Genomic DNA, 72,089 nt, shown 5'->3' with positions numbered 1-72,089 from the left:
CATGGTGTCTGTGGAGATTTTTGCTATATTGGCATCAAGTGTTGTACTTCTTGGCTGTATATTTTTCCCAAAATGCTACATAATTCTGTTCAAGCCTGACCTGAATACAAAAACAGGTTTGCTTGAAAATAAAGGATAATTGTTATTTTTTTTTTTTTATGTATGATGACCCTTGGAAATAAAAATATTATCTATAATATATAGAGCTAACATTATAGTTATATCTATATCATTGTAAATTGTAGTATTTTACTAATGTATTAGGAAGAGAATGAATACTGTTAAAGTGTAAAGTTTAATTATTAATACTTATTCCCCATACACATGGTTGGACTTTGTTCGGACATTCCGACAACAAAATCCTAAGATTTTTTCCAATGGATGTTGGCTCAAACTTGTCTTGCATACACACGGTCACACAAAGTTGTCGGAAAATCCGATCGTTCTAAACGCGGTGACATAAAACACGTACGTCGGGACTATAAACGGGGCAGTGGCCAATAGCTTTCATCTCTTTATTTATTCTGAGCATGCGTGGCACTTTGTCCGTCGGATTTGTGTACACACGATCGGAATTTCCGACAACGGATTTTGTTGTCGGAAAATTTTATAGCCTGCTCTCAAACTTCGTGTGTCGGAAAATCCGATGGAAAATGTGTGATGGAGCCCACACACGGTCGGAATTTCCGACAACAAGGTCCTATCACACATTTTCCTTCGCAAAATCTGACCGTGTGTACAGGGCATTACTCTTCCAGTGGGCAGTTAGTATAATTTTTTGCTTTCTTGAAGAGCTTTGGACACCACTGGTATCCAACACTGTGGATGTGTTGCAGACCTTGTCCCCTGGTTGGTGTAATGGTTCCTACCACTGGCCTACTAGAGAACAAAGTAATCACTTAGCAGGGAGGAACCACTGTGATCAGAGGGCAGCATTGTTTCCAAATGATGCTAAAGTAGGACACCAGCACCACCCATATCTTCAAGAGAGAGAAGATTTCACTCACTGCATTCCAGAACCTTCCATTAAACATATTATTTTATAAAGTGTTTGTAAAGTATTTTTGACAGGGTTGCTTCAAATATATTGCATATAGATGGCTATATTAACAAGTACATTTTGCTTGGTGCATTCTAAAATATTTCTCTAATACTAATTAAACTTGATGAGAGCATGTTTACAGTATGTTCACATTATAATTGATACTTCATTTTAAATAATATTTTCTTTATGGGATAAAAACACATTTTCTCCTTATATAAATTTCCTGCTATTTATATAGCTGCTGCTATAAGGGAATATTCAGTTTCTGTATACAATCCGAGAAGGAAGTTTGTATATAACAATCTGATACCAACACAAAAAAAATATGTTCCAGGTACTCACTGTCAATTATAGACTTATTTTCGAGACCGCATATAACAGCAACATTCCATTAACAAAGGACCTTAACATATTTTGAACTAAATGTCCCCACTCATAAATAGAGATGAGCTTTGGGTTAAATACGAGTTTGTCCCAAACCCAGCCTGTTGGCTGTTCAGCAAGTGGATGAACAAAATGGGCAGATTTGGCCAGATTGCCCACCTGCCCAAATCTCAAACTGATCAAGTCAGTAAGCAATCACTTAGTGGCAGAATCACTACCGCCACTAAATGACAAATCCGAGCAAGCTTGTAAAAATCTGTCTGGGATCCCACGTCTCATCATTACCCATATATGGACATATTTGGTCAATGACATCATCCAGGTTCCCTGGCACTGCACTTATATTCCAGCTACACAGAGAAGCTGTCATTTGCAATGGGAGTAGCGGAGGGGGGGATCAATTCATTGTGAATAATGTAAATGTAGATCTACATCTCTGGACAACATGATTGTCATTGTGGGACATCATTTTTTAAAGGAAGATTTTATATTAAAAGAAAAAAACCTGACACCATCCCTATTACAACGTGAGATCTTGTGCCTTGTTTCCACTGAGCGGATCGGTTCGGTTCGGTACAGTTTGAATGGCCTCGAATGGTCCGGTCTATTATGGTGAGCGTTTCCACTGCAAGTGGGACCACAAGGGGGCCATACATGGTTTAGAAAAAATGCTAGTGTGATGTCATATTTGTGCGAAAGGAAACCTGAGAATCAACAACAATGGAGATCATCCAGCAGCTCATCTTTTCTCTAGTAGCTTTTTGGTTCTTCATATTTAAAAAACATGCCGCACTGTATGAGAGAAGGTTGCGAGCGGCAATGAGAAACACAGCAGAAAAGAAAAGAAAACTTCTAGCTTGGATTTGTAGCCGAGAGGAGAAGTACACCTTTATGCAGCAAAGACAAAGACGGCAGCGCTATAGGGTAAGCAACCTACCTACCTGACACACACACACTGACTTACCTACCTATGAGACACACACACACTGACTTACCTACCTGACACACACACACTGACTTACCTACCTGACACACACACTGACTTACCTACCTGACACACACACTGACCTACCTACCTACCTATGAGACACACACACACTGACTTACCTACCTGACACACACACTGACCTACCTACCTATGAGACACACACACACACTGACTTACCTACCTGACACACACACTGACCTACCTACCTACCTATGAGACACACACACACTGACTTACCTACCTGACACACACACTGACCTACCTACCTATGAGACACACACACACTGACTTACCTACCTGACACACACACTGACCTACCTACCTACCTATGAGACACACACACACTGACTTACCTACCTGACACACACACTGACTTACCTACCTGACACACACACTGACTTACCTACCTGACACACACACTGACCTACCTACCTATGAGACACACACACACTGACTTACCTACCTGACACACACACTGACTTACCTACCTGACACACACACTGACCTACCTACCTATGAGACACACACACACTGACTTACCTACCTGACACACACACTGACTTACCTACCTGACACACACACTGACTTACCTACCTGACACACACACTGACTTACCTACCTATGAGACACACACACACACTGACTTACCTACCTGACACACACACTGACTTACCTACCTGACACACACACACACTGACCCACCTACCTGACCCACTGACCCACCTACCTGCCACACTTACCAAGAATAATGAAAAATGTATATGTTGTCTGAATATTTTTTTTATTTTATGATCTGTTACCATCTGTGTTTTTTATTTTTTTAGATGCTTCTCCTCTTGGCAAAGCAGCGCCGACGACCAGTCATTTGGGCTTTTCCCCGTGCCAATGAGTGGTGGGATGTGATCGTCCCGGGATTCACACACACACAGTGGGTGCACAATTTCAGAATGTCTGAGGAAACCTTCTCTTACCTTTGTACAAAGCTACGTCCAGCGATGGAGAAACAAAACACCAACTTCAGAGCCTGTTTGCCTGTGAGGAAAAGAGTTGCCATTGCACTGTGGAAGCTGGCTACCAACAGTGAATACCGAAGTATAGGTCATCTTTTTGGTGTCAGTAAATCCTCTGTGTGCCGGTGTGTGCAGGACTTCTGTAAGGCTGTCTGCACATTGCTAGCTCCTGAAATAGTACATTTTCCGGACAGGGAAAAACTTAAAGACATGGTTGACTACTTTGAGAACAGGTGGGGCCTTCCACAGTGTGTTGGTGCTATTGATGGCTCACACATACCAATAATAGCACCACAGGAATACCACACCGACTACTTCAACAGAAAAGGCTGGCATTCCATCATCCTCCAGGGAGTAGTGGATAGAAAAGGACTGTTCTGGAATGTGAATGTAGGAAAGCCTGGGAGTTTGCATGATGCTCGGGTTCTACGATTGTCCACATTTTGGGATTGGGTTGGCCAGGGAGGCCTGTACCCTGTGTGCACTAAGAACATTTGTGGGGTGAATGTTGGCTATTATGTGCTCGGGGACTCTGCCTACCCTTTACAAAATTGGCTCCTGAAACCATTTCCTGACAATGGCCGCCTGACACCAGAACAGCAAATCTACAACAAGAAAACATCCAGGGCACGGGTTGTAGTGGAAAATGCTTTTGGAAGACTTAAGGGTAGATGGCGGTGTCTTATGAAGAGGAATGACAGTGACATTAAACTTGCCAAATCCATGGTGCTAACTTGCTGTGCTCTTCACAATCTTTGTGAAAGTCATGGAGAAGACTTCCACTAGGATTGGAATACATATTCAGAAGAGCCAGTAGTGATAGCAGCACAGGATATGGAAGAAGAGTGCAGTGAAATACGTCAGGCTCTGATGCGGCACCTCAACGTTTAATTTCTTAACATTCATTTTTACAAGTTTTAATAAAGTATTACTGTATTGTTAATAAAGTGTTACATTAAATCAGACATACTCAAAAAATTCTCTCATGATTTTTATTTCACAAACCGTCTCCATTCACCTGTAATATACAAAAGACCAGAATAGTTTTTGGAAGCATCAGTGTCACCACTGTAACCCCCTTTCTCATCTACCCCACCAGACTGTACCCCCTGCTCTCCTGTCCCACCTCTGTTACCCCTGATATTCTGCCCCAACTCTGTTCACCCTGCTCATCTGCCCCGGCAATACACCTCCTTTCACATCTGCCCCACTGCTCTTCTGTCCACTGCTGAAGCCCCTTCTCATCTGTTCCACCACTGTACCCCCTGCACATCTGCCACACTGATGAAGCCCCTTCTCATCTGTTCCACCACTGTACCCCCTGCACATCTGCCACACTGATGAAGCCCCTTCTCATCTGTTCCATCACTGTACCCCCTGCACATCTGCCACAATGCTGAAGCCCCTTCTCATCTTTTCCACCACAGTACCCCCTGCACATCTGCCACACTGCTGAAGCCCCTTCTCATCTGTTCCACCACTGTACCCCCTGCACATCTGCCACACTGATGAAGCCCCTTCTCATCTGTTCCACCACTGTACCCCCTGCACATCTGCCACACTGATGAAGCCCCTTCTCATCTGTTCCACCACTGTACCCCCTGCACATCTGCCACACTGATGAAGCCCCTTCTCATCTGTTCCACCACTGTACCCCCTGCACATCTGCCACACTGCTGAAGCCATTTCTCATCTTTTCCACCACAGTACCCCCTGCACATCTGCCACACTGCTGAAGCCCCTTCTCATCTGTTCCACCACTGTACCCCCTGCACATCTGCCACACTGCTGAAGCCCCTTCTCATCTGTTCCACCACTGTACCCCCTGCACATCTGCCACACTGCTGAACCCCCTGCTCTTCTCTTCCACCACTGTACCCCCTGCACATCTGCCACACTGCTGAACCCCCTTCTCCTCTGTTCCACCACTGTACCCCCTGCACATCTTCCACAATTCTGATTTATTTTAATAAAATGCACAATTACAACTCATCATCATGTCTTACCAGTGTGCCGGGGTGCATTGGGGCGTACTCTGTGGTTGGCTACTCTGTGGTTGGCTACTCTGTGGTTGGCTTGAGGAAATAGTACTGGTGCTGCTGAAAGAGGTTGAAGGTCCATCGTCGGAAACGTTTGATGCATCATTGGAGACTCCATCACTTCTTTCTGAAAATGCACATATGGTTATATATTTTTTTTTAAATGGTTAGCAGAGCAAAATCCTATGTATAATTAAAAAAAAACTCACCAAAGGGGTCTATCATGGATTCGAGCATTGAAGTTGCAGAGTCCAGACCTCCCTCCCTGCCTTGGTTTGCTGGCCATTGTCCGTAAATGGCGTCCATGGCGTCGTACCACTTCCAAGTTCTCCGACTGTTTCCACTAAGGCTGTTGTCGTCCTTAAATTTTTTATATTGGCCTTTAAGCTTCTTAAGCTTTGCCCTACACTGACCCGACGTGCGTTCAAATCCCTCGGCTGCCATCCGCTGAGAAATATCTTTGTACACCTTTTCATTCCTTACTGATCCATCAAGCTCACTCTGAATAACACTATCACCAATTATGCTAAGGAAAGTAGATAGTTCCTGTGATGACCAAACACGGCTGTTGTTAGCAGGCATCCTCCTTTAATTCTCCTTTTATGCATGTGTTTGCTTGGCGCTTTCCTCTGACATCATCATAGAACAGCAGAGGATTTTGTGTCAGCCAATCAGTGGAAAACATCGTATGACGCCGGTAACTCCAACCTAACCGAACCGTTCCGTTTTCTATGGCCCCACATCTGAAGCAGGACCCTGAATGGAGCGGTACGGTTCGTTTGTATGGCACACTTTCGTAATGGAAACACCCTAAATAGTGTACCGTACCGAACCGAACCGATCCGCTCGGTGGAAATGAGGCATAAGAGGTCTATAAGATCTAATCAGTCTGCACCTGTCTATGTATTGTATGATCATATGAGACATTTTTATGTCTTTATATTGTTTTTAATGCTCTTTAATCACTTCTGGACCAGCCGCCGCAGTTTTACTGCGGCTGGTTGGCTCCCCTGGGCAAAACAACGTTACTTTACGTCGCTTTGCCATTTGGCCACTAGGGGAGGCGTGTGCATGCCTCCGGTGGCGTGCGCTTCCGCCCTAGTGGCCAAAAGGCAAAAACGACATAAGATAACGTGGTTTTGCCCAGAGGAGCCAACCTGCTGCAGTAAAACTGCAGGTGAGCAATCTGGCCAAATCTGCCCAGTGGCGGTTGTGATTCTGCCACTAAGTGATTTCTTACTGACATGATCAGTTGGAGATTTGAGTAGGTGGGCAATCTGGCCAAATCTGCCCATTTTGTTCATCCATTTGCTGAACAGCCAACAGGCTGGGTTTGGGTCGAACTCCTATTTAACCCAAAGCTCATCTCTACTTATGAGTAAGCACATTTAGTTCAAAATATGTTAAGGTCCATTATTAATGGAATGTTCCTGTTATATGCTGTCTTGATGCGGAGCCCATGCGAGTGCCAGGCCGGCGCGATGACCACCGGGCACCCGCGATCACTCATGACAGAGTGAGAACCGGGATCTGTGTGTGTAAACAGGAGAGGAGACTGATCATGTGTCCATACTGATATGAACACCGATCTGTCATCTCTCCTAGTCAGTCCCATCCCCCCCACAGTTAGAACACACCCAGGGAACATAGTTAACCCCTTGATAGCCCCCTAGTGTTAACCCCTTCGCTGCCAGTGACATTTATACAGTAATCAGTGCATTTTTATAGCACTGATCGCTGTACAATTGTCACTGGTCCCAAAAATGTGTTAAAATTGTCCGATGTGTCCACCGCAATGTCGCAGTCTCAATAAAAATTGCTGATCACCACCATTACTAGTAAAAAAAAATAATAATAAAAATTCCATAAATCTATCCCCTATTTTGTAGACGCTATAACTTTTGCCAAACCAATCAATATACGCTTATTACGATTTTTTTTTACCAAAAATATGTAGAAGAATACATATCAACCTAAACTGAGGAAAATTTTATTTTTTTTTTTTTTGATTGGGGTATTTATTATATCAAAAAGTAAAAGATATTGGGGGTTATTTACTAAAGGCAAATCCACTTTGCACTACAAGTGCAAACTACAAGTGCAAAGTGCACTTGAATTTGCACTGAAAGTGCACTTTGAAGTGCAGTCACTGTAGATCTGAGGGGGACATGCAAGCAAAATAAAAAACAGCATTTTAGCTTGTACATGATTGGATAATAAAATCAGCAGAGCTTCCCCTCAGTTCATATTTACCCCTCAGATTTACAGTGACTGCACTTCCAAGTGCACTTTGCAGTTGCAGTTTGCACTTGTAGTGCAAAGTGGATTTGCCTTTCGTAAATAACCCCCATTGTGTTTTTTTCAAAATTGTCGCTCTTCTTTTGTTTATAGCGCAAAAAATAAAAACCGCAGAGATGATCAAATACCACCATAAGAAAGCTCTATTTGTGGGGAAAAAAAGGACGTCAATTTTGTTTGAGTACAACGTCACACAACCGCTCAATTGTCAGTTAAACCGACATAGTGATAAATCGCAAAAAATGGCCTGGTCATTGAGCAGCCAAGTCTTCCGGGGCTGAAGTGGTTAAAGAACAAAAATGCATTCCTTATTTCTTCATATTCAGCAATAACGAATAGTCGAAAAAAAACGAAAATACTAAATTAATTAATCATCCAAATGTAATCGATTTGTTAAACTCCTAGGTTGAATAGTTTTTTGTTCCTTCGGATTTTCGTCCTTTCGTTCTTTCTGACAATTTGTTTTCGCATGCATTCGTCAAAGAGTCTTTCGTTCATTTGGATGTTTCAGAATGAACGAATATGATGAATTTCGTCCGAAAATGAATTTGTAACAAAACAAATTGCACATGTCTATACTGTATATGAAGAAAAATTAAGTCATTATAGCGTGTTATCTTCTAAAACTTTCACTGCTCCTTTTTTTTAAAACACTGATGGCCGATTAGATTAGTTTGGAGTTTAGAATACTTTATTGGGAAGAAGAGAAACAACAACAAAAAAAAAACTAAAACAAAATGGAAATGATTATGATGTACCTGTGTTTCACCTTAAAAAATCATCTTCTGTGTATGTTACAATATGGATTTACAGTTTATATGGCATCATATTGGAAACAGGAGTAAAAATGTTATTGGGATATACAATATACTTAAGGCACCCACCTGTGTATATCCATAGAGCCCCAGTATTTGTGCCATTGGAATTGTTGTCACTGAAAAATGATCTCCAATAAAACCCACAAGTTTATGAAGAGAATAAAATATAGGTGGGACTTTGTGTGAGCCGTGACCATCCAGTGCACAGGTCTCCATCCCTAATTATTTGATAAGGAAGGGGGAATTGGGACTTTATATGAAACAAGACACTTGGGTAGATTAAATCAATCAATATAATAAAAATAATTTATTGGCAACATGGAAGGGGGTAGTACAGTGGATAACATTAATAGTAGATCAATATGTAATTAGCAGAATTAAAAGGCGTGAAAGATCATAACACAATAAAATTCATAATACAATAGCATTGTTACATATAATTGATAATGAACCAACAGTACACTCCAACGTATCTATATATTATTAACCAATATAATTTAATTGATAATTTAAAAAAAATCAAACCCATAGTAGAATCATGATTATTGTGGCATAGCATCCAATAGTCAAAAGCTTAACACGTTTCGCGGATCGTTTCCACTCATCAGGAGCAGCTATACGTAGGGGGTACCTATGATAGACAATGAGTTAATAATCAATGGTAATTGATTATAGTAGGAAGAGAGGAAACATATGCCAGTGGTCCTAACAACTCTTACCTATAATATGCATGAAGATAAATTATGGTATTGGGGGTATATATCAGAGGCATTGGGAGGTGAAAATTCATCCCCCCGGGAGCTGAGGTAACATACAAGACCGGTATGCAGGCCAGGTGGAAAAGTGGATAAAACATAATGGATGGGGGTCACCTTGCCAGAACTGAGGTAATGGTAGTGAGCCCGGAAAACTGGTGAAAAACAAATATTGAGGAGATGTTAGTGGGGTGTAAGATAAGAAAGAGCTAAGTGATAGAGGTTTAGAGAGAAGCGGATTGGGATATGAGAGAAACTGAAATAAGACCAAGGTAGAAACCCCAAAGTGAGAGTAGAGAGAAATTCCATAATGTGGCACAAATAAAAGAAACAGAGATATCAAACCACCATAAGATCAGGGAAAGGGTCAGGGAAAACCTTCTCCGAAGTGGGGAGTAGGAGTGAGGGCAGCCCGCAGCACTACCCAAGTGTCTTGTTTCATATAAAGTCCCAATTCCCCCTTCCTTATCAAACCCACAAGTTTAGCTTTTCCAGAACATTAGTAATTAGGGACTGTCTTCTGTGGTCCTGATAAAAAAACGTTTCTTACAGCCTCTCTGGCATCTAAGGATGAATCAGTGATAGGATATCTCAGTGTAATATTGGGTAAAATTTTCACATCCTGGTTCATTTTTTGTATAGCAAAACAAAAAAACCCAGAATGTTTAGGTATGATCGCAGATCATCACTGTAGATGCAAAGATATGTATTTATACAAAAAAGGCAAAATCACCATGGTATTCATCAACACTTCATGAACAAAAATGTCATTGGTTCTTCTGTAGGCTTCAAACCACTAATATATATAACAGAAAAGAAGGTTACTGTCAAAAAAAAAAATTATGAGAAAACTCCTCATTATTAGGTATACAGTTTGATTAGGGATTGTATGAACAATCAGCAAATTCAAATGGGGGCGATTTACTAAAACCGGAGTGTGCTAAATCAGGTGAAGCTCTGCATAGAAACCAACCCAGTTTTTACTGTCAAAGCTTAATTGAACAAGCTGGAGTTAGAAGCTGATTGGCTACCAAGCACAACTGCACCAGATTCTGAGTGCACCAGTTTTAGCAAATCTCCCCAAAAGTGTTGTGGCCCATACCACGTTCATAGCAATATGCAGTTTTAGTATGTTTTATTGAAATGGTACTAGCAACGATGTTTTGGCTTGGCTATACAGTATATGAGAGATGTGAAAAAAAAATCTTTGGTATTTATTATATGTGATTATGGGCTTAGACCCCAAAATGGTATTACTCAATTGTTTCGTGCAACATTACCTCTGAATTCATGATGAAGCTATCTGTAAATCACAATTAGAACTAATCTTGTTTATGAGGAGGACTAATGTTCTGACCTAATATTGTAAAATGATTGTGACCCCTGTTGTTTTTATTTATGATACTCAATACATATGATTTATTTTTGACCAAAAATAGACATGTAGTGGGAGAGTTGATAAAACTGGTGCACACAGAATCTGTTGCAGCATAGTAACCAATATCAAACCATAAGCGTATATCTTTAATGTTTGGTGTGTATATAAAGCCTTTTGTAGAGGCCTTCTCATTTAATGTGGTGCGAGGGGAAAAAAGGTAGAGAGTGCAAAAGCTTCAAAATCTCCTCTCTTAGATTTCCTTATTGGAAACACAGTACAAACTCACTTTTTTACAGAAGCTCACCTCTGAACTTCAACTCAATAGAAATGAACTTAGTGTACTTCTTCTACTAACTACGAATAATGTATCAAAAGACTTAAAGCTACCCATTACTCACAGAGAAATAAGGCAGGTAAACTCCTTGCATCACAGTTGCAAAAAAGACAAGCCAAATCTAGACCTGCTTACTTACTAGACTCAAAAACCCAGATAAATAAAACTTCATCCAAAGGCCATAGCCAACGAGTTTATGCAATATTATCAATCCTTGTACAGTATAACTTAAAGGATGGTACTACTACCCCCCCCCCAACCCACTGCAGAGGTGTTTACCTCTTTTTGGGATCTTTGAACCTTCCCTCCTAATTAGAGATGAGTCGAACACCGCCCGGTTTGGTTCGCACCAAAACCTGCGAACGGACCGAAAATTCGCATGAACGTTAGAACCCCATTGACGTCTATGGGACTCGAACATTTGAAATCAAAAGTGCTCATTTTAAAGGCTAATTTGCATGGTATTGTCCTAAAAAGGGCTTGGGGACCCGGGTCCTGCCCCAGGGGACATGTATCAATGCAAAAAACTTTTAAAAACGGCCATTTTTTCGGTAGCAGTGATTTTAATGATGCTTAAAGTAAAAAAAAAATAAAATGAAATATTCCTTTAAATATCGTATCTGGGGGGTGTCTATAGTATGCCTGTAAAGTGGCGCGTGTTTCCCATGCTTAGAACAGTCCCTGCACAAAATGTCATTTTTAAAGGAAAAAAAGTCATTTAAAACTGCTTGCGGCTTTAATGTAATGTCGGGTCCTGGCAATATGGATGAAAATCAGTGAGACAAATGGCATGGGTACCCCCCAGTCCATTACCAGGCCCTTTGGGTCTTGTATGAATATTAAGGGGAACCCCGCACCCAAATTAAAATAAGGAAAGGTGTGGGGCCACCAGGCCCTATATACTCTGAACAGCAGTATACAGGCGGTGCAAACAAGACAGGGACTGTAGGTTTTTTGTGAAGTAGAATCTGTTTGTAATTTTGAACTGGTACATTTTTAATGTGTTTATCTCCAGCCAAAAAATCTATTTTAAGCTTTTTGGAAAACATAGGGAAGGGTTATCAACCCTGTGACATTTGTTTTGCTGTCTGTGCTCCTCTTCAGAAGATTTCACCTCACTTTTTGTCCCAATGACAAATGTTTTTTGAAAATTTGGGTTTTTTTGTGAAACAAGGATTGGTGATAAAGCATCAGTGGAGGGGTGAAATGTTTTTCCCATATTAACTCTTACAGGAGAGAATTTCCCTTCCTAGGGGTAGATTTCATCTTACTTCCTGTTGTCTCCTTCCGCTTGCAAGTAGGAGTCGTTTGTAAGTTGGATGTTTGAAAGTAGGGGCCTGCCCTATATACTCAGCAGAAATTTGGGCCTTAGGTGTTGTGGCCACAACACTGTAAGCCCTCACAGGGCCCTGCTGTGAAATATTAGATCAAGAATTGTAATTACATGCCCCTCTTGAACAGGGGCAGAAAAATTGGGCCTTTGCTGGTGGTGGTGGTGCTGGTGCCACAACACTGTAAGTCCTCACTCGCTCTTGGTGGGTGCAGAAATGGGCCCTGCTGTGAAATATTAGATCAAGAATTGTAATTACATGCCCCTGTTGAACAGGGGCTGAAAAATTGAGCCTTAGGCACTGATGGCGGCACCCAGAACCAAAAATGTTCTTACAAGCTATCAGCGTGATCATTGAGGAGAAAGAGGATAATTACTCAGGATAGTCACTCAGCATCAGCATAGGCAGTCTTTGAAGGGATCTGAGATTTCAAAAAAAATTATTCGGTTACATCAGCATCAGGTGCTTGGTAGCTGGTGGTGATCCAAGACTGATTCATTTTTATGAAGGTCAGTCGATCGACCGAGTCGGTGAACAGACGCACGCTGTGATCAGTTACAAAGCCTCCAGCAGCACTGAATGTGCGTTCCGAAATAACGCTGTATGCAGGACAGGCCAGTAGCTCAATTGCATACTGTGCAAGCTCTGGCCAGTGATCCATCCTCAAGACCCAGTAACCCAGAGGATTTTTGGTGGGAAAGGTGTTCAAGTCAGATCTTGCCCCTAGGTATTCTTGCACCATGTAAAACAGACGCTGGCGATGGTTGCTGGAACCGATCATACCTTGGGTCTGCGGACTAAAAAATTGTCTGAACGCATCGGTCAGACGGCCACCTTCTCCACCGCTCCTTCTTTGACTGACTGAAGCCTCAGCAACACGTTGTCCAGAAACAGGAGTTTGGAACCTCCCAGTCTCTGGGAAAGCGTTGCACAGACCTTTCTGCAAGGCCTCCCGAGGATGTTTCATCCTCTGCTCCCTCTGCGACAGCAAGATAAGGTCCGCAACCTTACCCATGTAACGTGGATCAAGGAGGGTTGCCAGCCAGTATTGGTCCTTCTCCTTGATACCACGAATACGAGGATTTTTACACGGGCTTTGCAGGATCAGGGAGGCCATGCAGCATAGGTCTGCTGAGACATTCGGTCCGGAGTCCTCTGGGTCACTAAGGATGACATGGTCCGCAGCCATCTCCTCCCAGCCACGTACAAGTCTATGTGTTTCTTGGGACTGATCCCTTAAAGACTGCTGCTGATGCTGAGTGCCAGGCTCCACCTCCATACTGACACAATCCTCCTCCTCCTCCTCTTCCTGTGTGATCGGCAGGCATGCAGGAACACTGTCTGGATAAAGGGGGCCTTGAGAGCTAAGGAAGTCTTCCTGCCTCTGTTCTGCCTCAAGTGCCCTGTCCATTATTCCACGCAGCGTGTGCTCCAACAGGTGGACAAGGGGGACAGTGTCACTGATGCATGCACTGTCACTGCTCACCATCCTCGTGGCCTCCTCAAATGGTGACAGGACAGTGCATGCATCCCTGATCATGGCCCACTGGCGTGGGGAAAAAAAAACAAGCTCCCCTGACCCTGACCTGGTACCATAGTCGCACAGGTACTCATTGATGGCCCCACTGCAGCATGGCCAACATTGAGTTCCACCTGGTGGGCATGTCACAGATTAGGTGGTTCTTGGGCAGTGTAAATTCCTTTTGGAGGTCTGCCAGCCGAGCACTGGCATTATATGACCAGCGGAAATGCACACAGACTTTCCTGGCCCGCCTCAGGACATCCTGTAAGCCCGGGTACCTGCCCAAGAACCGCTGCACCACCAAGTTAAGGACGTGAGCCAAACAGGACACATGGGTCAGTTGTCCCTGTCAGAGGGCGGAGAGGAGGTTGGTGCCATTGTCGCAAACCACCATTCCTGCCTTAAGTTGGCATGCGTCAACCACCTCTGAACCTGCCCCTGCAGAGCTGACAGAACCTCTGCCCCAGTGTGGCTCCTGTCCCCCAAACACACCAGCTCAAGCACCGCATGGCATCTTTTGGCCTGCGTACTTGTGTAGCCCCTTGAACGCCTACGGAGCACCGCTGGTTCCAAGGACAAAGCACAGGAAGAGGCCATGGAGGAAGAAGAAGAGGAGGGGGTGGAGGAGAGAGGTGTGTCACAATCATTAGTAGTGGCATTTTGGAGGTGTGGTGGTGGAACAACCTCCAACACTACTGCCCCTTGTCCTGCATCCTTCCCAGCTGCCAGCAGAGTCACCCAATGCGCCGTGAAACTTAGGTAACGTCCCTGTCCATGCCTGCTGGACCATGAGTCAGAGGTAATATGCACCTTACCGCTGACCGCCCTGTTCAGCGAGGCATGGACATTGCCTTCCACATGCCGGTAGAGAGCCGGAATCGCCTTCCGTGAGAAAAAGTGGTGTTTGGGTACCTGCCACTGAGGAACCGCACATTCCACAAACTCACAGAAGGGGGCAGAGTCTACCAACTGAAAAGGTAGCAGTTGAAGTGCTAGCAATTTTGCCAAGCTAGCATTCAACCGCTGGGCATGTGGATGGCTGGGAGCGAACTTCTTTCGGCAGTGCAGCAGCTGGGGCAGGGAAATTTGTCTGGTACAATCTGACGTCGGTGTACCGAAAGCAGATTGCCCACAAGCACGTGGCTGTGACACACCTAATTCTACACCTTCATTCCTCTCAGTGCAGGTCTCAGAGAGGACTGAAGGTATAGTGGGGTTGGAGATCTCAGCTGATGAGGAGCAAGGAGAGGTCCTCTTTGTTCTTTGGTGTGGGTCTTTTAGGTACGCTTGCCAACGAACTGCATGGCAGGTCAACATATGTCTGGTCAAGCATGTGGTGCCCAAGCGGGAGATGTTTTGACTACGCGAGATACGCTTGAGACATACGTTGCAAATAGCAGTGGTACCATCTGATGCACTCGTCTCAAAAAAGGCCCACACCAAAGAACTTTTGGAATAACGCGCAGAGACAGCAGCGCCCTGCAAATGCAGAGCTTTGCGGTGTGATGTAGTCAGTGTGCTGCCCTTAAGCTGGCCCCTGGAGGGCATCCTGCCTCGTTGGTGATGTGCCTCCTCCTCCTCCTCTCTCCTATCAGGCACCCACGTTGAGTCAGTGACCTCATCATCCCCTCCCTCCTCATCACTGGAGCAAACCTGGCAGTATGCTGCAGCAGGGGGAACATGACTGCAAGATTGCTGTCCTTCTTGGGCACCCCCTCTGTCCATGCTCACGTTACTGCCTTCATCTAGCTCAGTATCATTATCAGAGCCTTCTAAATGCTGGGCATCCTCCTGGAGCATGTACCCAACACTGTGGTCAAACAGTTCGAGGGACTCCTCAGGAGGACATGGTGGGGCTAGGGAAGGAGTCACTGATGCCATTGAGCCGAGGGAAGAGGCTGCGTTGGCAGCTGCTTTGCCAGACAAAGTACCCTGAGCATGGGTGAGAGAGGATGAGGAGGATGAGGACGGCTTGGACATCAACTCGACCAAGTCTTCCGCATGTTGCGGCTCAACACGGCCAGCTGCCGAAAAAAAGGCCAAGCGTGTCCCACGGCCACGTGCTAATGAGGATGCACCGTGTCCATGACCAGCACTGTTGCCTCCAGACACAGAGCCTGCTAGCCCTCTTTTATTGGCTTGTGACTGTCTGCCTCTCCTTGTTGGCCTTCCAGACATACTATTTGCCTGCAGTGAGATACTGATACTGCAGCTAGCAAAATCAACTGCCTGCCTGTAGTATGAGAACACCACCAACCTTCTACAGGTAGCTTTAGCTGAACACTGTGCAGAGGACGCACTACACTAACTTCTAGCTTTAGCTGAACACTGTGCAGAGGACGCACTACACTAACTTGTAGCTTTAGCTGAACACTGTGCAGGGGTGGCACTACACTAACTTGTAGCTTTAGCTGAACACTGTGCAGCGGTCGCACTACACTAACTTGTAGCTTTATCTGAACACTGTGCAGAGGTCGCACTAAACTAACATGTAGCTTTAGCTGAACACTATGCAGAGGTCGCACTACACTAACGTGTAAATAATGTAGCTGCCTGCGGTAGTGAAAGGATCAGGAAAACACCACCAACCTTCTACAGGTAGCTTTAGCTGAACACTGTGCAGAGGTCGCACTACACTAACGTGTAAATAATGTAGCTGCCTGCGGTAGTGATAGGATCAGGAAAACACCACCAACCTTCTACAGGTAGCTTTAGCTGAACACTGTTCAGAGGTCACACTAAACTAACTTGTAGCTTTAGCTGAACACTGTGCAGAGGTCGCACTATACTAACTTGTAGCTTTAGCTGAACACTGTGTGAGGTCGCACTATACTAACTTGTAGCTTTAGCTGAACACTGTGCAGAGGACGCACTACACTAACTTTTAGCTTTAGCTGAACACTGTGCAGAGGTCGCATTACACTAACTTGTAGCTTTAGCTGAACACTGTGAGGAGGACGCACTACACTAACTTGGAGCTTTAGCTGAACACTGTGAGGAGGACGCACTACACTAACTTGTAGCTTTAGCTGAACACTGTGAGGAGGACGCACTACACTAACTTGTAGCTTTAGCTGAACACTGTGAGGAGGACGCACTACACTAACTTGTAGCTTTAGCTGAACACTGTGAGGAGGACGCACTACACTAACTTGTAGCTTTAGCTGAACACTGTGCACTACACTAACTTGTAGCTTTAGCTGAACACTGTTCAGAGGATGCACTACACTAACTTGAAGCTTTAGCTGAACACTGTGCAGAGGTCACACTAAACTAACTTGTAGCTTTAGCTGAACACCGTGAGGAGGACGCACTACACTAACTGTAAATAGTCTAGCTGCCTGACTGTGGTACTAATAGGATCAGAAGAACACCAGCAATTTTCTTCAGGTAGCTGTAAATACTGTATCAACACAAGCCTGTCAGTAGGAAGATAACAGGAACGGATCTAGCTAAACTGAATACAGTGTATATATATATATATATATATATATATATATATATATATATATATATATATATATATATATATATACACAACACCTGGGATGCATATATATACACAATACACTGTAAGTGCAGCTAACTGACTGACTGTCCTGCCTAATCTATCTAACTTAAATCAAATGACACTGTCTCTCTGTCTCTGTCTCTCAACGCCAGAACACACTACACAGGGCCGCCGCCGGCCTTATATAGTGTGGGGCGTGTACTAAACCCCCTGAGCCATAATTGGCCAAAGCCACCCTGACTTTGGCCAAAAACAGCTCTCTCTAGAGACGGCGCTGTGATTGGCCAAGCATGCGGGTCATAGTGCATGCTTGGCCAATCATCAGCCAGCAATGCACTGCGATGCCGCAGTGAATTATGGGCCGTGACGCGCCACTTGAATTTGGTGAATGGCCCATATTGTTCGCAATTCGGCGAACGATCAAACAGCCGATGTTCGAGTCGAACATGGGTTCGACTTGAACACGAAGCTCATCCCTAGCCGTGTGTATGCAAGACAAGTTTGGGCCAACGCCCTTCGGACAAAAGTCCACGGTTTTGTAGGCCAACAATCCAATCGTGTGTACACGGCTTTACACAGATGACCAGTTTATGAAGCTGAGATCTGAAGATCTCACTGGCCGTCTCTATAAAATATCTCCGTCCCAGATTCTCCAGCCCAGAGGTGGACAATATGGGTGAGAAGCTGCTGTGATGTGAGGAAGGAGGCTTCTTTCCTCCTAATATCAGCAACAGCAAGCCTAAAGATTGATATAAATAATAAATATATATGTGCGTGTATATATATATATATATATATATATATATGTGTGTGTGTCTATATATACAGTATATATATTTAAAGTGTGTATGTATGTGTGTGTATATATATATATATATATATATATGTATACATACACACAGTGGGGACGGAAAGTATTCAGACCCCCTTAAATTTTTCACTCTTGTTATATTGCAGCCATTTGCTAAAATCATTTAAGTTCATTTTTTCCCTCATTAATGTACACACAGCATCCCATATTGACAGAAAAACACAGAATTGTTGACATTTTTGCAGATTTATTAAAAAAGAAAAACTGAAATATCACATGATCCTAAGTATTCAGACCCTTTGCTCAGTATTTAGTAGAAGCCCCCTTTTGATCTAATACAGCCATGAGTCTTTTTGAGAAAGATGCAACAAGTTTTTCACACCTGGATTTGGGGATCCTCTGCCATTCCTCCTTGCAGATCCTCTCCAGTTCTGTCAGGTTGGATGGTAAACGTTGGTGGACAGCCATTTTTAGGTCGCTCCAGAGATGCTCAATTGGGTTTAAGTCAGGGCTCTGGCTGGGCCATTCAAGAACAGTCACGGAGTTGTTGTGAAGCCACTCCTTCGTTATTTTAGCTGTGTGCTTAGGGTCATTGCCTTGTTGGAAGGTAAACCTTCGGCCCAGTCTGAGGTCCTGAGCACTCTGGAGAAGGTTTTCATCCAGGATATCCCTGTACTTGGCCGCATTCATCTTTCCATTGATTGCAACCAGTTGTTCTGTCCCTGCAGCTGAAAAACACCTCCACAGCATGATGCTACCACCACCATGCTTCACTGTTGGGACTGTATTGGACAGGTGATGAGCAGTGCCTGGTTTTCTCCACACATACCGCTTATAATTAAGCCCAAATGTTCTATCTTGGTCTCATCAGACCAGAGAATCTTATTTCTCTCCATCTTGGAGTCCTTCCGGTGTTTTTTAGCAAACTGCATGCGGGCTTTCATGTGTCTTGCACTGAGGAGATTCTTCCATCGGGCCACTCTGCCATAAAGCCCCGACTGGTGGAGGGCTGCAGTGATGGTTGACTTTCTACAACTTTCTCCCATCTCCCGACTGCATCTCTGGAGCTCAGCCACAGTGATCTTTGGGTTCTTCTTTACCTCTCTCACCAAGGCTCTTCTCCCCCGATAGCTCAGTTTGGCCGGACGGCCAGCTCTAGGAAGGGTTCTGGTCGTCCCAAACATCTTCCATTTAAGGATTATGGAGGCCACTGTGCTCTTAGGAACCTTAAGTGCAGCAGAATTTTTTTTGTAACCTTGGCCAGATCTGTGCCTTGCCACAATTCTGTCTCTGAGCTCTTCAGGCAGTTCCTTTTATCTCATGATTCTCATTTGCTCTGACATGCACTGTGAGCTCTAAGGTCTTATATAGACAGGTCTGTGGCTTTTGGCTAATCAAGTCCAATCAGTATAATCAAACACAGCTGGACTCAAATGAAGGTGTAGAACCATCTCAAGGATGATCAGAAGAAATGGACAGCACCTGAGTTAAATATATGAGTGTCACAGCAAAGGGTCTGAATACTTAGGGCCATGTGATATTTCAGTTTTTCTTTTTTAACCACTTCAGTACTGGCGTATTGTAATATGACGTCCACAGATGGGATCTCCCATCCTGGGTGGACGTCATATGATGGCCTCGGGTTCCCGGCCGCCTAGGGGGCACGCGCGCGCCGCCGGGGGCGCGCGTGCGCACCCGCCGCGTTGCTCGGGACCCGGTGCGGTGCGATGTCAGCCGGGCACCCGCGATTGCCCGTTAACCGGGCCGGACCGTGGATCTGTGTGTGTAAACACACAGATCCACGTCCTGTCAGGTGAGAGGAGAGCGATCTGTGTTCCCAGTACTGCGGAACACTGATCGGTCTCCTCCCCTTGTACGTCCCCTCCCCCTACAGTTAGAAGCATTCCCTAGGAAACACATTTAACCCCTCCTCTCCCCCTAGAGGTTAACCCCTTCCCTGCCTGTCACATTTACACAGTAATCAATGCAATTTTATAGCATTGATCGCTGTATAAATGTGAATGGTCCCAAAAATGTGTCAAAAGTGTCCGATGTGTCCACCATAATGTCGCAGTCACGAAAAAAAATTGCGATAGCCGCTATTACTAGTAAAAAAAATAAATAAATTTTTTTTTTTTAAAAATGCCATAAATCTATCCCGTATTTTGTAGACGCTATAACTTTTGCGCAAACCAATCAATATACGCTTATTGCGATTTTTTTTTTACCAAAAATATGTAGAAGAATACGTATCGGCCGAAACTGAGGAAAAAATTAGTTTTTTTAAAAAAACAATTTGGGATATTTATTATAGCAAAAAGTAAAAAATATTGTTTTTTTCAAAATTGTCGTTCTTCTTTTGTTTATAGCGCAAAAAATAAAAACCGCAGAGGTGATCAAATACCACCAAAAGAAAGCTCTATTTGTGGGGAAAAAAGGACGTCAATTTGTTTGAGTACAACGTCGCACGACCGCGCAATTGTCGTTTAAAGTGCGACAGCGCTGAAAACTTAAAATTGGTCTGGGAAGGAAGGGGGTGAAAATGCCCGGTATTGAACCGGTTAATAAATCTGCAAAAATGTCAACAATTCTGTGTTTTTCTGTCAATATGGGGTGCTGTGTGTACATTAATGAAGAAAATAAATTAACTTAAATGATTTTAGCAAATGGCTGCAATATAACAAAGAGTGAAAAATTTAAGGGGGTCTGAATACTTTCCGTCCCCACTGTGTGTATATATATATATATATATATATATATATATATATATATATACACACACACACACACACAGTGTAGTTATAATGCATTTTCTTTTAGGACCTGTTCACATCTGAGCAGTGCAGAATTGTTGGCAGTACTGGCAATTCTTGCTGCGATTCCAAATCGCTGTAAAATTGTGTCAAAATACACAGTGCGCTTTTGGGTGCCATTCTTTGTTAATGGCACCCCAAATGCAGTTAGCAGACATGCATTTTGCTGCACATTTTGTCATTTGACAAATACACTACCAACATCCCAAAATGTGCATTGAAAAAATTCACAACGCTCCATTCCAAAAAAAATGTCCAATGTGGCTTTTTGGGGCTTTTTTGTGCGCATTTTGGTACATTTTTTTTAATGCACTTTTTACTGCTTTTTTTAAAACACATTTTGGCTTGTTTTTTAAAACGCGTTTTCTCACATTTTTATGTGCATTTTGGTGCTTCTTTAACCACTTCAGCCCCGGAAGATTTTACCCCATTCCTGACCAGAGCACTTCTTACAATTTGGCACTGCGTCGCTTTAACTGACAAATGTGCGGCCGTGCGACGCTGTACCCAAACTAAATTTGCGTCCTTTTTTTCTTACAAATAGAGCTTTCTTTTGGTGGTATTTGATCACCTCTGCGGTTTTTATTTTTTACGCTATAAACAAAAAAAAGAGCAACAATTTTGAAAAAAAAAAACAATATTTTTTACTTTTTGCGATAATAAATATCCCCAAAAATGTTTTTATAAAAAAAATTTCTTCATCAGTTTAGGCTGATATGTATTCTTCTACATATTTTGATTAAAAATTTGCAATAAGCGTATATTGATTGCTTTGCACAAAAGTTATAGCGTCTACAAACTATGGGAAAAATTTATGCCATTTTTATTATTATTTTTTTTCTTTTACTAGTAATGGCGGCGATCTGCGATTTTTAGCAGTATTGCAACGGACAGATCGGACACTTTTGACACATTGACAACCATTGACAATTATACAGAGATCAGTGCTATAAAAATGCACTGATTACTGTATAAATGTCACTGGTAGGGAAGGGGTTAACACTAGGGGGCAATCAAGGGGTTAATTGTGTTCTCTCAGTGTGTTCCAACTGTATGGGGATAGGACTGACTAGAAGACGAGACAGATCGTTGTTCCTACTCATAGGAACACACGACATGTCTCCTCTCCTCTGACAGCACAGGGATTTGTGTGTTTCCACACACAAATCCCCGTGCTGGCACTCATGCACGCGCATCGGGTCCCTTGCCGTGCAGCGCCCGTGCCTCCGGCGGCTCTTAAAGGGAAAAACGTATATATACGGGATTTCATCCAGGAGAGCTATTTTGCCGCAGTAAATCTGCGTGAGCCGATTGGGAACCGGTTAACATGTATTTTGGATTATTTGTTTTACCTGCGTTTTTGTGTGCATTCCGGAATCACATGCAAACTGCATGATATGCTTATGCATTAATTGTTGGTGGCACCCCAAAAGTGGCCAGCAAATGTGCTGTTTGCTTAAATATGCATAAAAAAAATCGAAATGCACGTTAAAGTGTCGAACTACATGCTAAAAGAAGCGCCAAAATGTGCGTTAATATAACCTGTGCTAAAATGTGCGCTAAAGGGCCAATATGTGTGTATAAAAAAAAAAAAGTGCCAAAATGCACAATAAAAAAACCAACGGCCAGATGCACGTTAAAAAAATATGGCATGTCAACAAACGGCAAAATGAGCAATAAAAAAGGGCCAAAATACACATTTAACCACCTGCAGACCGCCCGCCGTCGTTGTACGTCGGCTGTTTGAATTGGAATACCGTGTTTATGGCAGCAGCTAGCTACCATAACCCCGGTATCCTCTTCAACAGCGGGCGGTCCCCTTTCAGATAAAAGTGGTCTCTGCAGCGGATTCACCGCAAGATCACTTTTATTGGGGGCAGGAGAGGGCTCCCCTCCGCCGTGCTCAGGTTGTCTCCGCCGTGCTCCGAAGTCGTCGGTATCGGCGGAGACAATCGGGTCCTCTCCCATCACAGCCTTGAGCCAAGTGAGGGAAAGATGGCCCCCCCGCTCGGCTCCATACCATTGGATGGTGGAAGTGACGTCAAACCTCACTTCCGCCCAATGGTCTTAAAGGGGAATTATTTTTTGTTAAAAAAAAATATATATTTTTTTATTGCATTTTAGTGTAAATGTGAGATCTGAGGTCTTTTTGACCCCAGATCTCATATTTAAGAGGTCCTGTCATGCTTTTTTTTCTATTACAAGGGATGTTTACATTCCTTGTGATAGGAATAAAAGTGACCTATTTTTTTTTTAAAAGGACAGTGTAAAAATAAAAAGTAAAATAAATAAGAACAAAAAAAAGTAAAGCGTCCCGTCACGCCGAGCTCACGTGCAGAAGCGAACGCATACGTAAGTCGCCTCCGCATATGAAAATGGTGTTCAAACCACACATGTAAAGTATTGTCGCGATCGGTAAAGCTAGAGCAATAATTTTAGCACTAGACCTGCTCTGTTACTCAACACTGAAAACCTGTAGAAATTTTTCAACGTCGCCTATGGAGATTTTTAAGGGTCAAACATTGTCGCTATTCTACAAGCGGGCGCAATTTTGAAACGTGACATGTTGGGTATCAATTTACTTAGCGTAACATTATCTTTCACAATATAAAACAATTCTGCTAACTTTACTGTTGTCTTATTTTATAATTCAAAGTGTATTTTTTACCCCAAAAAAAGTGCGTTTGTAAGACCACCTGCGCAAATACGGTGTGATATATAAAGTATTTTCAACGACCGCCATTGTATTCTTTAGGGTTTCTGAAAAGTATATACATAATGTTTGGGGGTTCTAATAATTTTCTAGCAAAAAAAAAAATGATTTTAACTTGTAAACACCAAGTCTGAAAAATAGGCCTGGTCCTTAACTAGTTAAAGAATGTGCCAAAAAGTTGTGTAAAAAAAAAACACTTAGTTAAGCACTGGCGTTTTTTTTTTATTATTTTCATGTAATTACACGCTCTTTTTAACTTCGGTTTCACTTTTAATACTCAGCTGCTCTGTAATCACACAGGTGTATCCGGAGATCACAGCCCCTCCCCCTTCTACTCCGATCTCAGAGGAAAAACTTCTCCTCTTCTCCTTCTGAGAACAAATCTTCTCCACTTCATAAACCGGGGACAGAGGAGAAGATTTATCTCTGAGAACTGAAATGAGATAAATTATCTCTGATAAACTAAATCACCTGAGGTGTACGTTTATGATGCCAAATGGCTGGGAAATTGTTGCAATGATACAAGGAGAGGAGAATCTGTCCAATCAAAGTTGACAAAGAAATGCCTGCTGAACATTTAATATGGAGATTCCTGCTAACCTTCAGCAATCCATTATATGTTTGCATATATGCATCACCTGTGTGATTAGCAGCCATGATGCCTGCACAACCACACTTATTTCTACCTTTATGACTTTTTTTTCATGAGTTGAATTCATTTGGAAATAAGATAGTTAATTCACCCTGGTGGGTGGATGGTGGGGGTTATTTGCTGTACAGAGAACCAATGAATGATAGGATCAATCAACATAACCATCAATTGAGGGGGTGGGGCTGGGATCTCCACCTCTAGAGTAAATAGGCCAATTTAATTGAATGGCCTTTCAGGTTGGAGGAGTCAGCTTCATGGACACGCTGGAAGGAACAGTTGAGGTGTGAGGAGGTGGTGTCAAGGTTTCATCCAAGCTTTTTCAGCTCTTGAAGGGCTTCTGGACAAGGAGTGTTTTTTCAGGCACTTAAAGCAGGATTTGAACCTTTTCCTTAACCTTTAGACCACAGACCTTTTCAGTGCTTGGGGTCATGTGCAGCCAACAGGCTTACCCGTCATTTACCCTGAACCATGGTATCATCCAAGAGGGGTCTGGGGGTTACTATCACCCCTTCCAGGCCTTTTTCTCCCCAGTTGTGAGGACAGATGGTGGGGATCTGGGGGAGCACCAGGCTCAGGTCATGGCTTGGAACCATGCTCCTCAGCTGGAGCCCCCTGGTCATCTTAATCTCTGTGCACCTCCAAGTCATCCACTAAACATGGAGACCTCCTGCATGGCGGAGAGCAGGAAGATTGGGAAGAGTGAGGACTGTGATGGATCGGTGAGTCACCCAGTTCTTCAGTATTACCCCCATGATTGGAATCCAGCCTTCTGGCCAGGAAGCCCCAATTTTTCCAGCCAGACCCAGAAAAATGCCAACATTCCAGGCTCCAAAGTGTATCTGACACCGACTAACCAGAGTCCCAACATGCCAGTGGAGACCATGGCAGCTAACATGGAGCGTAGCCGCTGCAGCAGCGCCCCCACCCAAGAGGTGGTCAAAGAGAGCGACTCACTCGCCAGCCAGACCGTGACCAGTGTGGGGACCCAGGAGAAAACGTTGTTTAAAGACTTGGAGGACACGCTGGTGAGTGCCCATGCGTGCAGCTTCTAGCCTTGGCTTGTGCTCAACTAGATCGCCAAAGTCTCTAGATTTTTAGCTGGCCTTGAAGGTCTTCCTAATCTATATTAATTTCTTCTATCCCCACCTGGTGCTGTAACTATCCAGGTGCATGCAAAAAAAAATAAGGGCTTGCTATTTTTAGTCTCTAGATTCAATACTTTTATATTGCTGAATTAGGTCAAGTCCTATATATCAGGAAAGTCAGAAATCCTTTCTGCATACTAAGTTACCTGGCTGTGATCTCAAACACTGAAAATGGATCAACATGACAGACAGGAAACTAGCATTTTAAGAAGGCAGGGTTGGCAATGGCACACTAATAGATAAATGAGCCCCTTATTTTGAATATTTAAAATCAAAATTGGTAGAGGTGTGTGTGTGTGTGTGTGTGTGTGTGTGTGTGTGTGTGTGTTTTTTTTTTCATGCTTCATTTGTAGCCCCCTTACAGCTTTCAGGGGTGGTTCAGCACCCTATCATTAATGATGGACCTTCGGCTATAGGAGGCATCTGCAGAAGCCAGAGCTTTACACATGATGCCAATGATGGTGGTTTGTAGGCTCAAATGCACCCATTGTGGATTAAAAAAAAAAAAAAGTTAGGGTGTCTCCAGATATGAGCCGCAGTAAAAGCCTAAAATGAGGGAGAAATGACTACATTGCTTTTTTCTCTTTTTAGGAAATGCTCAGTGAGATGGAACTGGAGCAGTTTGCTAGGGACATGAAGCAGAAGCGGTTTGATATGGGGTTTTCACAAGCAGATGTTTGCTATGTATTGAAAGCTTGGTATGGTAAGCACTCTACCCCTCACCCTTTTTTTTTTTTTTTTTTTCTTTTCTTCTATGTAAATTGTTTAGGTTTTGCATCTCCTTGAATGTCATAAATTTCCCATTGTGATGCCGACACTATCCATGTGATGAGAAATGCATTAAGTACTAAGTTTTTTTTTTAGGTTTCTCAGTTTGGGTATTGAGGCTCATGAAGTCTAGTTACAAAAGTTACCTTTGGGCCTTTTCTCATGGGCATTCTGATCAAGTCCGCGTGAAAAACTGACAGGTGGACCTGAATCGGAAGGTCCATCCATGCAGCATTATGGACTGGCTGATGTAAACGGGACTTGTATTTTTTACAGGTGCATATCTTCAGGTCTGAGGAAAAAGAACTACATTCTTTGCTGTTTTTTGAAGACTGGATTGGTGGGAGCCTGGTGTAAATGGACAGTGAAGTCTGTTTATACCTCGCCACCCATAGATCTGACATAGGTCCACTAGGCATGGATGTGACTTCCATCCTCTTCTGCTCTAATCAGCAGTGAACCTGCTCAGATCCCCCTGCTGATTGTAGTAGATGCTCTCTGTGAAAGCAGGCACTCAAGTATATATTGGGCTGCAAATGGGCACAGAAAACTTCTATTTTCTCAAAGCCAAAGGACAAGTTAACTTGTAGAATTTTTTTATTTTTTGCAGTTTAACCACTTGCCAACCAGCCACTGCAGTTTTACTGTGGCAGAATGGCACGGCTGGGCGAAACGACGTTATGTAACGTCGCTTGGCCCTGTGGCCACTAGGGGCGATTGCCCGGCGGTCGTGATCACCGCCGTGCTCCCGCGATCGCTGGAGACACACCGGGATCTGTGTACAGTTTCTGGTTCTCTGAGGGGAGAAGACAGATTGTCTGTTCATACAAAGTATCAACAGTGATCTGTCATCTCCCCTAGACAGTCCCCTCCCCCTTCAGTTAGAACACACACTAGGGAACACAGTTAACCCCTTCCCTGCCAGTGATATTTTTACAGTAATCGGTGCATTTTTATAGCACCGATCGCTGTGTAATTGCCAAATTGCCAATGGTCCCAAAAAGTGTCACAGATCGCCACCATTACTACCAAAAAAAAAAAAAAAAAACCCTACCCAATCAATATACATAGACAGACAGGCAGACATGTTTTTTATATTTATTATAGCAAAAAGTTAAAAATATTGCATTTTTGTTTCAAAATTGTCGCTTTTTTTTGTTTATAGGGCAAAAATAACAACCGCAGAGGTGATCAAATACCACCAAAAGAAAGCTCTATTTGTGGGGGAAAAAAAAGGACATGAGTTTTGTTTGGGTGCAAAGTTGCACAATTGTCGGTTAAAGCGACGCAGTGCCGAATCGCAAAAAGGGCCCTGGTCAGGAAGGGGGTAAATCTTCTAGGGCTGAAGCGGTTGTAAACCTTGTTTTTCCCCTAATCGTCTTTCAGGACAGCCACCTGAGACCTTGGCTCCTCCCCTCTGTAGGAAACGCCGCGCTAGCCTTCTATAAATTTCCTCCTCCCCTGCTGGCTCCGCAGTTATTTGTGTTTCCTCCAGAGGGGAGACACCACTGGAACTAAGCCAGGAGAGCCAGAGGGCTCAGGCAGCATGTCCTAAAAGAGGAGTAGAGACTCCTCGGACAAACCAGAGGGAGATCTGTGTGCAGTGTCCAGGACAGGGTCAGCACAGAACTAACCTGGTTAACCACTTAACAACCGGCCCATAGCCGAATGACGGCTGCAGGGCGGTTGCTTAACCCTGGGAGGTCGTACTATGACGTCCTCCCAGAATTCCACTCTCGCGCGCCCCCTGGGTCACGCACCCGAACACATCCGTGACCGCCGGGTCCACAGGATCATGGATACCGGTATATGGCCGCTGATCGTGGCCGTTTACCATGTGATCGCTTCGTCAAATGACGGAGCGATCACATGTAAACAAACCGGCGTCACCTCATGACGCCGGTTCCTCTCCCCTCTGTGTACCGATCGGTACACTGTGAGCGGAGAGGGTGATGGATGGATGGCAGCAGCGCTGTGGGCTGCATCTCTAGTGCCCACAGCGCTGCTCAGTGACTCAATGCCCTGCAATGCTCTGCCATACCCCGCGATACTCTGCCATACCCCCCCATACCCAGTCGTACTCACCGATGCTCGGCCATGCTCAGCCTCTGTATTGTATAAATCGGGGATATGCAATAAGTGGACCCCCAGCTGTTGCAAAACTACAAGTCCCATCATGCCTCCGGGTGTCATGCTTGTGGCTGCCAGTCTTGCTATGCCTCATGGGAGTTGTAGTTCTGCAACAGCTGGAGGTCCGCTAATTGCATATCCCTGGTATAAATGGACCACTTTGTGTTAAAAAAAGCGTTTTAACCACTTCCCGCCTGCCGGCCGTCATACGACGTCCTTGACTTTGTGTGGGGATATCTGAATGATGGGTGCAGCTACAGGAATCATTCAGATATCAGCTTTTTCAGCCAGCGATTCCCTACACCATAATGATCATAGCGGCTGTTCCACTGCTTGATCATTCTAACGGGAGGTGAGAGGGGATGCCCCCCCCCCTTCTGCCGCCCTCCGGTGCTTCTACCGACTCACCGCTACGATCAAAGCCAAAGCTTTTTTTTTTTTTTTTTTTTATTTCAGGCTTCCCAGCCTAGAGGTGAGATGTGGGGGTCTTATTGACCCCATATCTCACTGTAAAGAGGACCTGTCATGCCATATTCCTATTACAAGGGATGTTTACATTCCTTGTAATAGGAATAAAAGTGATCAAAATTTCTCAAGTCCTCTTCCAGGACGGCACGCCTGAGAGATGAGAGGCTCCTCCCGACAGGAAACACAATCAATCAACAGCTGTTTTAAGTCCACACCCTTCCCCTTGATCCTCAGTTTTTGATTGTGTTTCTCCCTACACAGCGAAACTGTTTGTTTTTTTCCAAATGACCGAAGCCTGGGGCTGGTGGTCTCCCCCTGGGAGCCGGACCAAATGCCTGGGAAGCCTCTGGGTCTGGCAGGATATATTTATCCTTCCTGGGGGGTTCCCCTATCCTTTCTTCAGGGGGGGCAGCAAAAACTGGGAAAGCCCCCCTGGTAGCTGAAGGCCCCTGGGTACAGTGGTGTACCCAGAACTTCAGGGGCCCTTATCCTGTCTCCCCCCTTACCTGTACGGGCGTCCGTTCAGACGGGGGTGCTGGCCGTCGGTTCTTTCCAGGGGGATCGTATCCCCTGACTTCTGGGCCCCTGGTAGCTTGCGTGGGCTGCTGGGGAGGGCACCGCCTGAACGACCTGCGTTCTTACCCAGAAGGGAAGGCTGAGAGTCAGCAGGAGCAGGCGCCCACATCCTCCTTTCGAGGAGGCACCAATTCACTATGGTAATTGTCTGCCTAAACCACCTCAGATGGGAATGAGGAACGTATGGCATTGCCCCCCCCCCCATGTGTATATACTGACTGGTACAGTGCAGGACACAGCCTAACCTTGCAGCTCCCTAAAGGGACAGCAGTTGGAGGGGGGGCACTTTGGCGGATATCCTCCTTGCGTGTGGACCATAAGGATGGAAAAGCAAGCCTGGTGGCTGTGGCAAAAAGGGGAAGACGACAACGGTGAGTCAAAAATCCCCAATCCCAGCCAGATGGTTTCTGGGCATTTGAGATCATCTCCCCTGGGGTCTGGATTCAAATAGCCCAGAAGCTTTTGCTAAGAACACCAGCCACAGCTCCCTCTTACATCAATGATCCTGTATGGTGGACAAGTGGTGCAGAGGAGCGAATGTGCCTAAACCACCTCAGATGGGAAAGAGGTAGGTAAGGCATTTTTTTTCCCCTTCCACCAATATTTAGTGAGTGGTGCAGTGCAGTGCAGGGCCTGGGGTCTGCATAACAAAACAGCCCAGAAGCTACTGCTAAAAACCACCAGCCACAGCTCCCTCTTATAGCAGAGACACTGTGGTTATCACAATAGTAGGTTGCCAGCCTCTCCCTACATACCCGGTTGGGGTATATTAGTAGGGGTGAATATAGCAAAGGGGGTGACCTGGTAGAACAAAGAGTTCCTTACTGGCCAGGTATACCACTGAACAAATTAATGGTGCAATGGTTGAAGGATTCAGGAGTAAGCTCCGTTGCTCAGCAGGTGCACTAGGTTATCTGGCCCTATTAGCCCAGCTGCTAGGAATCTGAAGTTGCTCCAAGATGCTTAAAAGCTGACCTAACCTTCAACAATGTGGCAGGGACCAAGCTTCTGTGTGGCACAGTAGGGGTTCCCTTGTGACAGATCCTCCTTTTTGGGGTTGCTTGCTATGGGTAACTTTTCATAAGCTCCAACCTCCCACTCCACTCTTACATTGTGGTTATATTTTAATGCAGGGGGTAAGAAAAACCTTTTTGTTGGTTTGGGCTACAGTCCACTCAGTGGCAGATCTAAAAGCGATTTACCATAAATCGTTTTCCTATATCCTTTGAATAAGGATTTTCTGTGCAAACATATGCAAGAGCTAGATGGCTATATGATTGCTTGTTTAAGGCCTGCAGGTGGCTATTTACCTCCAGGCTAAATTGGTAACCACCTTTTTCTAGGGGTCTTAAATTGGTCTCTAGGGCTGGGCTCATTGAGACTTTAGTTACTAATCAGCCCCACCCGTGTATGAGCTGGCTAGCGTTTGCTCAATCTACGGAGGTAAGGTAGGACAACAGCTTCTATAGTAAGGTGTCCAACCATTTTAGGATTGGTTCCTTCACTGGTGGTGAAGGATTAGTATCTACAGCCCAGGCTAGGCCTATGAAATAAATTGCCCCTGTTTTGGTTATTTCATAAAGGGATACACCATGACTCCTTGGCTGCTCACCAGTAGACCTCAGTAGTGAAGGTTTGTCCTTGCTGGGGTGTTTGGTGGCACAGCAGAAATACACATTGAGATTTGTGACATCTCTGCTCATAAGGGGTATATTGCTGTACATCAGAAATGCACTGCACTGAAGCTTGTTGGGTGTCCTTTATGTCCTAAAGGTACTGCTTTGTTTGGCTACAGATCAGAAAAATACAACAGGGAAGGTGGTCTGTACTTTCTGGTTTTGTGCCGCACGGCAGAAACGCACATCATTGAGTCTGGTAAAGACATCTCTGCTCATAAGTGTTATATTGCTGCACATCAGACCTACACAAGATAAAGGTCTGTCTGTGGGGGTTTTGTGTCCTGTATTACTGCCTTATTGGTTGCTTATCAGAAAGGCAGCAGGAAAGATTGACGGTCCTGATTTGTCGGGCTCCATAACAGAAGTACAAATTGAACCTGGGCCAGGGGTAGTACATATACTGCCTTTGGTAATCGGTACAGCACCACAAAGTGGCGTCGTGCTGATTCAGACAGTGCTATTAACGGCAATGGCTGCCGATTTTAGGCATGCGATTTGACATGTTGAGTCGCATGCCAAATCGCTTGAAGATGGATGTGCTATCTCTATTCAGAATTGTTAGATTGTTGCACATCAGATATACACGACTGAGGTCTGTCTGTGGGTCCGGTATTACTGCCTTATTGGTTGCTTATCAGAAAGGCAGCAGTGAAGATGGATGGTCCTGATTTTGTTGGAAAATACAAAATTGAACCTGTGCCTGGGGTAGTACACATACTGCCATTGGTAATCAGTGCAGCACCACAAAGTGGCCCGTACTGATTCAGACAGTGCTATTAACGGCAATGGCTGCCGATTTTAGGCATGCGATTTGACATGTTGAGTCGCATGCCAAATCACTTGAATATGGATGTGCTATCTCTATTCAAAATTGTTGTTGCACATCAGACACATACAAGATTGAAGGTTGTCTGTCCTTTATGTCTTACATTTACTGCCTTATTGGCTGCATATCAGAAAGGACACAGCAATGAAGGTTGTTTGTCTTTTTCTGATTTTGTTTTTGCTGCTCAGCAGGGAGACACATTGAGCGTGATGGCATCTCTGCTCAGTATTGGTATATGCTACACATCAGACATACACAAAGATTGAACATTGTTTGTGTCCTGTATGTCCTATATTTACTGCCTTATCGTCTGTATATCAGAAAGGCACAGCAGTAAGTGGTGTTTCTCATTGATCTTCCTTGCTGTTTCTTAGGTATACACAGTAGGGGGTTGTTGGCTGCACTCCTCCAGGGAGCCACAGCATGGGGACCCCTTGTTTGTTCAACCTGAAAACTGCTTTTCCTGCGACCTGTGTAATCTTGAGGTCTGTGGTTCCGTAAGCAGGGACTGCTGGAGACGCTGCGACCTGGAGTCGCACAGTCACGACTGGTACCCTTTGGAAGCCATAGTATATGACTTCTCAGGCGTCTTGCAGTCCCAAGTGGCAGGTTGGGTCGCACGGGTGTGGGAACCCTAAGCTTATCTGTCCCTCCTGTTGAGGTTTTGCTACGCAGTAGGGATACTCATTGTGGAGTTATTGCCTTATTTTGCAGTAGACCAGAAAGATCGCAGCTGTAAAGGCTGTCTGTTGTTTCTTTGTTTTTATGTTGCTGCACAGCAGAAATACTCAACATTGAAGCTTGTTGGTGCTTTCTGTTTTTATATTGCCTTACCTTAGGGCACTTCAGAAAAACCCAATGCTGTAGGTTGCTTGTGTTCTTTCTGTGTTGGTTCTATGTAACTGCACTACAGAACTGCATAACAGAAAGGATTGTCTTATAACTGTACTTGGTGGTTCGTCATAAATACGCAACATAAAAGTTTGGGTCTTTCTGTCTTCTCTTTAAGGCCTTGTTTTGCTGTACATCAGTAAAACACCATTGTAAAAGGGGGTTCCCGTCCTTTTTGTATTTACCAGTTATGACCTAGCTAGCTGCACTTCAGAAATGCGCAGCATTTAAGGTGTGTTTGTCTTAATGTTTACATATTGGGTGGCACAGTGGTGTAGTGGGTAGCACTCTCACCTAGCAGTAAGAAGGGTCGCTGGTTCGAATCCCAACCACGACACTATCTGCCTGGAGTTTGCATGTTCTCCCTGTGCCTGCGTGGGTTTCCTCCGGGTACTCCGGTTTCCTCCCACATTCCAAAGACATGCTGGTAGGTTAATTGGATCCTGTCTAATTCGGCCCTAGTATAGGTATGAATGTGAGTTAGGGACCTTAGATTGTAAGCTCCTTGAGGGTATAGGGACTGATGTGAATGTATAATATATATATATATGTAAAGCGCTGCGTAAATTGACGGCGCTATATAAGTACCTGAAATAAATAAATAAATAAATAATATTGGCCGCACATCAGAAAACCAGACTGTGAGGTTCAGATTTGGGTCTCTTCCCATGTTTGATATGTTGGTTTAGCTAGTCACGCTCAGATACACAACATTTTTGTCTATGTTTGTGTCCTTTCTGTTTAAATCTATTGTGCTATGTCCACAATCTATGATTTTTTCTTTTTATTTGTGATATTAATACTACATGTATCACCTTTTTGTATTTCAGCCTTCTCTTCCGTGGAAGGGCCAGGAGTTCTGGCTGCAAATGTCACATGTCAGAAAGCCTTGACCCCTTACTTTCAGGGATGCCAGAGCCATTTCCTAGGGTTGAAGCCCGGTAGAGTTATGGGTCACTGGAGGAAGGCGATAATGAGTCGCCCTGTAATAAGAACTTAGGAAGTTCGGTTCAGAGGAGTTTTATGGCCTGAAGATGAAGTATAAAGATGTATACCCGACCAAATAGGTTACAGCTCGGTGCATGGCCTTCATTTTGCCCTTCTAGCAAAACTAGATGTAGCAGTATGAGTGTTCTCCTCCTGCTACGGATGTTAATCTCCTGAGTAGGCTCTCAGGCATAAGTAAAACTATAGATTGGGCATGCCTTAAACCCAGGGGTTAAGTTTTTGTTAATCTATTTCCCTTAAGTAGGTTTCCCTTCAGTCTTTGCTGACGTAAAGATAAAAATGAACAAAAAAAGGTTGTCTGTCAGGGGCCCCCCTTTTGGCAGTTTTATTTCCCTGGACAGGGTTGTGTTAAGACAGGCTCCCTTATTGATCAATGTAGTGTCCTTGTCTTACAACACAGCTCTCCGATTAATCTTTTTAGTGGTTCTAAGCAGCACCTATAGGCAGAATAGGCCATTGTTGTTAGATGTGTGACAGGCAACATTGATAACCTACAAGTTTAACATGTTTTCTGATTCCGTCTTTAACCACTTGCCGACCGCCGCACGACTATATACGTCAGCAGAATGGCACAGGCAGGCAAAAGGACGTACAGGTACGTCCTTGCCTGCCCGCGGGTGGGGGGTCCGATCGGACCCCCCCGGTGCCAGCGGCGGTCGGATCGAGGTCAGGGTCGATCGAAGGTGAGGGGGAGGCCACTCATTCGTGGCTCCCCCCTCGCGATCGCTCCTGGCCAATGATGTGCTTCCTCGGCTTCTGTGAATGTAAACAGAAGCGGAGGAAGTGATGTCATCTCTCCTCGAGACGGTCTTTTCGTCCGGCGCCGAGGAGAGAAGACATCCAAGTAAGTGCACCAACACTACACATACAGTAGAACACGCAGGCACACTTGTCACCCCCCGATCACCCCCCTGTACCCCCACACATACTGACACCAATAGCAGGTTTTTTTTTTTTTCTGATTATTGCATTGGTGTCAGTTTGTGTCAGTTATAAGTGTTAGGGCAGTTAGGTTAGCCCCCTTTAGGTCTAGGGTACCCCCCTTAGGTCCAGGGTACCCCCCTAACCCCCCCTAATAAAGTTTTAACCCCGTGATCACCCCCTGTCGCCAGTGTCACTAAGCGATCGTTTTTCTGATCGCTGTATTAGTGACACAGGTGACGCTAGTTAGGGAGGTAAGTATATAGGTTCGCTGTCAGTGTTTTATAGCGACAGGGACCCCCATATACTACCTTCTAAAGGTTTTAACCCCTTGATTGCCCCCTAGTTAACCCTTTCACCAGTGATCACCATATAATTGTTACGGGTGACGCTGGTTAGTTGGTTTGTTTTTTGTAGTTTATTATAGTTTATTACAGTTTATTATAGTTTTAGGGCACCCGCCGTTAATTACCTTATAAAGGTTTAACCCCCTAATTGCCCGGCGGTGATATAAGTTAAGTTTTTAGGGTCAGATAAGGTCTGCGTCGCCCCAGGCAGCGTCAGGTTAGCGCCAGTACCGCTAACACCCACGCACGCAGCATACACCTCCCTTAGTGCTATAGTATCTGAGCGGATCGATATCTGATCCGATCAGATCTATACTCCCCAGCAGTTTAGGGTCCCCCAAAAAAACGCAGTGTTAGCGGGATCAGCCCAGATACCTGCTAGCACCTGCGTTTTGCTCCTCGGCCCAGCCCAGCCCAGCCCACCCAAGTGCAGTATCGATCGATAACTGTCACAAAACACTAAGCACACATAACTGCAGCGTTCGCAGAGTCAGGCCTGATCCCTGCGATCGCTAACAGTTTTTTGGTAGCGTTTTGATACAGTCGCTGACAGTCAGGAGCTTTTTTGCCTGTGAGTCTCACTAGTGTACCCCTAAATTTAGAGGCCAAAATGGCAAATCGAAGGTACACTAGTGAAGAGGCCTACACGTTTCTGAGTATGACAGATAGTGAAGAGGAAGTCACTCATCTGTCAAGTTCAGGCTCAGAATACGATCCTGTAGAGGACAGCGGCTCCATGACAGATAGCTCTGACGACGGAGTTGTGGTCCCTGCTAGGGTCAGGCGTACCAGACCCCAGTCTTCTTCTTCTGTCCTTGAAGTGCAAGAACCGCAGGTCCCTCGTATGGAGCAGAGCAGTACTAGTGCCGCTACTCCTTCTGGTGAACTGGCAAGCACCAGCGGCCTAGTACACCCTGGTCGTACATCCAGCACTGCAGTATCACGTGGTGACGTGGCGAGTCCCATAAGTGCAGTTCAAGCTGGTGAGGTGGCAAGCACTAGTAGGGTCCCGCTGCCACCAAGAAGACAGACAGGCCCGTCGTGCCCATAGTGCCCTTCCTGCTGCATTGGCCAATCCGAATTGGGTACCCACCACTTCTGCAGCACCCGTATTGCCCCCATTCACTGGCCAACCCGGAATTCAGATGGAAACAGTTGATTTTACGCCACTGGATTTTTATTCACTGTTTTTCACCGAAGATCTCTATAGATCTATTGTGGACCAAAGCAATTTGTACGTTGGTCAACACATCGCCGCTAATCCCCAGTCCTCCCTTGCCAGAGATTGGAGACCAATTACGGTCTCCGAATTTAAGGTCTTTCTGGGCCTTTCCCTCAACATGGGCATAACCAAAAAGAGTGAGTTGCGGTTATATTGGTCCACTGACCCAATTCACCATATGCCCGTGTTCTCTGCCTCCATGACCAGGGCACGATACGAGCAGATTTTGCGGTTCATGCACTTCAACGACAATGAACTCTGTCGTCCTCGTGGAGACCCTGAATACGATCGGCTCTACAAAATTCGGCCCCTCGTAAACCACTTCAACCAACGTTTTGCAGACTTGTTTACTCCCCATCAAGTTGTCTGCGTTGATGAGTCCCTGATTAAGTTTTCTGGCCGCTTGTCATTCAAACAGTACCTTCCCAGCAAGCGTGCCAGATACGGGGTCAAGATGTATAAGCTCTGTGACAGGGCCACAGGCTATACATGTAGATTTATGGTTTACGAGGGCAAAGATAGTCACGTAGAGCCGACAAACTGCCCTGACTACATAGGAAGTGCTGGCAAGATAGTGTGGGACTTGGTGTCACCCTTATTCGGAAATGGGTACCACTTGTACGTGGACAATTATTACACGAGCGTGCCACTCTTTAGTCACCTTTTTGATCATCAAATTGGAGCATGTGGCACCGTGCAACCTAATCGCCGGGGCTTTCCTCAGCGGCTTGTAGATTCCCGTCTTAGGCTGGGGGAGAGAGCCTGCTTGAAGTGTAATAACTTGCTCGCTATGAAGTGGAGGGACAATAAGAATGTTTTCGTTCTTACCTCCCTTCATGCAGACACGACGACCCAAATTACTACGGCGACTGGTGTTGTGGAGAAACCCCTCTGTGTCCACGAATATAACCAAAATATGGGAGGGGTGGACCTCAACGACCAGTTGTTGGCGCCGTACCTAATTGCCCGTAAGGCCAGACGCTGGTACAAAAAAGTGTCTGTATACTTATTTCAATTGGCTTTGCTGAACGCTCATGTGCTATACAGAGCTTCAGGACGGACTGGATCCTTCCTTAAATTCCAGGAAGAGATCGTCAGAGCCCTTCTGTTTCCAGACGGTGCTCCACCTCACCTTCCCCAACCAAACGCAATAGGCCGGCTGCATGAGAGGCATTTTCCTTATGCCATCCCGAGTACCCCTACCCAACAAGCTCCCCAAAGAAAATGTCGTGTCTGCAGAAAGCGCGGATTTAGGCGTGACACCCGGTATTATTGTCCCTCCTGTCCTGGCAATCCTGGTCTTTGCATTGGTGAATGTTTTGAACGCTACCATACACTAGTTGAGTTTTAGCGTAGGGTACAGCACTGCACAGACTAGGACACACTTTCACAGGGTCTCCCAAGATGCCATCGCATTTTGAGAGACCCAAACCTGGAACCGTTACAGTTTTAAAAGTTACAGTTATAAAAAAAAAAGTGAAAAAAAAAAAAAAAAAGTAAAAAAAATAAAATACACAAAAAAAATATAAAATAAAAAAAACAAAAATAGTTGTCGTTTTTATTGTTCTCTCTCTCTCTCTATTTTCTCTCTATTGTTCTTCTCTTTTTTTACTGTATTCTATTCTGCAATGTTTTATTATGTTTTATCATGTCTGCTTTTCAGGTATGTAATTTTTTTATAGTTTAATGTGTTTTAACCATTTTTTTTGTTTTCAGGTACGCCATTCAGCTGCAGCGCGGATTTATTTATCTTGACAGCAACAGCGTTTGCTCCCACGATACATAAAGCCGTGACTCCAGCGCTGTCGGAGGTGATTTCACCACCACAGTTACATACTTCAGCATATATGCCGAAGCGTGGGGGCAGCAGTGGGTGGAGGAGCGATTTGCTCCTGCCTTTTGCGGGAGGATGCCCCCATGCTTCGGCATATATAAAACGGTGCATGTATGCCCATCATTAGAAGTGGGTGGATGAAGGGAGGTATTCTAATGGTGGGCATACCCACCGATCAAGATCTTTTTTTCGTTCAGCCCACAGGCTGCATGAAAAAAAAGTTTACAATGTATACCCAACAAGGACCAGCAATGTACTGGTATGTTGCTGGACTTTGAGTGGTTATACCAGAATGATGCCTGCAGGTTTAGGTATCATCTTGGTATCATTCTTTTCAGCCAGCGGTCGGCTTTCATGTAAAAGCAATCCTAGCGGCTAATTAGCCTCTAGACTGCTTTTACAAGCAGTGGGAGGGAATGCCCCCCCCCCCACCGTCTTCCATGTTTTTCTCTGGCTCTCCTGTCCCAACAGGGAACCTGAGAATGCAGCCGGTGATTCAGCCAGCTGACCATAGAGCTGATCAGAGACCAGAATGGCTCCAAACATCTCTATGGCCTAAGAAACCGGAAGCTACGAGCATTTCATGACTTAGATTTCGCCGGATGTAAACCGCGCCATTGGGAAATTGGGAAAGCATTTTATCACACCGATCTTGGTGTGGTCAGATGCTTTGAGGGCAGAGGAGAGATCTAGGGTCTAATAGACCCCAATTTTTTTCAAAAAAGAGTACCTGTCACTACCTATTGCTATCATAGGGGATATTTACATTCCCTGAGATAACAATAAAAATGATTACAAAAAAAAAATGAAAGGAACAGTTTAAAAATAAGATAAAAAAGCAAAAAAATGAGGGGAAAAAAAAAAAAAAGCACCCCTGTCCCCCCCCCTGCTCTCGCACAAAGGCGAACGTAAGCGTCGGTCTGGCGTCAAATGTAAACAGCAATTGCACCATGCATGTGAGGTATCACCGCGAAGGTCAGATCGAGGGCAGTAATTTTAGCAGTAGACCTCCTCTGTAAATCTAAAGTGGTAACCTGTAAAGGCTTTTAAAGACTTTTAAAAATGTATTTAGTTTGTCGCCACTGCACGTTTGTGCGCAATTTTAAAGCATGTCATGTTTGGTATCCATGTACTCGGCCTAAGATCATCTTTTTTATTTCATCAAACATTTGGGCAATATAGTGTGTTTTAGTGCATTAAAATGTTAAAAAGTGTGTTTTTTTTTCCCCAAAAAATGCGTTTGAAAAATCGCTGCGCAAATACTGTGTGAAAAAAAAAAAAAATGAAACACCCACCATTTTAATCTGTAGGGCATTTGCTTTAAAAAAATATATAATGTTTGGGGGTTCAAAGTAATTTTCTTGCAAAAAAAAATAATTTTTTCATGTAAACAAAGTGTCAGAAAGGGCTTTGTCTTCAAGTGGTTAGAGTGGGTGATGTGTGACATAAGCTTCTAAATGTTGTGCATAAAATGCCAGGACAGTTCAAAACCCCCCCCAAATGACCCCATTTTGGAAAGTAGACACCCCAAGCTATTTGCTGAGAGGCATGTCGAGTCCATGGAATATTTTATATTGTGACACAAGTTGCGGGGAAAAAGACAAATTTTTTTTTTTTTTTTTTTTTTTGCACAAAGTTGTCACTAAATGATATATTGCTCAAACATGCCATGGGAATATGTGAAATTACACCCCAAAATACATTCTGTTGCTTCTCCTGAATACGGGGATACCCCATGTGTGAGACTTTTTGGGAGCCTAGCCGCGTACGGGACCCCAAAAACCAAGCACCGCCTTCAGGCTTTCTAAGGGCGTAAATTTTTGATTTCACTCTTCACTGCCTATCACAGTTTCGGAGGCCATGGAATGCCCAGATGGCATAAACCCCCCCCCCCCCCAAATGACCCCATTTTGGAAAATAGACACCCAAAGCTATTTGCTGAGAGGTATAGTGAGTATTTTGCAGACCTCACTTTTTGTCACAAACTTTTGAAAATTGAAAAAAGAAAAAAAAATACGTTTTTCTTGTCTTTCTTCATTTTCAAAAACAAATGAGAGCTGCAAAATGCTCGCCATGCCTCTCAGCAAATAGCTTGGGGTGTCTACTTTCCAAAATGGGGTCATTTGGGGGGGTTTTGTGCCATCTTGGCATTTTATGGCCTTCAAAACTGTGATAGGTAGTGAGGAGTGAAATCAAAAATTTATGCCCTTAGAAATCCTGAAGGCGGTGCTTGGTTTTCGGGGCCCCGTACGCGGCTAGGCTCCCAAAAAGTCCCACACATGTGGTATCCCCATACTCAGGAGAAGCAGCTGAATGTATTTTGGGGTGCAATTCCATATATGCCCATGGCCTGTGTGAGCAATATATCATTTAGTGACAACTTTTTGTAATTTTTTTTTTTTTTTGTCATTATTCAATCACTTGGGACAAAAAAAATAAATATTCAATGAGTTCAACATGCCTCTCAGCAATTTCCTTTGGGTGTCTACTTTCCAAAATGGGGTCATTTGGGGGGGTTTTGTACTGCCCTGCCATTTTAGCACCTCATGAAATGACATAGGCAGTCATAAACTAAAAGCTGTGTAAATTCCAGAAAATGTACCCTAGTTTGTAGACGCTATAACTTTTGCGCAAACCAATAAATATACGCTTATTGACATTTTTTTTACCAAAGACATGTGGCCGAATACATTTTGGCCTAAATGTATGACTAAAATTGAGTTTATTGGATTTTTTTTATAACAAAAAGTAGAAAATATATTTTTTTTCAAAATTTTCGGTCTTTTTCCGTTTATAGCGCAAAAAATAAAAACAGCAGAGGTGATCAAATACCATCAAAAGAAAGCTCTATTTGTGGGAAGAAAAGGACGCAAGTTTCGTTTGGTTACAGCATTGCATGACCGCGCAATTAGCAGTTAAAGCGACGCAGTGCCAAATTGTAAAAAGTGCTCTGGTCAGGAAGGGGGTAAATCCTTCCGGGGCTGAAGTGGTTAAGAACCCACTCCACCTAGATCCTGCATCCGAAGCAGAGAAGGCAGGGACACCGGTGGAGTAGACCGGCAGATCAGCCGCATGATCCAGCTAAGATACCTTCATCAAGCATATGGAGTGAAGGTAAAGCTCACTGCAGAACCGAGGTTCGCCAAGAGGGTCTTGCAGTGGTCCCACCCTAAAGGTAGGCCTGAGCTACTTGATTATCCTCTCAGGTGTGCCGTCCTGGAAGATGACTTGAGAAAAGTACTAGTTACTTACCGGTAACTGTCTTTCTGGGAAATCTTCCAGGACGGCAAGCCTACTTCCCACCCGTTGGAGGGAAAATTTTAGAACACTAGAAGGTGAGTACCTATGAGGAATGATTTCCCTTGTGAAACAGGTTCAGGAGTTACTTCTCTACAAACTGAGGATCAAGGGGAAGGGTGTGGACTTAAAACAGCTGTTGATTGATTGTGTTTCCTGTCGGGAGGAGCCTCTCATCTCTCAGGTGTGCCGTCCTGGAAGATTTCCCAGAAAGACAGTTACCGGTAAGTAACTAGTACTTCTTCTTTTTTTTTTTTTTTTTTTTTTTTTTTTTTTGGAAAAGAGTCAAACCAAAATAAAGTTAAAAAAAAAAAAAAATTTAAAGTGCCCCTGTAATCGAACGCATACGCAAGTCCCGCCCACATATGAAAACTGTGTTCAAACCACACATGTGAGGTATCGCTGCGATTGGTAGAGCGAGAGCAATAATTTTGGCACTAGACCTCCTCTGTAACTCAAAACATGTAACCAGTAAAAAATTTTAAAGCGTCGCCTATGGGGATTTTTAAGTAGCGAAGTTTGGTGCCATTCCACAAGCGTGTGCAATTTTGAAAGGTGACACTTTGGGTATTTATTTACTCGGCGTAACTTCATCTTTCACATTATGCAAAAACATTGGGCTAACTTTACTGTTTTTAAAAGCAAAGCACAACATTTTTTTCCAAAAAAAGCATTCGAAAAATTGCTGCGCAAATACCGTGCGAGATAAAGTTTCAATGACCACCATTGTATTCTCTAGGGTCTTTGCTAAAAAAAAAAATATAATATTTTGGGGTTCTATGTAATTTTCTAGCAAATAAATGATGATTTTTTTTGCATGTAGAAGAGAAATGTCAGAATTGGCCTGGGTGCTCCAGAATGCCTGAAGGTGCTCCCTGCATGTTGGGCCTCTGTATGTGGCCACACTGTGTAAAAGTCTCACGCATGTGGTATCGCCATACTCGGGAGTAATAGCAGAATGTGTTTTGGGGTGTAATTTGTGGTATGCATGTGCTGTGTGTGTGTGTGAGAACTAACCTGCTAATATGATGATTTTGTTGGAAAAAGAAACTTGATTTTGCAAAGAATTGTGGGAAAAGACCACTTCAAAAAAGTCGCCATGCATTTTTCTAAATACCTTGGAATGTCTTCTTTCCAAAAAGGGGTCATTTGGGGGGTATTTGTACTTTTCTGGCATGTTGGGGTCTCAAGAAATTAGATAGGCCGTCAGTACTTCAGGTGTGATCAATTTTCAGATATTGGCACCATAGCTTTTGGACTCTAACTTTCACTAAGCCCAAATCTCCACCGATTTGGGTTATTTTTACCAAAGATATGTAGCGGTATACATTTTGGCCAAAATATATGAAGAAAAATTACTAATTTGCAAAATTTTATAACAAACTAAAACATTTTTTTTACAGATTTTTCGTTTTTTTTTTTTTTTTTTTCCTTTACCACCTAATACCACCAAAAGAAAGCTCTATTTGTGTGAAAAAAAGACAAAAATTTCATAGATACAGTGTTGCATGACTGAGTAATTCTCATTCAAAATGTGAGAGCACCAAAAGCTGAAAATTGGTCTGGTTTTTAGGGGGGTTTAAGTGCCCAGTGGTTAAAATCTTTTTTTTATTGCCACCCCCGCATCCCTGAGTGCAGGTGGAGGTCGGAGGGGCACCTTTTCAGCACTGAGCGCAGTGGAAACTAAGTGCAGGTCCTGCAGTCCCATACCCTCAGCAGCGTGTGATAGCAACAAACCACGCTGGGTATTGGGAGTGCACGGCCTGTGGCGGATGACGTTCTGTCCGGCCGGAGGGGCGTGCACTTGCGGGTTCCGGCCGCGAACAATGAAAAGGAGCCAGGCATGGGCTGGAGAGGAGCCGTACATGCTGTGGAGACAGCAGAGGCTCCGGAGGTGACGCTACAATGGCGGACGCAGAGGGATCAGACCAGACTGCTCCAGCAGAGACCAGCTCCAGCCATGTGAAGGTAAAGGGAACCTAGGGTTGAACTCCCCTGGACTGAACCCCCCCCCCCCCCTTAGTAGTATGGGATGGGGAAAAAAGGGGGGGGTAGGTAAAGAGGACCCTCCGGTGTCAGAGGGTGGATCATAGGGTCCCTGGTGAGGCAAGCCCATATGAAGATGCTGCACTCCTGCAATTGCAGGGGAGGGTACGGAGTATCAATTTTGTGGGTTTTTTCCTTTATGTCTTTTCAAAAAACAGACAAAACCAGGGCCCCTCATAATGCAAAAAGGAGGTGCCCTTCTTGTAAAACTACCATCAGATTCCTGGGGAAAGCATTATGTAAAAAATGTATTAGTAAACTAGTACAAGAGCATTCCACAGAGCAGAGTGAGCTAGCGGCATCTGTTTAAGAATTATCCAGTACTTTTGAATCTATTAAAACTTTTTTTTTTTTTTTTTTTGAAGGGTTTCAGATACCGCAGGTGCAGATTGCTCCTCCCCCAGTACAGGCAGCATTACCAATGACGCAAGCAATACCCTCCACTAGTGCAGGTCCTTCAGTAGCCCCTAGAGAGGAGGCGGAGTAGGAACCGAAAAGTGCAACATCCGGCTCCCAAGATTCTGAGGGTGAAGCTCTGGATGGGGAGTCCAGAAAGCCATCCAGATACAAACTCATTAGAAGTTGACCATCTTTTAGGGGCCATTTATACCACACTAGGTATACAAGTGGAAAAGAAACCTCTATCCTTGCATGATCAGATGTATGAAGGCTTAGGAGAACAGGAAAAGAAGAATTTTCCTGTTCATTAGGTCTTAATGGAGGCAATTAAGAAAGAATGTCAGGAACCAGAAAGAAACCATTTTTTTTTTTTTTCTAAAGCCTTTGAGACGGTTTCCCTTCACAAAGGATCCAGCATTAGTATGGAACAATACTCCAAAATTAGATGCAGCTTTTTCACAAGTGTCGAGACACACTGATTTAGCATTTGAGGACATGGGGGTCCTATCCGAGGCGATGGATAGGAGGATGGACTCTTTATTAAAGAAGTCCCGGGACTCAACAGTGGGCAGCCTAAAGCCAGCTTTGGCGGTCACTGTGGTGGCTAGGAATGTAGAGTTCTGGTTGAACTAAATACAGGCACATATTGAAGGAACTGCAAAAGAGCAGATACTATCTTCCTTTCCCACACTCCTGCGAGGCATCGCGTATATCGCAGATGCTTCAGCAGAGCTGGTGCGGATGGCAGCCAGATCCTCCGCACTAGCCAACTCTACAAGAAGGGCCCTATGGTTAAAGACATGGCAGGGGGACTGCGCATCCAAAGCCAAACTCTGCGGGATTCCATTTACAGGGGACCTGCTGTTCGGCCAGGGTTGGAGAAAGTGCTGGACCGTACAGCAGATAAGGAAGCGTTTCCATTGAAATGCAAAGCAACTTGGAGTCAACCACAACAGAATAAAAAGAGGCAAAGAAGGGATACAAGATCCTGCTTTACAGCACCCAAGGCGGATAACCAGAGAAAACCTTGGGTTCAGAGAGGGAAAGGCAAGGGAGGAGCGATTTTTCGTCCTGAGCAAACCCACAACATAAAATGACAAGGCAGTCACAGTGGGAGGAAGACTGGGGGCCTTCCTCCCACAATGGGAAGGAATATCCTCCAACTTTTTTTTTCTTGAGAACAATAAGAGAAGGGTATCATCTAGAGTTCTCAAGATGTCACCAAACATCCAAAAAACAAGGAAAAGGCCAGAGGGTTAATGAGATCCATAAAGGAGCTCAAAGAACAAGGAGTAATCACCAAAGTACCAAAAGAAGAAAGAGGGCAGGGTTTCTACTCCCACATAAAAAATATGTGTAAAAAAACCTCTGGGATGGTCAGACCAATCCTCAACCTCAAACCCCTAAATGTGTCAATACCCTTCAAAAGGTTCAGAATGGATTCCATATATTCAGTAAAGGCGCTATTGCCCCCAAACTGTTATATGGTTTCCCTAGACTTTAAAGGACGTGTACCTCCACATCCCGATACATCAGAACTGTCAGGAATTTCTAAGGTTAGCAATAGAAACAGAAAAGGAAATGGTGCACCTTCAGTTTCAAGCTTTACCCTTTGGCCTTTCCTCCTCACCCAGAATTTTTAAAAAAATTCTGGCCGAAGCTTTGGCACCGTTACGAATCAAATGCATATCCATCATTGCCTATTTAGACGACCTTCTCCTTTTTGCAGAAACACCTGGGAAATTACTAGAGAATCTCAATTACACGCAGACATTCTTAGAAAACTTAGGTTGGTTGATAAATTTATAAAAATCCAATCTACAACCCACTTAACAAATATACCTGGGATATATCATAGATTCAGCTCAACAAAGAGTGTTCCTACCCAAGGAGAAAATAGAAAAAATTCAGAAGGAAGTGAGCATAATGCAGGCTAATTTACCATGTGCCATAAGGCAGGTAATGTCAACACTGGGGTTGCTAACATCTGCAATCCCAGCAGTACAATGGGCAGGCCTGCATTTTCGGACACTACAGATGTTCCTGTTAAAAATATGGGACCACAAGCAGGAGTCCTTAAACACCAAAGTTCTAATACCAGCAAGGGTAAAAAGAACCTTGTGGTGGAGGAGGACAGGAAATGTGAACAAAGGACGGTTGTGGAGCCTACCCATTTCCCAAATCTTAACCACAGACGTAAGCGGCGTAGGTTGGGGGGCACATCTAGGCTCTTGGATAACACGGGACTTGGGGGGGGGGGGGGGGGGGGGAGAGGAGAGGATGAGATCATCAAACTGGAAGGAATTGAAAGCAGTATGGTTTGCACTTCAAACCTTCCAGAAAGAGTTGAGGGCATCATTTGCAGGTCAAGTCCGACAATTCATCGGTAATCGCCTACATAAACAAACAGGTGGGAACAAGAAGCGGAACCCTGTGGGCTTTAGCAGAGGAAATCTTGAACTGGGGGGAGGAAAACATACTCTCATTATCAGCAGTCCACTTAAAGGGGGATTTAAACAAAGTGGCAGATTTCCTCAGCAGGAAAAAAAGTGAGAGAAGGCGATTGGGTACTAAAACAGGAGGTATTCGAACAGATTACTCAAAAATGGGGAATACCTCAGGTAGAATTGTTTGCCACAGGAAAGTCAGAACATTCTTCTCCCTGAAAAGCGAGGATGGAGCGCTCGGGGTAGATGCGTTAGCGCAGAGGCTGGCATTCAACAAATGCTATGCCTTTCCCCCACCAGTACTGCTACCAGCAGTAATAAGAAAATTACATACAGAGAATACAACACTAATTCTCATAGCACCTCACTGTCCCGGTAGACCGTGGTTCTCTATGCTCAAAGAACTCGCGGTAGAACCCCACCCTGGTTATTACCAGCCCAGGAAGATCTACTCTCCCAGGGCCCAGTACGCTGCCCCCAAGTGGAAAGGTGGAAATTGGCCGCATGGTATCTGAGGAGCAGCTGCTGGAAGCAAAAGGGTTCTCAAGCCGTTTAGTAGATACTCTGCTGAAAAGCAGGAAGGTTAAGACACGTAACATCTACCAGAAAGTATGGAAGTGCTTTAACAGATGGTGCACAGACAACAGTTTCAACACACAAAGCTCAGTGGCAGTCTTATGCCCCGTACACACGGTCAGACATTGATCTGACATTCCGACAACAAAATCCTAGGATTTTTTCCGACGGATGTTGGCTCAAACTTGTCTTGCATACCAACGGTCACACAAAGTTGTCGGAAAATCCGATCATTCTGAACGCGGTGACGTAAATCACGTATGTCGGGACTATAAATGGGGCAGTAGCCAATGGCTTTCATCTCTTTATTTATTCTGAGCATGCGTGGCACTTTGTGCGTCAGATTTGTGTACACACGATCGGAATTTTCGACAACGGATTTTGTTGGAAAATTTTATAGCCTGCTCTCAAACTTTGTGTGTTGGAAAATCCGATGGAAAATGTGTGATGGAGCCCACACACGGTCGGAATTTCCGACAACAAGGTCCTATCGCACATTTTCTGTCGGAAAATCCGACCGTGTGTACAGGGCATTGGTTTCTACAGAATGGTAGACAAAGGACTAAGCCTTAGCACATTAAAGAGTCAAGTGTCAACACAGTTTACCAGGAAAAAAGATTAGCGTCTAATCCATGGATAATCAGACTCTTTAGACCTGTGAGCAGACTGAGACCGATACACAGTAAAGTCTTTCCAAAGTGGGATCTGTCATTAGTGCTGCAAACTGACAGCAGATCCCTTTGAACCATTAGAGAATTGCAGCCTGTCTTTTTGGTAGCAATTACTACAGCCAAAAGGGTCTGTGAGATAGAGGCCCTATCGATCAGACCCCCCCCCCCCCCCCTTTTTTTTTCAGATTTTTCCGGATTGCATAATCTTTCAAATGGATGCGGGATTTCCGCCTATAGTGGCCTCAAAATTCCAGAGGCAAAGAAATTTTTACCTTCATTTTATCCGAATCCCTCTAAGGAACAAGAGTCAGACCTTTGGACGCAAGGTCTTACATGCCGTGGTCCCGCCTTAGGGGTAAGTGCTCATTTATCCTCTCAGGTGGCTGTACTGAAAGACGATTAGGGGAAAAACGAAGTTATTTACTGGTAATGTTCTTTCCCGGAGTCTTTCAGGACAGCCGGGTACGCACCCTAATGTTTGGACATGAAGATTTCCTTACAGGAAATGTGATATAGTTAGATATGTGTATCATATGTTCTTGTGTCTCCCCATTGGACTGGTGCTCTTCAAAGAACTGAAGAGCCAGCAGGGGAGGAGGAAATTTATAGAAGGCTGGCACAGTGTTTCCTACAGAGGGGAGGAGCCAAGATCTCTCAGGTGGCTGTCCTGGGATGCCGGGAAAGAACGTTACCAGTAAGTAACCTCGTTATTTTCACCTTAATGCATCCTATGCATTAAGGTGAAAAACACCTGGCAGTGACCAGCCCAACCCCCCCCCCCCCCCCCGTTTTACTTACTTGAGCCCTGGAACTTGACCTACGGGGCTGCGTTGTCTCTCTGCCTGTGGTTCTCGGCTCTTGATTGGATAGATTGATAGCAGCGCAGCCATTGGCTCCCGCTGCTGTCAATCAAATCCAATGATGTGGGTGCTGGGGGGCGGGGCCGAGTCCTGCATTCAGCCTCTATGGATGCCGAATTCTGGATTCGGGAGCGCGCCTGCAAAGGTAATCCCTGGGAGAGCGCTTCTCCCAGGGAGTTATCTGATGCGGGGAAGAGCCGCTGTGGGACCCCAGAAGAGCAGGTTTGGGCCACTCTGTGCAAAACGAGCTGCACAGTGGAGGTAAGTATATGTCGTGTAGTGTGTGTTTTGTTTTTTGTTTTCTTGAGTAACAAACCCTTACAATCACTTTAAGGCCTCTTTCACACGGACTGTCCGTTCAGGTCCGCCTGTCAGATTTTTAGGCGGACCTGAATGGACACTCCATAGATCTCTATGGAGTGTCGGATGTCAGCGGTGACATGTCCGCTGACATCTGACCCGCTCCGATCCGAAAAAGTGTAACGGAGGAAAAACCTACTTTTCCATTCAACGGGCCTGTCTTCCTGCTCAGTGGGGATCGGCGGAGCGATCCCCGCTGAGTAAGTGGATGTTCACGGGGCGGATCATCACTGATCCGCCCCATGTGCAAGAGCCCTAAGTGTTAACATCAGTTTTGTATTTTGGTCCTGGCAGCCTTAGGAAAGAATTTGCATGTTTCCTGAACAGGGATGGAGGGAGTCTAAGGTGTGTGTTTTATTAACCACTTGAAGACCAGGCCTATTTCTGACATTTTGTTGCTTACAAGTTCAAATCAGTTTTTTGCTAGAAAATTTGAAAATGACTTGGAACCCCCAAACATTGTATGTCCTAGAGAATAAAATGGCGGTCATTGCAATACTTTCTCACTGTGTTTACAGAGCGGTCTTTTAAACGCAATTTTTTTGAGAAGAAAATACTTTCATGAATAAAAAAACAAAACCGACTATTTATCTATTTTTTTTTTTTATAATGTTTAAGATGTTATGCGAAGTAAATGGATGCCTAACATGTCACAAGTTAAAATTGTGCACACTTGGGGGGCTGGCTGCTGCAGAGCAAGATGTCCGCTTAACCCATAAGCTCTGCTCAGCCTTCGGGACAACCGTCAACTCTCTGCCTTCCATAACATTCCTCCCCCCCCCTCTCTCCCATACCAGAGGGGAGCTGGTACATCAGACGACACAGCGGTATGTCCAGAAAGAAAAACCACTGCTTGTACAGGTAGTGCCGCCTCACGGATGACTTCTCACAGAAGGACATGCAGTCCAGCCAAAAAAGGTGCTGGAGCAACATCTCCTCCTCCGCCCTTCTCAACAGACACAGTGCCACAGGACCCTGCTCTCCATTCAGAGGACAGAACCCTATAAATGCCCAGGTTCTATCTAAGGGCTTTAGAGCAGTGTTGCGTAGAGCTCCTACCATTGGCAGGACATTTTGCCCTAGTATATACACCAGTAGACCTCACCGTCCACACTGGTTGCAGTTTAAGAGAACGTATTGATGTGGTGACAGTAGATGTCCATGTTGCCCCCATGTGAAACAGAGGGATGTCATTCACTCTGTCTTTTAATAAGGATTTCAAGGTCTCCACATTTTTAACTGCAATAACAAATTCTTGGTCTATGTAGTCACATGTGAGCTGTGTTCTGTACAGTATGTGGGTCATACTACCTGCAGGTTGAGAGATCGCCTACAAGATCATTTATGACATTGCTAAAGATCATTCAATTAACATAGCAAGGCATTGGAATTTGTGTCATAAGTATGTCAGCGGTTTGTGTATTTAGGGAGTGGAAAAGATTGGTGTTATCTAGAAGGGGGGGGGGGTAACAAATTTATAATATTGTGCAAAAGAGAAGTGTATTGGATCTTCCATCTCAACACTAGAAAGCCCATTGGGCTCAACTTTGAGTGGGATGTCTCACACTTCTACGAATGAAGATTGCAGCACCACATTATCTGATGTTTGGTGGCTGCGTCACCTTTCCTCTTCCTTTTTTTTTTTTTTTTTTTTTTTTTTTTTTTTTTTCCCCCTAAAATTTTTCCATATTACATCTTATATCTTCCTATCATCTTTGGACGCCAGAAGTGTGTATATGTATATAACAATTTAATGAGTATAGTTGTGTATGCTTCCATATTCGGCTTCCTCAAAAATGGGGCTATGATTTGTTTTTGTAGTGCTGTATATGTATATTCTTATTTTTCATAACTTTTTTTTTTTTTTTTTTCTACCTGAACTGGAAAGCACTATCGCCTCCACTACATAAAGTCCCTGGGCCTGATGGTTTCAGATATGAGCACTACAAGCAATTCTCCAAACTACTAGCCCCTCATCTGTCAATCATACACTCTCCACAGGCTTCATCCCCTCAGAAGCCCTTGAAGCGAACATCACCACAATCCCTAAACCTGGCAAACCAGGCGAAGACTGAGCAAGCTACAAGGCCCATCTCACTACTAAAAACTGACCCAAACTTTATGCCAAACTTTTGGTCACATGCATTTCTTCCATCAGTCCACACCTAGTACATCCAGACCAAGTGGGATTCGTAGCTGGCCGACAGGCTTCTGATGGCACCTGCCGGTACATTGACCTACAATGGGTCAAATGCCACCGAACAAGTAAAAAGATGTAGCGCTAATTTAAAGTTTGTCAGTGATGAGCTGTTGAAAAACGATCCAATCAAAAGTCCACCACAAGATGACTCAAATAATGGATAGAACAGCCGCCACCAGCACTCAATAATACTGACTCTTACCCTCCATAGAAGGGGTATAAGCGATGGATAAATTGGGTAATAACACCAACGATCCTCCTGCACAAATTGGTCCGCTTCACCAAGATTACACTTATCCACTTCACAGGATTTGATAACAGAGCTCAAAAGACCACCTTCATTCAACCAGGAAATTGGTGGATGGACTCCAGCATCAACATTGGTAATCACAGGGATGTAAAGAAGGGAACTCTCATTGCGTAGGCATCCAAATATGCAATTTATTGAGTAAAAAAGGCCAATACACTCGCATGATAAAAATTTCAAGCAGGCATATGGAAATGACCAGTGTTTCCAACCAGTAAGATTGCAGCCGCATCACCAAATGCCACTGAACACCTTCTGTTCATCTCCTTAGATGCAGAGAAGGCATTTAAGAGTGGACTGGAACTTCTTAAAAGCAGTTGTAATTAAATTTCTCTTTTCCGGCCCAATACTTAAGGCAATAATGGCACTATACTCCTCTCCTGGAGCTAAAGTTATAACTTCAGGCATTCTGTCAGACCTCTTCTATATAACCAATGGAACACGACAAGGATGGTCCCTATCGCTGCTAATCTTCACCCTTATGGTGCCACTAGCGCATTCCATTCGTACTCACCAGCTATATCTGGCATTGAAATTGGTGAGCTCAATCACAAAATTGGTCTCTATGCCGACAATGTGATTAGATCGATAACCAACCACACAAAATCACTCAATCTCCATCATACCCCAGACCATTTTAACAAGGCATACACGATCAATTATTCAAAATCCTGTATGATTGGAGAAAATATCGACCCTAACACCAAGCTTAGCATTGCTCAACAAACCACTTTTTTTCCCTGACTGCTGAGCTCTGATGAAGAAGGGATGAGCCCTTCGAAACGCGTAAGCGAGCAGTGTTATATATTCCTCGGAAACACCTTTGGAAGGCTTCGTTCATCATTTATACCACTTATTGCAAGTTGATGTCCAAGGTTTATGGCACATGATTCTTTACTGCTTGTGAGTAATTTCCTTTATCATTTTACTTAATAAATGTTTTACAAAAGATAATGCACATGGCTGGTGCGCCCTTCTCTCTTTTTATTTCTCAGCCTCACTATCCATAGCAGCCAGGAGAGCCCTTTGGCTCAAAATCTGGGTGGGGGATACAGCCTCTAAGCTACACTTATGTTGTATTGCCTTTTTTGGGCAAATTTATCTTCGGCTCTCAGCTGAATGAATCTTTAGAGTGTATGGCTGATGGGAAGAAAACCTTCCCAGTTAAGAAAAAAAAAAATTTCCCAGAAAACCGTAGTCCCTATAGGGGACAAAAATGAGAGAACAGGATATAGGAAAACCGAAAGCAGTGGTCCGGTCAGAAGGGAAGGCCAAGGGCAAACGTGCTCTTTAACCCTCCTGGCCAAAATCCCAAACCGCAGTGATGTCAGGTGCCAAGTGGGAGGAAGATTGAAAGAATTCTATCCCCAGTGGAAAAAAATAACCGCCAACAATTTTGTCGGGAGTAATCGAGAAAGGGGTATGCCTTGGAGTTCAGCGAGAGTACTATTACCCAATTGTCCAGGGCCCCAGCAAAAGCCCAGGCATTGCTGCAACTCATTGGGGACTGGTATTAGGACCTTTTGGTCTACCAATTCCCCTAACAGGAAGAAGGTAAGGATTTTTACTTGCATGCATTTTTGTACAGAAACCTTCCGGCAGATACCTTCAATCTAAAGCCACAGTCATGCGGTACAAATAAGTTTGAATGGAGCCATTTTACTCTGTCAGGAACCTGCTCCAAAGGGATTGTTTCATGGCAACAATAGACTTAAAAGATGCCTATCTGCACACTCCCATCAGAGAAAGCTCCCAAAAATGTATCCGCATGGCAGTACAAATAGATCCTTTCCCCTATCGCTTTCAAAGCCGAGCCTTGCCCTTCGGCCTCTCCTTGGCCCTGAGGATCTTTACTAAGATCCTGGCAGAGTCCCTTGCCCCGTTAAGGCTGCAATCCAATAATTATCCCATACTTGGTGCTATGAACAGCAAGTTGTCCAAACTACTGGAAGACCTAATAGTGGCATAACAGTGGTTATACCAGTTAGGATGGATTATCAGTATGGAGAAGTCGAATGTCTGTCTCTGTCTTAGGACTTATGACAGCCTCCATCCCAGCAGTCAGATGGGCCAGGTTTCACCAGAGACCACTTCAGTCCTTCCTCCAAAATTTAGGAAGTAAAGGCTTGGAGAACAAGCTATACCTTCCAGTCAAAACAAGGCAAGCCCTATGGTGGTGGAGAAACCAAGCCAAGCTATGAGAAGGGCTGCTGTGGACTTTCTCCCATATACTGACTCCAGATGCCAGCAGTCAGGGATAGGGGGCCCATTTTGGAGGGACAATGGGCGCAAGGTATCTGGACTCAACTAGAGAGACAGCACTCATCCAACTACAAAGAACTCGAAGCTGTAGTCAGAAATTGCAGCATTCCAAAATCAACTCGGAGGCCAGCACGTACAAGTCAGGTTGGACAATATAACCTCTGTAGCATACAGTGCCTTGCAAAAGTATTCACCCCTTGACATTTTTCATGTTTTGCCTCACAACCTGGAATTTAACATGGATTGTTTGTGGATTTGCATCATTTAATTTACAGAACATGCCAACAACTTTGAATGTATGTTTTTTTTATTATAACACTGTGCATATCTATTCACCCCCTAAATTCAATGCTTTGTAGAGCCATCTTTTGTGGCTATTACAGCTCCAAGTTGCTTTGGAGAAGTCTCTAAGCTTGCCATATCTTACCACTGGGATTTTTGCCCATTCCTCCTTGCAAAACTGCTTCAGCTCCTTCAAGTTGGATGGTTTGCGCTTGTGAACAGCAATCTTTTAGTCTGACCACATTTTCTATTGGATTATGGTCTGGGCTTTGACTAGGCCATTCCAACATACTTACATGTTTCCCCTTAAACCACTTACTCGCTTTAGCAGTGTTTGGGGGTCATTGTCCTGCTGGAAGGTAAATCTCCGCCCTAGACTCAAATCACACACGAGTGGTACAGGATTGCTCAAGAATATCCCTGTATTTAGCACCATCCATCTTTCCCTCAACTCTGACCAGTTTCCCAGTCCTGACTGCTGAAAAACATCCCCACAGCATGATTCTGCCACCACCATGTTTCACTGTGGGGATGGTGTTCTTTGGGTGATGTGCTGGGTTTGTGCCAGACATAGCATTTTCTTTGAAGGCCAAAAAGTTAAATTTTAGTCTTATAAGACCAGAGCATACATTTTGGGGAGTCTCCCACATGCCTTTTCACAAACTCAAAATGTGCCATTTTGTTTTTTTGCTGAAAGTAATGGCTTGCTTATGACCACTCTGCCATAAAGCCCAACTCTATGGAGCGTATGGCTTATTGTCGTCCTATGTACAGATACTTCAGTCTCTGCTGTGGAACTCTGAAGCTCCTCCAGGGTTACCTTAGGTCTCTGTGCTGCCTCTCTGATGCCTTCTTTACCTGGTCTGAGTTTTGCAGAAATGGCATCCCAAGTGGGGCCTCCCAGAGATCAACTTTTTTGTGTATGTATGTCTGTATCCCCTGATCAGATTGCTGAATATAAAAGCATGCTTCAAGTAAGCTCACACTGAGACAAGTTCAGTGGAAAAGTTACTTCTGTTTAATATTTCCGCTTAAGATTTTTATACAATTCCATTAAAGTTCTGAGATACGTCAGACTAGCACCTACTAACCACAAGTACAAGAATACATATAGTGCAAGGAACATGACAACGTTTTGACTTTTAGCTGGTGCACATTTGCAGAAGTGAATAATTGTTTTTGCAGCATTCTCTTGCTTCGTTGTGTTATGCTGTTATATTCTGAATGTATTCAGTGAAGCAGGCGCAAACTTTTTGATTAACTCTTTGCAGTCAGTCCAGTTCCTAAGCGAGCTTTGCAGAATATCTGTAAATGTCTTCAGGCTTAATAAGCCTAGAAGCTGACTTTATATATGTTAGGTATATAAAGCAGGTATTGGAATAGACAGTTCACCATGATCACATCCATTACAGTCCCCCCTTGAAGCTGTCTATTTCACACTGTCCCTCATACTAAAAGTTCTACTCACTACCCTGGCCTTCTCCTCTGCAACTCTTTTTCAGCTGTATATAGAGAAGAGCAGTGACTCTCTACCCCCTCGATACAGCTTGGAGGGGGCAATCAGGTGCTGTCTGTCCCTGTAATCCTATGCATCTCGGGTGGAGGTGACTGTAATGGAGCGTAACACATCATCTGGTATTTCCTGGTTCACAAACATGGGAGTAGATTGGGCAACAGCTTTTTCTACACACTTCTTAAAGTAGGGAAGAACACAGCAGACCATGACAGCTAGGGTCACTAGAATTATCAGAATGGCTATTCCGATCTGTGTTAAAATTCCCTGCCATCCCCTTTATCCAGGTGAAGTACTGATCCCAGGGGTTGGAGAGCCCTGAATTCTTAATTCTTTGGACAAATCCTCAAGCTTGTGGATGGCTAAAGTCACTTTACCATTTGGGCCTGTGTTATCTGGGATATAAGTACAGCATGTACTCGTTTCAGGTAACATCTTACACATACCCCCCTTTTCAGCTAGGACCATGTCTAGGTCATGTCATATGACCTTCCAAAACCGTATGACCTTAGACATACGGTTTTGGAAGGTCATATGTGAAGCGGCTTCTAGTTGTTCGGCTAAACCTCAGAGTACATCTCTGGTGTATTTAACAAACCTTTGTTGGTTGTAGTAGATGTAATTAATCCAGTCTACATTCTTGTTTACAGTGATGATGGGGATCAGGGACTCAAATCCTGCTGCTACTTGGTCTCTTGCTTTGAACTCATCTGGGACCCCTCTAGGGACCCCTATGGCATTTATGTATACATGAGAGTCAGTTACCTGCTGGGACACTCCTACGCCTCCTGTTAGGTCGGGGTGTGTTTGTATTTGGCCTTGGGTTCTCAGAGAATATGTAGAGGCATTATGGCCTTGGCTAATGCACATTCTTCTGTCCACTGTCCTGTCAATCTGCTTCTAATTTTCATGTCTCCGCAGATACAGTACACGTCTCCCAAAGACTGAACTTGATTTTGCACTAGATCTGCAGACACCTCACTATAAGATCCACAGTAACCCTTAGTGAAATTCCCATGAGGTTTCCCCACTCCCTGATACCACCCATAGCATGTGCAATTGCCAGGATATATGGCGATACCTTCTCCTGGCTTGGGGGTCTTGGTAACTATGGGATATTCCTTCTTTCAATGTTCACACGTGGAGTGGTTGTGTTGGTGAATAGGCTGAGGAAACATGTCTCATGTTCTGGGGGTATGTTTAGGGGTACCGCTCCTAAGTGTGGTCTAGCCCCCCACATAGCAATTGGTCTTATTGTGTTTCCCTGCACTGTACCTCATCCACTCGAGCCACAAGTTGACATCTGAGAACCCGGTTTCTGCAGCCATAGTATCCTCAAAGGTAGGTTCTGCTATGGCCCCCATGTCCTTTTAATGTCTGTATATGGGGCCTCAGGGGGTTTGAGCTAGATGTGGATTGGGGAACTCCCCACTCTGGGTTATTGAACATATGTTTCAGTTGGAAAGGCTTTCTAAAACCGGGATACCCACTTCCCCACCATAGGCCCAGAACATAGGTCCCACTGTCTCCTGGGCTAGGATTATCAATGGTCAGCCTGAACACTCTGGTGAAATACTGATCTGTGTGTTTGTCAATCTAAGTGACTTCCCATTTTTGTCTTTTCTATTTTGGGTGTTTTCAGGTTTGTACCCCCAGTGTTCCAACCCACTGCTCCCCAGGAATCATGGTTGTTACCCTAGTAGGTGTCAATGACGCATACATACAGTCATGGATCTTACTGCTTCAGGACCAGATCTTGTACATAGTACCTGGAATTATCTGTTCATAAGAGGATATAAAAGTGGCAACATGTGTATTGGATGAGTTATACCAGAATTGTTGTACCATCTTTGTTTGATGGCTACCTCTTGCATCTGGGCAATGATTACTATGAAAAGGAGATACAGAATCATTGTTTGGTCCCCTCGGCCTCTTCCTCAGGTACAGGCAATTTCTTGCAGTGAGAGGCGTGTGTCCACTTGTTCTTCCCGGCCACCTTGACTGATGTGGCAGTTATTAGGAGAACCTGGAAAGGACCATCATATCTGGGTTCAAGAGGAGTATATTTTCTCACCAACTTCTTTATCAGGACCCAATCACTGGGAACCAGCTTGTTGTGTGGCTGTAGCTAGCTCAGGATCTGGAATGGAAGAAAACGCTTCCGAATGGATACGGGTTAATTCTCGAGATAAAACTGTCACATAATCAGTTAATACATCAGATTGGCGCTGCAACTGTTGTGGGAAATAACAACCCAATCTGGAGGATGAACCAAACAATATCTCATAGGGTGACAGACCATGGTTTCCCCTTGGAGGGTACCTAACACTGAATAAGGCAATGGGTAGGCTGTCTGGCCAACTCAGTCCCATTTCCTGAGGCATTTTTAGCATTCTAGATTTTATTGTGCCATTCAATCTTTCCACCTTCCCACTGCTGAGGATGGTATGGGGTGTGGAAAGCTAGTGTGACCCCCCCCCCCAAAGTTGCCCATATTTCCTTGGTCTCTGAGGCCATAAAAGCCGGCCCCTGATCGCTCTCTATGACCTCTGGGACACCATATCTGCACACTATTTCTATAAAGTCTTTCAGCTGTGGTCTTTGCCGTCATGTTGGTAACGGGATAGGCTTCCAGCCTACGTGGTAGACACGGTCTCTTGTTTAATTCCATGATTCCTTCAACTTCTGTGGCTCCTTTTTTGATCCACACTTTTTCTTCTTTGTCAGCTGTCTCTTGTTGCTCCTTGAGGTGGGTCCTGTTTACAGGAGGGTTTTGTAGAATCGTGGTTTGTACAGTCTCTTCAGAGGTGTCTATTGGGTCATCCAGGATAGGTGCATTCACTCTGCTGACCACTTCTCACGTTCAATCTGCAGCTTGTTTCGCAGCGGTATCTGCCAGGTGATTTCCTCGTGCTTCTTGAGAAACCTGCTTGCTATGCGTCTTTACCTTAAGTATAGCCACTTGTGCTGGGAGGAGTAGGGTATCCATTAAGTCCTTGACAGCTGCACTGTGTTTTACAGGTGTTCCTGCTGCTGTCAGGACCCCTCTGGTTTTTCAGGGTAATGCTGAAGCTTGAACTGTATTAACTGCATATCCTGTGTGGTAAAGTCCAGTACTGTCTGCATACCTGGAACCATCCACAAGGGCTGTCATCACTTCGAAGCAGTCATGAGTGGTGAGATGAGGATCATTTTTCAAAGAGGTTCCCCCTCAAAGAGGAAGCGGAGTGGGTGGGTTAAGGGTATCACATGGGAGGACGGTGATGTTATCGGGGAGAAGCAAGGCACACTGGAGTCTGAGGAGGTGTCTTGCTCGCAACAGGTGTTTGGGCTGTACTTGGTACTCTCTGAGACAAACAGTTTAAAAGTCTTTTCATAGTCTGGGAGGCCCAGGGCTGTTGAGAGGATCTCCTTCAGAGTTTCAAAATTGTCCACAGCTTCTGGTAAAAACAGGAAAGGGTCAGATTTCAGGGCATCATAAAGGGATTGCATCAAAGGGAGGCTTATGGAACTGGGATCCAAGAAAGGCAGTAGAAGATTAATCCTAGAAAGGCGTGAAGGGGCTTTTGACCTTGAGGCAAAGGGATGCTCTTGATAGCAGCAACTCTTTCTTCAGTGAGATGTCAGGTGCCTTGGGAGATGCAGAGGCCTAGGAAAATCACTTTCTCTTTCTTTTTGCTTTAAGGCCTTACATCCTTGCTCAGCCAGGTAGTGTAGAAGGCTTTCAGAGACGATTGAGGCATCACCAAGGGTATCTGCACAAGCAGGAGGTCATCTACATACTGAAGGAGTACAATGTCTGGGTGTACAATGTTTCAAATGGTCCTCCTTGGGTTTAGGATTTTGACCCATGGTCACCAGCCACCCGCACCATGTCCTTATCACCACTCTTTCCGGCCATTTTTAAGTACATCAGTGTCAATATTCCAAGATTTCCATTTTTTTTTTAAATCTCCATAGGCGATGCTTTAAATGGTTACCAGTATAGAGGTCTTTTGCTAAAATTATTACTCTGCTTGCTGCAATACCTCACATGTGTGATTTGAACACTGTTTTATATTTGTGGGTGCGACTTTTGTGTATACGTTTGCTTCTGCGCGTGAGCTCCGAGGCATATGGTGCCTAAATCTTTCTTTGTTTGTTTTTTAACACTCGGGAATAAAATGGTGGTTGTTGCAATATTTTCAAACCGTATTTGCGCAGAGGTCTTACAAGCGCCCTTTTTTGGGAAAAAATACTTTTTTGAATTCAAGACAACAGTAAAGGTAGCCCTATGTGTTTTTTTTTTTTTTTTTATTTATTGTGAAAGATAATGTTACACCGAGTAAATTGATACCTAACATGTCACGTGTCAAAATTGCGCCCGCTTGTGGAATGTTGACAAACTTTTACCCTTAATCTCCACAGGCGACGTTTAAAAAAAATTCTATAGGTTGCATGTTTTGAGTTACAGAGCAGGTCTGGGGCTAGAATTATTGCTCTCGCTCTACCGATCACGGCAATACCTCACATATGTGGTTTAAACACAGTTTTCATATGCTGGCGCTACTCGCATATGTGTTCACTTCCGCATGCGAGCTTGGCGGGACTGGAATTTTTCTTTTACCTTTTTTTATTTTTACACTGTTCTTTAAAAAAAATTATATATATATATATATATATATATATATATATATATATATATATATATATATATATATATATATATATATATATATATATATATATATTTTTATTCCTATTACAAGGAAGGTAAACCTTCCTTGTAATAGAAAAAAGGCATGACCAGGACCTCTTAAATATGAGATCTGGGGTCAAAAAGACCTTGTATCTCATTTACACTAAAATGCAATTTAAAAAAAAAAGCCCTTTAAGGGCTATGGGCAGAAGTGACGTTTTTGATGTCGCTTTGGCCCTGCAATGGTATGGAGACGGTTGGGGGCCATCTTCCCCTCACTCGTGTCCATACCCAGCAATGAAGAGGATCCAATTGCCCCTGCTGACTTCTCCGGAGCATGGCGGGAGGGCCTCTCCCTCCACTGATTAAAAGTGATCTTGCGGCGAATCCGCCACAGAGACCACCATTATCAGAAACCGGACCGCTGGCCGAAGAAGAGGATACTGGGGTTATGGCAGCTAGTTGCTGCCATAATGATATTACTCTTCAAAGTTAGGACATATCAGTGTGCGGCGGTCCGGAAGTGGTTAAACACCAATTGCATGAAAAATGAGCACTGGTGCTTTGACGTTAACATCTGGCCGTGAGGTTTTATATTTTGTGTATTTTTTGCGCTTTTCCAAACACACATTTTGGTGCTTTTAGCATTATTTTGCAACTTTAACGTGTGCTTTTGTTGTTGTGTTTCTAAACCTCTGGGCTGGAGAACATGGGACAGTTATATTAGAGATGGCCAGTGATCTTCAGACCTTCATAAACCGGCCATCTCAATGACAGAAGGGTGCTTCCTGTGATGAGAAGTAAAGAACATGTTCTTCACTCCTCATCTCTGCTTCATAAACTGGCACACCTGAGAGATCAGCGGTGATCATAAGGACCTTGGCTTTTCTGTTTTATGAAGACGCCTAAGATTTATCATCCCTTGGGGGAGATTCTCACTTTGTTTTGTCTTGGGGATGGAATATCCCAAGATGGACAGTTGGACACATATACCAATGAACACATTTTAGGAAGTTCTAATCTGTAAGGGTTGGATTTGCCCCTGTAGTTAGTTTTGACACCAGCAAATGGAGAAGTATTTGCCCCGTCTGTAGAAATTAGTGACACTTTTTTTTTTTTTTTTATTTCTCTTCAGGAAAGACGTTTAGCCCAACAACGATCGCTAAGTTTGAGTCAGTAAAGCTAAGCTACAGGTATATGTGCCGGATTAAACTCTTTCTACAACGCTGGCTGAAAGACATTGAAAAGAATGAACACCTTCAAGAGGTAAGCTGGGCTTAAAACCACTTCTAAAGTTTGTTAGTTCCAGAAATTGGTGTGGGCAGCCTATTTTATTTATTTTTTTTGGTCTATTTGCTTCTGAAAAGTGTTCGGTGAGCGACTATAGAGGCTGCCACTGCTGACTCCCCAGGCCGATCCAGTGGCTTAATTGGGTGACTTCACTACCTGCAAGGCTGGTCTGGGTTTTTAAGTCCCAAATGGTGGTTTCAGTGGTTTCATAAGGGTCCCTCCAGTTTACACCCTTTGGGCCGTAAAGTAAAGCCAAAACATAGGAACAATGGGTATCTTCTAAGTGTTAAACACTTGCCAAATGGCCGCTAGTTCTGGGAGGCTGTCATGACTGCCTCCCATAATTGCACCCGCCCTGTGATCCGTGTCCGGAGGACACTGCTGAACACAGATTGAGGTTAAGAGCTAATCAGCAGCTGATCACCTGTGTCCAATCACAGATGTAAATAGAAGCTGGTTATTGGCATTCCTTTCCTCATGCTGACAGCGTGAGAAGAGAGCCGGTAACTGGCTTCTCTAAAAGGAACATGTACACTGATTACCAGTGCCTGCACATAAGTGAAGGAGAAAAATTACTTGTTTCCAAAACTTTATAACAAATTATGAAAGGTGTGTATTTTTGCTAACAAAAAAAAAAACCCACTGGTGATTAAATACCACCAAAGATTTATTTGTGTGGAAAAAATGATCAAATGTCATATGGGTACAGTGTTGGATGACGGTGCAATTTATATTCAAAGTATAACCACTGAAAATTGGCCTGGGCAAGAAGGGGTTAAAGCGCCTAGTAAGCTAGTGATTAAAGGGGCTGGGGCAGGGGGGTCCTGAAAACTTGCCAAGGAACTAGATGGGGGGGGGGGAGATTGGGATTTGATATTTTTGTCTCTAATATGCGAACACTTCTTCAGTTGATGGGGGGGGGGGGGGTTTTTTTTTTTTTTTTTGCAAAAAAATTCTTGGCACACAGCATAATTGTCTGTCAGTCCAGTCCATTGTATGCTTTCTTGATTGTTGCCTCTGAAACAATGCTTGACTATATTTTTGGACCTTGGATGATCCATCATGAACAGGCGCTGGCTCTGTCCCGGAAGAGGAAACGACGGACAGACCTTAACAAAATCGCAGAGGACTGCTTGGAGATTTTTTTTATGAAAAAACCCAAACCAGATCCCCAGCAATTGGAACAGATTGCTGATTTCCTGCAGATTGAGACGGATGTAAGTATTTTCATAATGGGATTGTCAACCTTTGTAGTAAGGTGTGTGTTTTTGTGTTTTTTTTTTTTTTTTTTTTTTTTTTTATTTTGTGGGTTCATGCATAGGCAGGTGCAGTTGGCTATTCTGCCCTTAGGTGACTGTCAGAAAAGTGTCTGGTTACAGCATACAGTCATTAGGCGCTGGGCCCCTTTTTAGTTAGGACTTCTCCTGCAGTGATGTCATGGGTGAGTCAATGCCCTGTTATTAGCCAGGTTGGGAGGAGCCATGGGACATGGGAGCCAAACGCCCCACACCAGCACATGGAGGCCCTGGACAGGGCTGGGAGAAGTAGCCCTGCACCCAGAACAGCCAGCTGTAGACTGTCTGACCCTTTATGGAGGTCTGGCTAGGGCGGGTTGCAAAAGGCCTTTTGGACCAGGCCAAGAGTTCCCTGAGTGGGGTTATTATTCTGCAGGGTTCCAGGATAAGTGTACCTGTGGAGGAGGTAAGTGCAGAGAACCCAGTCACCCAGTCCTGTGAGTACTAAAGCCCTTGGGTAGAAGGAGATGGCTACATATGATTTCACGTTTGACTTCTGTGAACCATCCACTAAATGACTATTGACAAGGACTCCAGAATATACTGTATGTCGATCGGTTATGACATTTTTGACTTCCATCAGTAAGGTGCAGTAACCTCAACATGTGGGGTACAATATGATGCAAAGGTTGTCCTCAGCAGGAGGGACAGTGTTCTAGCAAGAATAGGAGGGTGGCAGGGACTTGTGCTTTTGGCACCAACGTTCAGTCAACTGTGAAGCCCCTCTTACATGTGTTTTGATCCTATGTGCTGGCCATAGCTGACCTCACACAGCCACCAAGCTGGAAGAATTCCAGTGAAGACCCAGACAAAATGGTAGCTGGACCCTCAGGGTTGGTTGGGAGGGAGTCTGACATTCATTAAAGAAAAGATCAATGCCCAAAGACGGTTTGTGTATAAGTCTTGGTTGTCGTTGCCTAGACAGGAAGCAATGAAAGTTGTATCCCTAGTTACTAAGTGTCTTGACTTCAGTATTTGAGTCACTGATCTCGTACAGGAACTCTTAAAAGAGGAAATCAGTGGCAGCCTTCATGTTTCGCTAACAGATGCAACTATGGGTGAACTGGAGGAGTGAGCACTCATTTAGCTTGCTCCTCCACGATTGTGCCTACACCACCATATATACGATTGAAAACCAGGTTGCTGGCTACAGTAAATGTATAAAAAGCCGCGCATTAAAAATGATCAAATATTAAATTGTGAATTAGTCCTTGTGAATAAATGTCCGACACCAAATAAGGTCAACAAAAATGAAATGGTGAAAAAAAAATTTCTGAAAATGTTGTTTTCAATAATCAATAGCTAGTGGTAGAAGTTCAGGTAACGCACTTCCTGTTAGATGAAATGCTTACTAGATAGCAAGCCAAATAAAACAGGTGGCTTTGAACCCAGCCTGGGCCTTTGGGGAACCTTTCCGGATACGTCCTGGACAAATTTCACTCACAGACCGAATCGGATCCACGAAGGTTGTACCCAAAAAAAATTTTTTTAGGATAACATAGCGTAATACTGACACAAATACGTAGTATTGAAGAAAAAAAGTTTATATGTAAATATAGCTGTGATAAATCATATAAATCATACACCATCCAGTGCCCATAGGCACAAATGAAATGGTGAAGTGAGTGACATCAACCATGCAAAACAGTGAAAAATCTCCTATATGGAGAGCTGGTGCAGAAATCCATCCAAAAAAGCCGCTTACCAGAGATAAAACCAAAGAGGCATGTGATTGACCACCAGATGACAGTTGGAAAAAAAGGAAGGAATCTGAGGCTGCTTACCAGAATTAATTTTTTTTTTTTTTCTTGCTGGCTACAGTGGCAGGTGCTGGCCAACACCAGAACTCTGGTCATTTTTACATGTTGATGTTTTTGTGTGTGGTTGTGCCTGACCTTACAAATGTGCTTCTGGAAGAATGTCTATGGCAGTGGTTCTCAACTCCAGTCCTCGGGACCCACCAACAGGCCAGATTTTAAGTATTCCCTTGGGGAATTGCAGACTAGAATACTGCAATCACTGAGCAGCAAATGATATCACCTGTCATGTATTTCCGTTATCTTGCAAACCTGGCCTGTTGGTGGGTCCTGAGGACAGGAGTTGAGAACCCCTGGTCTATGGGAATGTTTGACCATTCTTCCAGAAACACATTTGTAAGGTCAGGCACTGATGTTGGGCAAGAAGGCTTGCAGTCGCCACTCTAATTAATCCCAAAGGCATTCTATTGGGTTGAGGTCAGGACTCTGTGTAGGCCAGTCAAGTTCCCTCACCCCAAACTCGCTCATCCACACTATATTGCCAAAACCTATTGGGCTACCCCTTCAAATCATTTGGAGGAATATGGTGAATGATTGTTTTTCAGGGGTTGGGCTTGGCCCCTTAGTATTCTGACACCTTAAGAATTTTTCACAGGAAAAGACATTTTGGAGAATTTCCTGCTCCCAACTTTGTGGGAACAGTTTGGGGATGGCCCTTTCCTTGTTCCAGCATGACTGCACAAAGCAAGGTCCATAAAAATGTGGTTGAGAAAGTTTGGGGTGGAATAACTTGACTGGCCTGCACAGTCCTGACTTCAACCCTATGAATTACCTTTGGGATGACTGGGTGGAGACTGAGCCAGGCCTTCTCGTCCAACATCAGTGCCTGACCTCACAAAGGTGCTTCTGGAAGAATGGTCAAAACTTCCCACAGACACTCCTAAACCTTCTGGACAGCCTTCCCAGAAGAGTTGAAGCTGTTATAGCTGCAAAAGGCTTACTCGATACTGAAACCTAGAGCCTAAGACGCCATTAAAGTTCATGTGTGCGTAAAGGCAGATGTCCCAATACTTTTGGCAATATAGTGTATCTGCAAACTATTGTCTTGTTTTTTGGTCTCTGTACCATCATATTTTGCTTACAATTTCTTTGTTCTTCAGGTGGTCTATGTGTGGTTCTGTAATCGCCTTCAGTCTCTGGTTGTGAAGGAGCCTAGTAACAAAAATTATGAACCACAACCCATCGTCCCTCATGTTGGAGTTTTTTCTCATCAGGAAATGCCATTTCTAGGATATAGGTCTGGGTCACCACCAATGTACAACCCTGCTTTTCACCACAAAAACATGTTCCAACAGCATGTGCCACATGGATTGCAGCATGGAAACCAAATCTGCTAACTTTGAGTCTAAGACTTCTTTGAAATGGGACTATTGGCCTTCCTTGCTTGTATCCAGATTATGTTCTGGCCCCAGTATGAAGACCTTTTATATTTTAATTTACATTTTTAGAGACTTTTAATGCTTTGCAAGACTCTTGGGTGACTCTAATTTGTAATTTCCTGTTTGCCATTGTCTATCTTTGATCTACAATGTGGATGTCTCTCCTTCCCAAATCCTTCCAAAATTAGAGGTTTTGACTAGGGAGAGCTCAGGGTCTTATCAAATGAGAAGATGATATAATTAAGTGGCTTGTTGGAGGGTTTTATTCTGTGTTTACTTCACTTTGCTTGTTTACTCTGTTTTTAAAATGCCTTCTATGTCAACCAGTTTTAATCGTTGCTAGCAAGGTTTGGATTGGAAGGACCTCCTGAAGTTTGGATACCAGACTCCCAGCTTGAGGGTTATCAGGGACTAGCTATAGAGATGGCCATTTTTGAGTTGGAGTGTTAAGAGGGGAACAGAGCGATCAATGGTATGCTGTCCCTCAATGTGCAAAATGGCCCTTCTGTTTCTGGGGGAGATCTAGAAAGCTTTTTGTAGTGAAACCTTTCGAGAAGTTTCCATTGCAGTCTGCAAAGGCTAGACCCCTGGCTGTTATGCTGGCATACTTGTTTCATTACTTTGTGGGACTAGCCTAGAACAAGTGTGCAAAACCAAGTTTTAACTACCTACCTATTCTTGGGTTGGTGACTCAAGGTTGAGGCCGGGTTTACATAAATGCAGCTGTGGTTTCCAGCCTGGGGTCTGGTGCGTTTCTGTTTACTGGTTCAGGTCTGAATTCTTGCCTGAATTTGCACTTGAACCAGACCCAAAAACACACAGGACCCTTTCAGAAAATGCAGCGCCCTGGACATGTGTGAACCGGCTCCATTGAGGGCCAGTCACACTCGCATGTCATGAAAATTGGATGCAGTGAAAACCGCATTCAGTTTGCACATATGTGAATCCGGCCTGAAACTTGTTGGGTGGGTAGAATAACCAAGAAGGTGGCATTTACAGGGAAGAGAAACTATCAAAGTCAAAATAATTAACTTGTTAAGGTTGGCGGAAGGTTATGGTTTGTGTGTTTTGGTTTTTTTTAATTCCATAACTGTGCACATGCCTACACCAAACTAGAATTGTACATGAAACAAACCTGTGCTAAAACTGGTTAAGTTGAATCTTGTGACTGTATAATGTGACATCTGTCATTTTTAGCACAACTTTCCCCTCCCTTTCTGCAGACTTATTCCAGGCTGCTATGTATGTTTGATTTTACATATATGTATACATGTAAATATAGTCACTTTGATAAATAGAATTTTAATGCTATGATTCTGAAGTTGCCTTTTTTACTTTTTTATTGTAGTGTTTTTTTTTTGTTTTTTTTTCTCTCTACACCAATGGGCTTGTGAAGGCTGTGTGGATGAAAGCTGGAATTTTGGCTGTGCTAGATTATATTAGCCACTTGACCCTAAAACGTGGCTCTGCATTCAATGTTATTATGAAGATGTCTGGGCAAATATTATTTGAACACATGCCCTGCAGATATTTTGCTCACTACATGAGGGAAGCAGGGGTGGGAAGATCTGTTCTCCACACGGTGGTAGGTCACTGGTCTCTGTCTGGACATCATCTGTGATTGAGCAACTTGGTGATCTCCATACTCTTGTAACATAACATCAGTGAAAAGTGTGTTAAGAACATCTTTTAGTCTACATTGAAAGTGGGGGGGGTTGGTGCTGCGCTAATCCATAGGAAGAACAATGTGTTATAGGGAGCAGTACAAAGTAAATTGTAGTAGGTAGCACTCTAAAACAGGAAGTACAGTATGAACAATCCCAGGATGGGTAGAGAACACTACAGGTGAGTAAGTAGGGGATAATACTATAACATGAGATAATCAATATATATTACAATAATAAAGTGCACAGTGCAAACACAAAACCAAAAGGAATCATACAAATTGTGCCAAATATGGACATGTAATAATAAAAGAACCATGTAATAAAATCAAACGTGCAAACCTCTGCAATAAGTAAGAATTCCTGTGCAAAGTGCATATAAATGGTACAGTGCGGTGTGTGTGCTTATAAATAAAGCACATACACCGCAATACAATAGTGCCAACTGAAAAATAAATAAATTACAAAGAATTTTAAATTGTTCCTTGGTGTGCTGGTACTACAAAACAGTAGTGAGCTAAAGTCTAATGGGAGTATTTCTTCTCAGAGTGGGCGAACGTTCCAATGTGCAAATAGCAAGGTGAGGTGTTTGAAAGGAGAATGAATGGTGACTCCTCTTCATGCAGAAAACATACTAGTGAGCAGTGGCCCCTTACCTTGCGGTAATGAGGTAACCGCATAAGGTTAGGTACTGGTAATAGTTGCCTCTTCTTATAATCCTGGACCTGACCGTGATATCTAGAAATCCTGGTCCCTCTGTGGTTGCAGGAGGGGTAAAGAACGAAGGAAGTACCGGATAGTGTAATATTGTTTAAACACTAATAGATTTTATTTATTTAAACAGCAGAGAGGTACTCGCATACGTAGCAGGATAAAAAAATGTTTGTCTCCAGACGAGCGGTGAGCTCGTAAGCCTAATGCCCTGTACACATGGTGGGATTTTCCGACGGAAAATGTGTGATAGGACCTTGTTGTCGGAAATTCCGACCGTGTGTGGGCTCCAGCACACATTTTGCATCGGAATTTCCGACACAAAGTTTGAGAGCTTGCTATAAAATTTTCAGACAACAAAATCCGTTGATGGAAATTCCGATCCTGTGTACACAAATCCGACAACACAAAGTGCCACGCATGCTCAGAATAAATTAAGAGACGAAAGCTATTGGCTACTGCCCCGTTTATAGTCCCGACATACGTGTTTTACGTCACAGCATTTAGAACGATCGGATTTTCCGACAACTTTGTGTGACCGTGTGTATGCAAGACAAGTTTGAGCCAACATCCGTTGGAAAAAATCCATGGATTTTGTTGTCGGGATGTCCGACTGTGTGTACAGGGCATAACTGTAAATACTGCAGCTGCCTGCAGTACTAATAGGATCAGAAGAACACCACCAATTTTCTTTAGGTAGCTTTAGGTGCACACTGCAGAGGATGCACTACACTAACTGTAAATATTGTAGCTGCCTGTGGTACTAATAGGATCAGAAGAACACCACCAATTTTTTTTTCAGGTAGCTTTAGGTGCACACTGTGCAGAGGACACACTACATTAACTGTAAATACTGTAGCCAATAGGACTAATAGGATCAGAAGAACACCACCAATTTTCTTCAGGTAGCTTTAAAAACACCTGCCTGTCAGTAGGAAGAGAATAACCGGAACGGATCTAGCTAAACTGAATACAGTGTGTGTGTATATAGAAATATGTATATATACACACAACACCTAGTATGCATATATAATACACTGTAAGTGCAGCTAACTGACTCGCCTGCCTACGCTATCTAACTTAGAATGAGAGACAGTGTCATTTGATTTATCTCTCCACCGCCACACAGGCGGCCTTATATAGTGTGGGGCGTGTACTAAACCCCCTGAGCCATAATTGGCCAAAGCCACCCTGGCTTTGGCCAATTACGGCTCTCTGTACAGATGGCGCTGTGATTGGCCAAGCATGTGGGTCATAGTGCATGCTTGGCCAATCATCAGCCAGCAATGCACTGCGATGCCACAGTGAATTATAGGCCGTGATGCGCCACTCGAATTTGGCGCGAAAGGCCCATATCGTTCGAAATTTGGCAAAAGGTTGAACACGCGATGTTCGAGTCGAGGCTCATCCCTAGTCAGCACGTTATGTAGCCTAGGGGCCACCACCTCCATATACTGCTTATAGAATTCAGGCGGAAACCTGTCCTCTCCTGGGGCATTTCCCAACTGCAATGAACCCAGTGCCTGCTGTACCTGCTAAGGTAATTGGAGCATCTAACTGTTCCCTGGCTGAGGCAGATAGAACCCGGGAACTGTACCTGGTTTCGGAAACTATTTAATTCCCCTTGGGAGTATTGTGCTCTGGAGGACAGCTCAGAGTAGTAAAAGGCAAAGCAGGCATTAATATGCACTGGGTCCACTACCAGCTTACCGTTAGTGTCTCTAAGACGGGCTACAGTGGGACTATAGGGGACTGTTTCTTAGCTATCCAAAAGCATCCCTGTCTTATCCCCTTGTTCAAAAACCCATTGTGTCTGGGTGTTTGGGGGGGGGGGGGGGGGCTGAAGCGATTAATCGATAATGAAAATCGTTGTCAGCGCTTTTCATTCTCGATTAGTTGGTCCGCACCTTCCTCCCTGCCAGTCTGTTAGAGAGAGAGAGAGAGAAAAAAAAAAAAAAAAAATATATATATATATATATAAAGGTATCGGCGCTATGGCTGCATACAACAATACTAGTATATGCATTGTGATGACAAGTGCCCCTCATAAGTATTTGTGGGGGGGCAGGAGGTTTTGGTGTTCCGGGGGGTGGATGGAATAGTACCCCATCATTGGTTTTCCTGGGGGTGGGGGGGAGATAGTGTCCCATTGGTGTTGCTAGGAGGGAGGAATAGTGTCCCATTGGTGTTGGTAGGAGGGTGGGGTACTGCCCCATTGGTGTTGCTGGGAGGGGGGAATAGTGCCCCACTGGTGTTCCTTGGGGGGGGGGGATAGTTCCCTATTGATGTTCCTGGGAGGGGAAGGGGGATAGTGCCCCATCATTGGTGTTCCTGGCAGGAATAGTGCTACCCCATCATTGGTGTTCCTGGGAGGAATAGTGCTGCCCCATCATTGGTGTTCCCAGGAGGAACAGTGCTGCCCCATTTCATTATTACTTTAAATAAACTAAAAAATTGCATATTACTTTTTTTTATGATTTTATCTGATTAATTGAAACAATAATCGGCCAACTAATTGATTATGAAAATAATTGTTAGTCGCAGCCCTAGTTTTTTTAGCCTTGGATACCCTGAGGAGCATCACCTCTCGGTATGCCGCCTGCATGTCCTGGCCAGTAATGGGGTTGGAGGTGAGAGTATATTGGGATTCAAGCTGTTGGGCCTTGGCTTCAGCTTCTTCAAAGGTAATGGCAGTGTTTCTGCGTGCCCTATTTATAGACGTGTGCTAGCAGCCCCCAAGGTATGCCTTAAAGCCATCTCAGAGACAGCCCGGTGAGACAGTGGCATCATTTACAAACCAGTATTCTTTGATCAACCCAGCTATTTCAGATTCAATAGTGGGATCAGATAATCAATATCGGGAAAGACGTCAAAGCCTGTCTGCTGGAGGTGTCAGAGTCTGTAGACAACACAGGACCGCCGAGTGAATGGAAATACCGCGGGGAAGCACCAAGACCTCTTTAATTTTGAATAATAAGCTAACGCTTGTGTATATAAGATCAATGCGGGACAATGTATTATAGGAAAGAGAGTGATGGATGTAAACCCGGTCCAGAGGGTGCTTCCACTGCCACACATCCGTGAGCCTGAAGATAGTTGCCCAGTGAGACAAGGCCAAATCAGTAGCAGGGTCGGGAGACAGTCTATCAAGGGAGGGGTTTGGAAGCATATTAAAATCTCCTGATAGAAGGATGTTATCAGTGGGGAATTGAGAAAGGATAGATATAAGGTTATTCACAAAGGAGGTAGTGGCTGGAGGGGGCAAATAGAGTCCAACTATCAACATTTTAAGTGCGTCAATTATTGCATGGAGCAGTACATAGTGTCCCTCCAGGTCCAGCAGTTCAAAATTAAGTAAATACCTCTGTTAAATGGTTGGAGAGTCACCTAGAGGTAGTAGATACATTAAGTGCGGCTCCAAAAGAGTCGGTGGAAAGCCACATACATTGGGAGAGTATAGGCCGTATTAGCAGAGTCCACCACCAATCTGGGAGGACCATGGATGGGCATATTTCCTGTGTGGCATAGCTGTTCCAGTCAACCCAGTAGGGCTGCATCAGTGGGGTAAGTTAGGGCCCTAGGTGCAAATGGAGAGTGCGGTAGGACAAGCTATAGGAGAGGGTGGACTGAGTGCCCCCATCCACACAGTGGGCAAAATCAGCGGGTTCGCAGCAGAGATTCTAGCCACTGTGAGGCTTCTTCTGGGGAGGTAAAGTAACAGGTAGACTCACCATCCACCACCCGCAGACGATTCGAAACGACATTCTGTACTTCAGGCCTTTGATGCAAAACTGTGCTTTCACTTGGTCGAAGGCTCT

The 72,089-nt window shown here is 44.1% G+C and overlaps 1 protein-coding gene across 1 annotated transcript; it reads left to right on the top strand.

Moving 5' to 3' along the window:
• The first annotated feature begins 24,830 nt into the window (after window positions 1–24,830).
• On the top strand, window positions 24,831–65,854 carry LOC141126507 (POU domain, class 5, transcription factor 1.1-like). The gene is made up of 5 exons (XM_073612448.1): window positions 24,831–25,427; window positions 26,139–26,250; window positions 61,251–61,380; window positions 62,457–62,622; window positions 65,618–65,854. The coding sequence occupies exons 1-5, from the start codon at window positions 24,831–24,833 to the stop codon at window positions 65,852–65,854; spliced, it is 1,242 nt and encodes a 413-aa protein (XP_073468549.1).
• Window positions 65,855–72,089: the final 6,235 nt, after the last annotated feature.

Source organism: Aquarana catesbeiana, linkage group LG01 (assembly GCF_042186555.1).
Source record: "Aquarana catesbeiana isolate 2022-GZ linkage group LG01, ASM4218655v1, whole genome shotgun sequence".
NCBI classification, from domain to species: Eukaryota; Metazoa; Chordata; class Amphibia; order Anura; family Ranidae; genus Aquarana; species Aquarana catesbeiana.
This window is presented reverse-complemented; position numbering and strand designations above follow the sequence as displayed.

Excerpts from the sequence above, each read along its gene's own strand:
- LOC141126507 (XM_073612448.1), top strand. The coding sequence starts at position 24,831 with ATGTGCAGCCAACAGGCTTACCCGTCATTTACCCTGAACCATGGTATC. Across the intron at positions 25,428-26,138 it reads AAGACTTGGAGGACACGCTG|GAAATGCTCAGTGAGATGGA; the intron begins GTGAGTGCCCAT and ends TTCTCTTTTTAG. Across the intron at positions 62,623-65,617 it reads TCCTGCAGATTGAGACGGAT|GTGGTCTATGTGTGGTTCTG; the intron begins GTAAGTATTTTC and ends TTTGTTCTTCAG.